Source organism: Struthio camelus, unplaced genomic scaffold (genome assembly GCF_040807025.1).
Source record: "Struthio camelus isolate bStrCam1 unplaced genomic scaffold, bStrCam1.hap1 HAP1_SCAFFOLD_148, whole genome shotgun sequence".
NCBI classification, from domain to species: domain Eukaryota; kingdom Metazoa; phylum Chordata; class Aves; order Struthioniformes; family Struthionidae; genus Struthio; species Struthio camelus.
The window spans coordinates 15,614-83,309 of record NW_027182691.1 but is presented as its reverse complement, the minus strand read 5'-3'; the positions used below and the strand labels follow the sequence as shown (position 1 = coordinate 83,309).

At 55.9% G+C, this 67,696-nt stretch overlaps 2 protein-coding genes across 2 annotated transcripts; both read right to left on the bottom strand.

Moving 5' to 3' along the window:
* Nucleotides 1-7,020: 7,020 nt before the first annotated feature.
* LOC104147761 (maestro heat-like repeat-containing protein family member 2B) lies at nucleotides 7,021-26,096 on the bottom strand. Its single transcript, XM_068929346.1, has 34 exons — nucleotides 26,014-26,096; nucleotides 25,856-25,925; nucleotides 25,630-25,743; nucleotides 25,045-25,118; nucleotides 24,435-24,554; nucleotides 23,256-23,363; nucleotides 22,756-22,909; nucleotides 22,286-22,326; nucleotides 21,807-21,948; nucleotides 20,920-20,972; nucleotides 20,290-20,388; nucleotides 19,837-19,956; nucleotides 19,519-19,641; nucleotides 18,880-19,032; nucleotides 18,456-18,578; nucleotides 17,995-18,074; nucleotides 17,485-17,620; nucleotides 17,267-17,359; nucleotides 16,673-16,777; nucleotides 16,187-16,310; nucleotides 15,337-15,440; nucleotides 14,508-14,660; nucleotides 13,665-13,819; nucleotides 13,250-13,403; nucleotides 12,735-12,931; nucleotides 11,169-11,309; nucleotides 10,868-10,979; nucleotides 10,518-10,664; nucleotides 10,026-10,208; nucleotides 9,257-9,412; nucleotides 8,697-8,819; nucleotides 8,355-8,457; nucleotides 7,875-7,940; nucleotides 7,021-7,275 (listed from the first exon to the last, which is right to left on the bottom strand). Exons 2-34 carry the CDS (start codon nucleotides 25,866-25,868, stop codon nucleotides 7,181-7,183), a joined length of 3,864 nt encoding a protein of 1,287 aa, XP_068785447.1. The 5' UTR covers nucleotides 25,869-25,925; nucleotides 26,014-26,096; the 3' UTR covers nucleotides 7,021-7,180.
* Nucleotides 26,097-36,131: 10,035 nt separating this feature from the next.
* Nucleotides 36,132-55,207, bottom strand: LOC104142504 (maestro heat-like repeat-containing protein family member 2B). The gene is made up of 34 exons (XM_068929345.1): nucleotides 55,125-55,207; nucleotides 54,967-55,036; nucleotides 54,741-54,854; nucleotides 54,156-54,229; nucleotides 53,546-53,665; nucleotides 52,367-52,474; nucleotides 51,867-52,020; nucleotides 51,397-51,437; nucleotides 50,918-51,059; nucleotides 50,031-50,083; nucleotides 49,401-49,499; nucleotides 48,948-49,067; nucleotides 48,630-48,752; nucleotides 47,991-48,143; nucleotides 47,567-47,689; nucleotides 47,106-47,185; nucleotides 46,596-46,731; nucleotides 46,378-46,470; nucleotides 45,784-45,888; nucleotides 45,298-45,421; nucleotides 44,448-44,551; nucleotides 43,619-43,771; nucleotides 42,776-42,930; nucleotides 42,361-42,514; nucleotides 41,846-42,042; nucleotides 40,280-40,420; nucleotides 39,979-40,090; nucleotides 39,629-39,775; nucleotides 39,137-39,319; nucleotides 38,368-38,523; nucleotides 37,808-37,930; nucleotides 37,466-37,568; nucleotides 36,986-37,051; nucleotides 36,132-36,386 (listed from the first exon to the last, which is right to left on the bottom strand). The coding sequence occupies exons 2-34, from the start codon at nucleotides 54,977-54,979 to the stop codon at nucleotides 36,292-36,294; spliced, it is 3,864 nt and encodes a 1,287-aa protein (XP_068785446.1). The 5' UTR covers nucleotides 54,980-55,036; nucleotides 55,125-55,207; the 3' UTR covers nucleotides 36,132-36,291.
* Between the last annotated feature and the right edge of the window lie 12,489 nt (nucleotides 55,208-67,696).

The window sequence follows — 67,696 nt, the reverse complement described above, 5'->3', positions numbered from 1 at the left end:
GAAGGACAACAATCAACACGGGAAAGGCTGAGGCGACAGGGCACACGCAACTAGCCAGCAACGGCTGCCTGACTCCAGCTCTGCACGTCCACGTTTCAAGGGACCAGTGCAACAAGTCTCATGGCTGCCGAGAGAGCCATCAGTCATCAGTTGTTGCCAGCCTGTTCGGCAGTCACCACTTTGACCGCTTGGGGGAGGCAGGTAGTTGAGCAGTGCCAAGCTTGTCTGGCAAGGGAGGAGTTTGCACCGCTTGCCCGTCTGTGCTCACGCTTTGGCTGCCTTCCCTCTGCGAGAGCAAGAGAAGAGGAAGAGAGAAGCCCCAAGAAGGCACCAGCAGCAAACACTCTGCACCCAGGAGGCGGAAAGGGACACTGGGTGCAGCAGGAGAGGGACTGGCACTTTGGCACGGCTCTTCCTCATCCAAGCAGCATGAAGACACAAGAACGGTAGTCCAGTGGCCAGTCGTTTAGAAGGAGCTGAGTTCCCAGCTGCCTGGCCAGAGCCTTTCGCTGGAGGGGAGGCACGCTTCTTTCAGCAGTCATGGGCCTGTTCCTGCCAGCTGCAGCCCAAGACTCAGGCAAACGTGCCGCTGTACACAGGGCAGCTGTTTCGGGTTCTGCGCCTGCTCATGAACTGGGCTGGCTACGGCCCTTTCCCTCAAGGAGTTAGCTCTGCTGAGGAAGAGTCTGCCCAGCAGGATCTGGGAGGCGTCACTGGTTCTAAAGGCAAAGGGGAGCTCTTTGGAGTCCCTTCTAGAGCTTGCCAAAAGCTGGGCTCTAGGCAGGAGTCTCTGACTAGCTTCAAAGAGAACAAGCTTACCTGCCCCACTCTCATGTCCCTTGAGGCCAGCGTTGTTAATTGCCTTATCAGATCCCGCTCTAAATGGTTGCCATCTTCCTGCAGCACTCTGCCCAGTTCCCGGTAGGTTTCGACTCTATTACCCTGGGGACAAGCCAGAAAAGGGAACATTTGAACTTCTTCCTCCTTGAGGCGCAGGACGTCTTAGAGCTCTGGGTACTCGGAGTTCTACTCAGGGAGCTGAGTGACGAGCTTCACGAGAAAGTGTTTTGCCAAACGGAGGATCCCCCTATTGCTAGGGTAAGTAGGCACCCGCGTTCAGAAGACCCTCCTTTGTGCTGGATCCTCTGCAGCCACACAGCTGCTGCGCCAAAGAACTGGTGGTTCCTCTAGACAAAACAAAGAGCCAGCGACAATGGCGTCTGCAGACTTCCTCCGTAGGGGCTGACTCACTGGCTGCCCTGGGCTCCTCAGGAAGGCTCCTGCGGTAGCTGGTGTGCATTGTGCCGGGAGACCTGCGTACCCTGCACAGATTTGCTCAGGAATAACATTTACGTGTCAGTGTCTTGGAGAGGTCCACAAGGATCAAAGCACGGTCAGAGCTGCGGGCAGCAGTTGGGACACTGAGAGGACAGGGGAGCAGGCTTAGGACTACTACTGTGCTGAGGAAGTTGTCAGAGAAGAGGTCTGGAGAAAAGGAGGAAGCCTGGGAAGAAGAAATGACCATGGGAGTGCAGAGTGCTGCGAGAAGGCCTTTGAAAGGCAGGTATTTGGAAATGCAAAGATGGCTGTGGATATCCATTAACACAACCCCAACACTGACGCGTTCACAACATCATGGGTACGGTGTCGCGGGCAAAACCTTCCCGACTTGGGGACTAGTGACTTAATTAAACTTATTGCCAACTAACCAACTTCTGGTCACTAATTTGTGCAAAGAGAAGAAGGCAACTCAAGCTACTTACAGTGCCTGCCCCACTGGGGGTCAGCCACGCCGCAACCCCTCGGGATGCCCCTGCCCCACCGCGGGTCACCCCCAGCTGCAGCCCCTCAGCGGCACACCCCCTTCAGCACGGAGCCCCTCCGTTCACAGCTGCTCTCCAGCCTGCTCTCAGCAGTGCCTCCCTCCTCTTGCCGCCCTCTGCGGCTGCTGCGCTTTCTTACGCACACCCGCGCAGAGGCCATGCGGGTCAAATGGCTGAGAGCCATCGTGAACCAAAGCGGAGGTATGCCTGGAGGTCTCTGGGCAGAAGTGCTAAAGAAATGCTAGTGCTTATTACAAGAAGCTTGGCCTTGTCCAATACTGCACTCTTGCCTTCTGTGGGACAGGATGAGGCGCAGTAACATCATCTCCTAATGGCTGGCAATACTTGCTTTCTATGGTGCGGTGTTTGCCGGAGAGCACGTTTACCATTCGGCAAGAGCACAGCCCCTGGCCGCAAAGCGCTAGAATGCAGGCGGAATCCATGGAAACTGCCGCAGCCTTACCTCATTCTGCCGCAGTCGGCTCAGCAGAGAGACCACAGAGCCAGCCGAGGGGTTGACGGCTGCAGGCAGGCACTCTGTACCCCCGCCTCCACCCTCAGGCTCCGCAGGTCTCGCCCGGGGAGTTGCTGTAGGCAAGCAACCTGGAAGGAAACAAGCCGAGGAGTACGTGCCCTCAGGTGCTAGCATCAGTCTGAGGGTCAAATGGCTCCCAGCCTTCAGAGAAACCCCTCGCCCCAGTACGGACACCAAGAGACCAGTGGCCCCGTGCTGCTTGCTTGCCTTCCCATGTTGCTGAGGGATTTTGTGGCCGAGTTCCTCGGGGCAGAAGTTCACAGCGGGAGGGCCCAGAGCAAGATGAGGCAATGAGAAAATGAGCAGAGGAGAGTCCCGAGCGTGAAGGAGCCCTGCGGGCTTGCCATAAAGAACTGAGGGGTGACCCTTACCCCAGCCAAATAGGAATCGCTTCATCTCCGAAGTAATTCCGACCAGACAGCAATGCTCTCTCCAACTGCCTCCTCACAGGTGGAGGAACAAGCCACTGGAGGACCCACCTTCCCAGGCCCCCGGGCAAGGCAGCCAAGGCTACTGTGACACACAGGCGTCCCGGGCAAACCTCACAAAGGTTGCCTGAGCACGGAGGGCTTGTGTCTTATGCAGTCACATCGCCTCGGGTGCATAGCACCAAATATGGAAACAGGCAAGAGGGGGCTACGTTCATTCCCCAGAAAGCCACATCTCCCCGTCTCGCTGAATCCCTCGTATGCGGGTCTCACTGCTGCCATGGTCGAGGCTATTGCCTTTGCCTGAAAGTCTCTTCACTCCTCCTTTTCTGTTCAAGTAGCATTTTCCGGCAACCAGAGATGGAGGGCTCTCAAGTGGACTGACTGGCTCTTGTTTGTCTTTGTTTCCTGCCCTCACCTCCGCAGCAACACCTGCCGTCCTGTTGCCCCTGTGTGTGCTTGGCTAGGTCATTCTCTCTGCCTCCTCCAGCACATTTGTGCTCCTGCTCCAAGCGCACCACAGACCCAGAAAGCAAGCTGCAGACCTCCAGCCTAGTAGATTGTGAAACCTGTCCTAAGCATGGGTGCTCTGTCTCCTGAAGGAGAGAGGTCAGAGGCAAACTGCAAGGCAAAACTAGCAAGTGCCTCTTTGGGAGGGGAGGAGAGACTTTAGGCAGAAGACAGACCCTGGAAGCTGGACTGCCTAGTTCCACTGCTCACACAAGTCCTGGAGTTCGGCCACCAGAAAGGCCTTCTTGGCACTCCATGACCTGACGGGATTAGGCCACAAGTTTCTCCTTTCTACTGACATCACATTAGTGTTCCATCTCCATGGCCTGATAAAGAAATCTTCTCTTCTCTTTTTTCCTTTCCTTTCCTTCCTTTTCTTTTCTCTTTTCTTTTCCTTTCCTTTAATAATAAATTATGACGGAATGGCATAAGAGCCAGATGATACCCAACATCATAATCTTTGGCTTTCCTTCTTAGTGGTATTTTTGGAGCATCTGGGAGCCCTGCTGAAAGAGCAGACCTCGGCTGTGCTCTGTGCTGTGCAAATGACAAGCAAAGAGATGGTCGCTAGCCTAAGGCACTTCCAGGCTCCATGTGTGCCAAGAGCGCACAGCTGGATGTGTGCGCTGTGCTCATCCAAGGACTTTGAAGAGGAAGGCTGCGGGAACTGACAAAGAGTGGCCTCTCTCTTCCTGAAAGGAATCGTTTCCACGGCCAAGAAGGAATTACTAGTGCAAATGTCCAAGCGCTCTAGTCGAGAGTAGCCCGCTTCTGCGGGAGATGGGAGACCAGTGTCTGTCACAGAGGGTTTTGCTGTTTGCACAGAGCAGAGTTGTTTTGAGGGAAGAAACGGTGAGAGAAGGCAGCAGGTCCTTAAGTGCAGACAGAGAGAGCACTCGCACAGAGACGCAGCCTGATGGGCAGACTGCCAGCTGTGGAGCCCTGAGGTGGCGTAGTGCTTCGCCCTGCATTTGCTCTCTACGAGTCCCTTCAGAAAAGGCTGTTCTCTGGCTCCCCAGGGCTGAGTAGAGGGGCAGGATCACCTCCCCGCACCTGCTGGCAACGCTCCACCGAATGCAGCCCAGGATACCATAGGCCTTGTGGGCCCCAAGGCTGCTTTGCTGACCATGTCCAACTCGCTGTGCACGAGGTCCCACAGGTCCTTCTCTGCAAAGCTGCTCACGAGCTTGTTGGCCTCCAGCATGTGCTAGTGCAGGGGGTTCTTCCTCGCCAGGTGCAGGACTTGGCATTTCCCTTTGTTGAACTTCATGAGGTTCCGCTCTGCCCACTTCTCCAGCCTGACAAGGTCTCTCTGAAGGGCAGGACAAACAGCTGGTGTCTTAGCCACTCCTCCCAGTTCTGTATCATCCGTGAAGTTGCTGGGGGTGCACTCTGTGCCACCTTTGGGCGGTCCTTACTGAACATGTTAAACAGTATCGGCCCCCAGAATGACCCCTGGGGGACACCGCTAGTGACTGACCTCCCACTGGACTTTGTGCTGCTGATCCCAACCCCCTGGTCCTGACCGTGCATCCAGTTTTCAGTCCCCCTTACCGACCTTTTGTCTAGCCCAGACTTCATTAGCTTGTCTGTGAGGATGCTATGGGAGGCAGCATCAAAAGCCTTGCTCAAGTCAAGATAAACAGCACGGACTGCTCTCCCCTCGTCCGTCAAGCCAGCCATCTCCTCCCAGAAGGCTCTCAGGTTGGTTAAGCATCATCTCCCCTTCCCCTCCAGAAATCCCTGCTGATTCGTCGGCCAAACCTTCCTGTCATTCACGTGTCCGGAAATGGTTTCCGGGATTAGTTGCTCCGTCACCTTCCCGGCGATCAAGGTCAGGCTGACTGGCCGGTAGTTGCCACAATCCTTCTGGCCTTTCTTCAAGAGAGGGGTGGCATTTTCTCTCTTCCAGTGCTCTGGAACCCCTCCTGATCGCCATGGCCTTTCAACCATAACCCAGGGTAGCTTCACAGTGACATCGCCTGGATCCCTCAGGAATTGCTCGAGTCCCTCAAACTCGAGCTTGTCGTTGGCCTTCTCTTTCCTTTCAATGTTTCCCTTACGCTCACATTTACCACTTTCACAGTCACTTCTGGGCATGATAAAGACATGACTTCACAAACGCCCCTTCTTTATAGGGCGCCTGTGGTGTTTGGGCGCCTTCTTTCCGCAAGAAAACCTGAACGCGGGGCTTAAAAATCCTTGGTCATTAGCCTTGTTATTCCAGCACCTGAATCCAGCAGGTTGCAGAGGTGGGTTTGCTGGCCTACAGACATTTCCCAGCTGGTGATGCATGCTTCCTGTCTGTCATTCAGGAGCTGGTGACTGCTGGTGCTGTCCCAATGCAAGTGTAGGCTGTGGGAACTGTCCTGTCCGTGCAGGCACGTGAGCAGGTTTCCTTGCTCTTTCCAACATGACTAGAGCACGGAGCCAAAAAGAGTGCCCCAGAACTGTGACGTCCCAAGGCTGGTTCTGGCACTTGGCATGGAAATCTCCGTGTTGCGGTCAGCGCGACAGTTCAGCGGAGGCAAAGGGAGCGAGCGTCCGGGATGGGATCCAAATTAGACCCAGCTGTGTGGAGTGAACGTTGTGAGAAGCCTGTTCTTTGAGCACCACCTTGCACAGCCCATCCCAGAGGCGCGCTCAGGGGGAAACCGACTTCTCTGCCCGCTGCCTTTTGGGCAAAGCCTGCGCTTTCTTGGTTTGTTGCCTGCAAGGTGCAAGGCTGAGGACTCTGGAAGGGAGTGCTGCAAAGTAGAGAAGGCTTCTCATGCAGTCCTTACAGGTGTTTGCAAGGGGGTTGCTTTCCTTTCTCTGGGTACTTCAGCTGGCAGCCTCTGGAGCAGCCCATTCTGTCCCTGCCCTTTTACGGAGGTGGATTTATAGGGCACACAGCAGGACTTGCCTGGCCAAAAGCAGCCCTAGCCGTACTCTGCTGCCTTACCCTCTTTCTAGGGACTGGCATTTTCTTGGTGAGCAATACAGGAGTTCTGCATTGTGTGCTGAAGGTACTTGTGTGCCTCGACTTCCGCAGCTACCTGCCCTCTTCCTGGCCTGCTCCCAGGTCCTGTGCCTGCCAGAGGCCCAGCCGGGTCCTATATCTTCCTCCCGAGGCCATCGCTCAGCTTTCTATGGGGCTCAGCAGGAGCATCTGAGAGGCTGCTCGGTCTTCCCAGTCAGCCCTTCCTTCAGCATGGCTGGGACTCTTTCCCCACCGGGAACAGCTCCTAACTCGCTCTTGCTCCCGCGCTTCTTGGAGGAACAGGTTTTAGAAAGACCAGAAGATGACTCCCAGGACTCACTGTGGTATGCAAACACCCCTCAGCTCTTTTGTAATCACAGCAGCAGGGATTCTCCTCTGCCCCCTGCTGCTTCCTCAGGCTCCTCTTGGGCCAGCCCCTGCGGAGGGTTCGGCAACATAAAAGCCAGAGCCCAAGCACCCAGAAATGGCCAGAGGCTGCTCCTCCACACTCTGCAAAATAAATCCCCTTCTTGCCACAAAGCAGCCAGCCCAGAGACAAGCACCCGCGGGAATCCCCTGCCCACCTCATGGTGTTCAAGGTCAGGGTCAGATACGCAGCCCTCTCGACCTCCCTTCCCCGATACAGACGCAGCTCAAACACACTGGAAGAACGGCTCGTTCACACACCTCACAAGAGCCCTGCCTCAGCCAGGCGCTTGCCATAGGCCCTTGGCCCCAAAGAAGCACCGCATAAGCTTCTGTCCAACAAGCAGTGCTTTATTTCTGCCAGTTGATTGCGCTGGCTCCGCGGTGACCCAAACAGCCAAGTGTGTGTGGCCTGGCTGCCTTTCCTTGCCTGCCTGGCCTTCCCCTTGCTCACTTTCTGCACTCCGAGGTGCTCGCTGGGGACCTCCTTGTTGCTCTAAGCATTTCTCAGCTCTGGCCAGTTGTCACTGAGGACCTGAGCTGCTGCCTGCTGCACGCTGGGATGCCGGTCTTCCTGCAGCAGCTGGAGAACTGAAACAACACAGGCAGAGGCACCCATGACTGCCAAAGGCCAGGACGCACTGCTCATGCCTTCCCTGGCTCTCTGAGCAGAGCCTCCCTTGAGAAAGCTGGAAAGCCTTCCCTGCGCTCAGTCCTGCGACCCCGTGGCAAGGCTGGGATACGACAAAGGCTGCCTTTGCACACAGCTGCTGCAAACCCTCGGCCTTCTGCCCAACTTCAGTGGCAGAAGCTCTCTCCTGGGACCAACGGCCCCTCCATTTTGAGTCTTCCACACTCCCAGGTGCTTCGGGAAGGAGCCGCCTTCTACCTCAACCATTTGGCCAAACGTGTGCAAAGGTCTAGCAACTTTCCCCAAGGTTGCTTTTATCCAAAAGACATTCTTGGTTCAGCAGGACCTTGTGTGTGTGTGTGGGGGGCGGGGGGGCCGCAGGAGGGAGGGGGGGAGTGCAAGAGCTCTGAGTCCATAGTCACGTGGCATAAGGTCATAGCCAGGCCGAGGTTTGGGGCAGGACACGAGAGAGAAGGGCCAGCGTAGGGCAGCAGAAGGTGGCGACACCCTTGCCCAGACAAGGAGAGAGTGGAGGGCAGGAGGGGCAATTTTAACCTACTTGCACTCAGAAGACTCATGTCGTGCTCTCTCAGCCACCGGGCATCTGCATTCTCCAGGATAACACCTGCTCACACAACGCAAATAGGTAAGCATGAAGACGCTTCCCGTGGTAGCCCTCGTTCCCAGTGTACTTTCTGACTAGTGTCAGACGTTGAGGATGGGCTTTGGGGAGCAGGGGAACGTTATAAATATCAAGCCAGCAGGCTCCCTCCTACTTTTAAGTTCCTAGGAAGAGGCATGAAGCAGAGGTGAGCAAGTGAGTGTGCCAGGGGCCAAGCCTCACCTGCAGCACTCATTCGCCCATGCTTTTCCTACAGAGACTTCAGCCACTGTACAGCCCTTAACTAATTCCTGCTGCGGCCACCCTCCTAAGGCAGGCGACTATGAGCAGCCCCGTTGCCGAGAAAGTGGAGAAGGCCCTTTGCTCCTCCCTCCAAGAGATGGAGGAGCAGCAGAGAGCTGCAGCTTTGTCTCTCACCAGTTAGTGTGATGGCCGCAGTCCGCATGCCCCAGCACGAGCTCCAGAAGTAGGTCTGGAGGGTGTCGTAGAGGCTTTCCAGAAGCTCCGGGGTGTTTCTGGCCTAGAGGAAAAGAGAGAAATGGGAGTTCTTTGGCTGAAAAGGCCCTTCCGCTGGCCCTCGGCAAGGAGAGCGGACGAACCAGGAGATAACAGAGAAGAGCAGGTGGCTGCAAGGCACTAACAGCTCCCCTCGTCGCCAGGCTCTACCACCTCTCTGAAGGGCACTCCGTGCTCCAGCTCTCTGGGCCAGGGAAAGTCGCTGCCACCGCTCAGTCTTCCCCCGGGCCCCAGCTTACTCACTAGGTGACTGCAGACAGTTTCCTGCAGCTCTTCTGCCCTCTTCTGCGTGTTCAGAGCAACATGTACCTGGAGCTTCTGCAGGCCCAGCAGCGGAGTGCAGAGCAGGAAAGTGCTTCGACAGGCCTGAAAATGAGAGTTGCCCCAGCTCAGCGCTCCCTGGGCGCAGCCAGGTGCCTTTCAAGGGAACTCACTGAGCTGAGCACTGCTCATCTCCTTCAAGAAGGGGCGGTGTTTCACTCCGTGCAGTTTGCAGCTAGGAGAGGGGAAGGATTGCAATAGCAGGCATCGCTCCCCTGGCCTAGTACTTGGCAGCCTGGAGACAGCACCAGTGCCTGGCCGCTGTCGCCTGTGGCAGACAGCTGTTAACTCCCATGCCCTTGGGAGAAGGGCTGGATCTGCCGAGGCAGGAGCAGATAGGAGGGCACCTGGTCAACAAAGACTTGGAGGCAGGCCTGAGGCCTGACCACTGTGGCACTGTGGCGGCAAGGAAGGGCGGACGCGCTCTGCTCTTGCCATGCCTCCCTCTCCGTATGAAGAAAGCAGTGAAAGGTGGCTCTTACATTGCGGACGCCAGGGTCTGGGTCCCGAAGGTGGAGCAGAATTCTGGCCCAAGTACTTTCGACTTCCTGCCTGAGAAAAGGTCGCCATTTCCTCTTGGCAGAGGAGGCCAGGATTCCGTATAAGGTGAAGGCTGAGGAACGAGCGACCGCCTCCTTCTGCAAGCAAGAAACGCCAGCCGTCAGGTGGCTAACTGCAAAGGACCGCAAAGCAAACAGCTCTTGACCAGCCTAATGCTTCCAGCTGAGTCCAGCCTCCTGAGCAATGGTTCTTCTCAATTTGTCCAAGGCCCACGGATCAGGAGAAAGCATTCACCTGCAGGACATCCCTTGGGAAACAAGAGAGGGTTGCCGTGCGCCGATCCCTTCCTTGTCCCTTGCTCAGCTTCTCACGGCCTTGCCTCCTGAGCTACGGGGCAGCTGAGCTGTTGGTTTCTGAGGTGCTCAGCAATGTTACGGGCAGCTGACCCAGAGGCAAAAGCCTACAAGCTCTTGGACTGCCCAGGAGTCCCGCTAAGGGATTCCCTCCCTTTGTGGCCACACTTCCTTCACCGCTCTCCAAGGGGAATCAAAAGATGACTTCCTCTGGGTGTCACCGGGGATGAGCAGACATCAGCCCAAGTCTCCTCCCTTCCTCTTCAGCCTTTTCCATGAGCGGCCCTTCTTCCCGGAAGCCAGACACTCCTCATCTCCGCTTGTCCCCCTTGTCATACCTTTCCGATGACCCTACCAAGACTGCTGGGACAAGAGGTACCTACTGCTGTTCACTTACAGCATCAAAGAAAGCGCTGGCACACAGGGCGATGTCTCTGAAGGTGACGCCAAGGGCCTTCTCTTGCAGCTCCGCCACCACTTTTGCCAGGGCTGACAAGCTCTCGCCCGCGATCTGCAGAGAGCTGACGTCCCTGGTGGCCCTCAGTAACGCCTCCACAACGGCCGCCTTATGCTTTCTCAGCTGTAAAAGCAGGAGACAAACAAGAACCTCTCACTAGTCATTCCTCTCACATCTCCTCTCCACCATTTCTCCCAAGAGCAGAATTTGCTGGGAACCATTCCAGAGCACCCCTTAGCCTGAGCCCCTACCCCCTCGGCCGCACAATACACCTTTGCAGCCAGAGCAATGGCCTAGAATGGAGCACGGTCTCAAGAAAGGCGGGCATTTCCCTCTGTGCTGCTCTGTCCAGTCTCTCTAAGCCTTGTGCAGCTCTCTGCCAGGAGCTGTCTGGTCAGGGCTGTCTTTAGTGAGGAGCAATCTCCTGCTCACCTCCTCAGGTGCTCCACTGGCCAGATTTCCCAGGCCTCTCACTGCCATCTGGCGGACAGTGCAGCTGGTGTCCAGGCATCTGTCCAGCAAGGCTCGGAGGACAGGCTGAAGCAGCTTCCTCTCCTGAAGCAGCGGGTCCTTCATCAGCTGGAAAAGAGCAGCATGACCATTGGCACCAACACAGCCATCCCAACCACTCGCAGCAGCTGAACAACCATCTTTGGGCATCCCAGCACTGCCGGGGCACCTTCTGCTAGGATCTTGCTGGAGAAAGACATGTCGCAATGTCGCAAGCAGCACTTTCCAGAGACGACTGCCCTCAACCCTCGCTTGCCCACCTTCTGGCTTACCTCAGCAAAGAAGGACGTTGCCATGCTCCTCAGGTTCGCTGACGGAGAGTCCAGCCATGCAAAGACAGCGTGCACAGCAGCCCCTGGGATTGCGCCAGCTCGCAGCAGAACGCTGCATACACAACACAATGAGACACTGAGCCCAGGAACTTCCGAGAGTCAAGGGCTGTGAGGCGGATGGTCTTCCTCAGCAACTCAGGACAGCCTCCCCGGACAGACGTGCCAGACGAGTTCCCATTCAGCCCCTTGCTGGCTGACAGGCACCCCCAAGAGGGAAAGAAGCCCTCCCAAAGGCTCTTACCTCGTCAGCAGGCACATGCCCTCGTGGGAAGTCTGGGGATTTGCAAGAAAAGCCCAGGTTCTCTGCTTCCTCAGAATCCCCACCCATTTCTCTTCTGCAAGGCACTTGCAGAGCACCATATCTAGTGCTTTGATGGAAAGCCTGATTAAAAAAAAAAAAAAAAAAACAGAGTCAGAGCACTTGAAACTGTGTCATGATCAGAACTAAAGAAGCTCAGCCACTTTCTGAGGTGCTCCTTAACTTGTTCTAAGCCCCACGGAATGAGATGCAAAGTACCCCCTGCAAGCACGCTTCATAATCCGGAAGGGTGCCAAGCTAACAGGAAACTGCCGTGGTCATCCGCTTTGATGCCCTCAAGCTCACGGAACACACAGAGAAAAACAAAACAAAACCGAAGCCTTGGCTTCTCTGATGCTAGAACCTGAGCTTTCTCCTAACCATCATTTGGAAGGAATTACCAGCAGACGCGAGTCAGCATCTCTTTGCGCTGACCCCTGAGGATCACGTGCCTTACCAGAACACCACTGCAAGCAAAAGATGCACGCTGAGGTGGCCCGGCTTGGGGAAATGGAAAGCAACGGGCAAGAATGACCGTTTGGTAGCTGCATGACTGCTTGTGGGCCCCGTGCACAGAGCAGTAGTGGAAGAGGAGGCTCCGCCCAGCCTGCGAGGGACACCCAGTCAGGCAAGGCCAAGAAGCACTTTGTTCTCTGCCGCTCACATGAGCAAAGGCTCTCAGGGTTCACCAAAGAGCCAGCACCCCAAGCTGCCTTTGAAAAGCCTTCCTGGCCCTCGCCTGGCCACAGAGAAACGTGCTTCTGGCTCCCTATGGAAACCGTTATTCTGCCCCCTGGCTCGTCTCAGCTGAAGTCCAGGCAGCTGTCTCAAGTCATGTCTGGGGAGGCAGACATGTTCCTGCTCCCATCAGACTACAATAAAAGACCCGCTGCGTTGCAACCCCAGCTTTTCCTGGGCGGTACCACACAAGGTTCTGTTGACGCTAGCTCCCCGCAAGCTGACTTTTCCAGAAGAATACTGAGCTCGTGCTAGGGCACAAAAGACACCTGCCAGCCTTTTGAAGAAAGGGCAGAAAAGCCCGACGAGAGCCAAGAGCGAGGCGCTAGAGGTAGACAAAGACACCTACTGGCAAAAGCCCCGTTTTTCCCATGGGGAGGGCGATTAACCTTTGCAACAGTCGCCAAGACAAGAGGGGGTGTCTGGGAAGCAACTCTCAGCACCTTGCAGGTTCTTTGTGAAAGAGAGGCTTGAGGCAAACACAGGCTTTGCTGATCAGCAGGGAGGGAAAGCAGTGGCATTCTGAAGTCCAGGCTATGCGGGCCGGAGGGCACACTAGAGAAGCCCATGGTGCCAAGTAGGCACCGCCTTTGCACCTAGCAGCCTACGTTTCTCCAGGAGAGGAACGGAGGTGAGAACCAGCATAACAATCTGTCCCAGCAGCGAGGAAAGAGGGCAGAGCAAAGAGTTCCCACCGGGCCAAGAACAAACACGACCTGGTGATGCGAGCGAAAGCCAGCCCCCTCCATCTCTGCCCGTTGTGCTCATCACCTGCAAGGACAGCTGTCTTCTGCACGCGCCACAAAGACCGGCTCCTCTGGGACTCTTCCTGGGGAGGACGAAGGCATCTGCTTGCCCAGAGTGTCACTGATCTGCTTCAGCAGCAGCGGAAGTAACCACGGAAGGAAGAGTGATGCAGTTTCCCGGGTCTGCAGGGCGGACACCAGCTCAAAGATGGCACAGGTTACCTGCGAAGAAATGCCATCACCAACAAGCGGCTGGAAAGAAGAGCTTTCCCCACCACTTGCCCTGTCCGCCTGCCTCCTGCCTGCAATTCCCGGTCTGCATCTCTGGCTTCTGCCACAACCTTGCAGAGGGGCAACAGCAAGCTCTGGTGGCTCCTCCCAGGGATAACAAGGAGACGGACTTTAGCAAAGCACACTGGGAGGCTTCTCCACGTGGCTTTGCAGGCGCCTGTGTAACAAGACGGTGCCCTACCCCTCGCTTGCACTCAACAGCATCCTTGGCCAAAGAGGGGGCAGAACTGTGCCTGTCACTTGACGTACCGTGAGAGGTTCCAGGGCAGCCTCATTGTTCGTCACTGCATGCTCAGCGCAGGTGGTGGTGGCTTCTGCACTCTCCAGCCTGTGCATGAGTAACTGGAGCACTTGAATCGCAGGGAGGCCTCTCCCTAGAGTCCTCCACACCGCCACTGTATCACTGCAAGTGGAAGAGAAGTCCACACTCGATCCCTTGTGCTCTTGCACCTAGAGCCCCTCCAAGGCAGCTAAAACACTACCGCTGGCCAGCGTGGAGCTTTAGCAGCCAAGGCTCTTAGCAAATCTGCAAGCGCGGGATCTGGCAACAGCCTCGCTTTTCAGGGAGAAAAGCAGCCTGCTTCTTAACGGAATCTCCTCTAGCGCAGCCAGGCTGTGGCATCTCTGGGTTCCTGCAGTGGAAGGAGAGGGGAGCGGCACCCACCTGTCCATTGGCAGGCGTCTCTGCAGGAGGCTGTTGGTCACTGCCTCTGGGTGATAGCAGGCCAGGACAGAGACGGCATGCAAGAGAAACTCTTTGAGGTAGTCCTGCTGGCAAGCTGGCAGATGGTCGTAAATGACTGACAGGACTTCTAGCACCTGGATGGAACAAGGCAAGAACAGGGGCAGGACGAGAGCTGAGCCCCCACAACTAGACACACGCATCACCACTGGGCAACACCTTCTCAGGAAAGTAAGGCAACCTTGTGGGCAGGCAGCCTTGTGGGTAACACACAAACAGGGTCCGGCAGAGCACAGAGAACCAGAGACACAAAGGGCAAACTCAGAGAGGCCCTGGAACTGCGGACCAGTGAAGAAAGACCAAGGAAGCAGACTGCGTTAGCCATCGTATCCCAAAACCCAAGCAGAGCCAGGGCTGAAGAGGGGGACCCCCCCCCCCATCATCTGCACCCTCTCCTCCCCACAGGTGACCCTGAGACACCAGCGACCCTCTGCAAGAGGGTCGCAGAGGGGCAGCGGAGAGCAGAGCAGAACACCAGAGAAGGGGGAGGAGGTACAAGAAATGGGTGTCCTTCAGGTTTTCTCCATCGTGAGACTGTATCAGGAACAGCTGGAGATCTTGCACTAGAAGCGTTTGGATCGCTGGAATCAGACTGAGAGTAGCTCGTGGGTTAGGTTGCCAGGACTTCAGCTAGGCAACTTCAGCAAGACGTTCTCGGCTCTGCGCGCACGCTGCCTTTCTGCAGCCCACACCAGCTCCGCAAGGTGCAGCGCAGCAGCCCACTGCCCGAGTCCAAAGGGCAAAGATGAGCAGAGGGTGTTTTACCTCCGGGAGTATTTCTCTTCCACGTTGCTCCAGAAAGATGAGCATCCAGTGTCCTGCTGCCCTGGCACAAGTGGGGCTGAAGGACAGCATGCTGCCCAGGACAGCCTTCAGAAAGTCTCTCACCTGCTCCGAGGGAAAGGCTTGGCATACAACCTGCAGGAGAGAAAGCAGAACGCGGAGAAACACCCTCAGAAGTCTGCTTGCGCTCTTGCAAAGCAAGGGCAAGAGAACTTGAGCAGCTCCTCAGGTAGGCTGCTAGCTAACTGGGAAGGCTGCAAGCAGCTGCTTCTTTGGAGTTAGGCAGCCCATAGATTTGGAAGGCTCTTGCGTTAGGTTGTTTGCTTGCATGCACAACGTATGTTCTTGCAAAGAGCTCCAACAGAACACGGAAGGCAGAAGCTGTATGGAAGAGTTCATGAAGACGTTGAGCATGCTGATTTCCCTCCAGGGTACATCATGTGAGACATCGGGCTTGCCTAACAAGACTTGCAAGCAAAAACATGTTAAAATAAAGAGAAATCCCTCAGGCTGAGGAGCTTCCCTGCTTCACCTGCTTCACTTTGACTCCCTTTGTCCACAGCGTTTGAGTGGGGACGGATGACAACGAAACACGCCCACACCCGTGCATGCACACACAGAGGCACACAGAGAGCGACAGAAAGCCTTCCCCAGTGGCAAAACCAGAGACTGCTACGCTTCAGAACAAGAGAGGCCCCGCTGCCAGAGGCCACCCTGAAACTGGAGAGAGAGCTTGGAAGTCCAGAGGAGACTGGAGTGGAGTGGAGCTTAGTCAGCAGGTAGCCGCAGCCCTGTCTTTGGAGTCAGTAACCTTGGCGATTTGGGAAGAAGTCTTCAGCAGAGAATCCACATCCGTGGCACTTAGCTCCTCACGGAAGTGCTTCACCTCCTCTTTCTTCATGTGCATGGCCTCGCCTGAAAGAAACACAGGGGGAAAGGATAGGCGCATGTTCTGGAACTGAGCCTCCAGTCGAGAGACATTGATCAAGGAACACCCAACTGGCGGCAGCGAAGTCCGCGGGTGACGTGCAGGGCCCTTCTGAACTCTGGCAGCAGCACTTCACGAGCGGGGCCATGGGATTCGGGTGTGTGCCAGTGAGGACAAACACCCTGCCTTTCCGACAGCACTTTCCCGAGTGTGCCTGCTGTCCTCAGCTAGAGGCCTTGCTGTTCCCAGCATCTCCAGCCCATCTTCTAGCACAGGGCACTCTGGTCTCTGAGAGGCAGGAAATTCTCCACAGCTTGCGCAGTGTGGGCAGGTGATGCTGACCAAAGCTCACCAGAGAAGCCCAGGAGCCTAGCTCCCTTCTAAGCAATTGCTCAGCTGGGATCGCTGCTTGTAGAGCCAGAAAGTGCTGCTTCTGTTCCTTATTTCCTTCCGTAGACCCAAGTGTGGAAGGGCCCTCGTTGCCCACAGGAACTGGGAAGGCCCCTGGCGCGGTGTTCCCCAAAGAGCTTCCCCAGGCCTCCCTTGTCGGACAGCCAAGAGGAGAAAAACGACCAAGGTCTGCATGCAAGAAACTAGGGCAGTCTGCTGTCTGCTGCTAGTCCTCTCTTGTGGCCATGGAGCACCGTCCCTGCACGTCGCCTCCGCCGCTAGGCAGGGAAGAGCGAGAAGAGCAGCCCGAAGGAACAGGGCAGGGAATGACTGTTCTTCTCACCTTGTGTAGAGAGAAGGCAGCTGACGCAGTCGACTGCCCACTGGCGGGATGTGACCAGGGAGTCACAGCTGAGAGGCCCCAGCACTGCAATCAGGGAGCCAAGCTGCGCACAAGTGCTTTCTCCCTAGTAGAAATCAAAGGAAGACAAAAGTGCCCAGGCTGCAGGAGCGGCCCTTCAACCTTCTGCTTCTGGCGCTGACTGCTGGCCCCGAGCTGGGCATCCGGAGCACTAGAAGCTCAGCTCCATCCTCCTGGGAGATTACCAACCCCGAGCGCAGCCTCGAGCAAATCTCCGTGCCGGGGAAGCGGGAGGGGGTGAGGAGGAATGCCGTGTTTGTGGCAGATGGGCGCTGAGGCTAGGGCAGAACTGCAGAGAAGACCTGCCTTGCCAAGTCTGCCCTCGAGACTTGCCAAGTCTCCCCTAGAGACTCCGGCCGCACCCACAGAAGCTTCCAGAGGGTTCTGGGAAGAGGAGGCAATACTCACAGCGTCCACAGATCTCTCAGCATAAGCCTTTGTGAGCTGAGTGCAGACCTGCAGGGCCCTCTCTCTCTCCCATTCTTTCTCCGAATGGAGCCAGGCCTCCAGGAGCTGTTGGAAGACCACAGCTACATCAGACTAGGTATCTTTCAAACACACGCACAGAGGCCTTTGCAATCTCCCGCCGTTTCTGGCAGCTTCCCCAAGGAACCACCCGAAGGATACGTTGGCCTCCGTGGGAATTCATCCCCAGTGTGAGGCGTCCAGCCGCTGAAGACTTGCTCTATTATTGCATCCGCTTGCAGCCAGCATTCACTCATCAGCAAAGATTGGGAGTGCCCTTGCATCTGTCCGCCAGGGCCATCTTGCTCCCATCAGGCAGCAGCTGCCATTGCAAAGCGCCCTGACAACAAGCAGCACGACTCCTACAGCCACCGTGGGACCTAGCTTGCTTTACCTCCCAGGAGGACTTGCATGGGTTGCACCCTGTTCTCAGAAATCTCCCTTCCTCTCATGACCCCCTCAAGCAGGAGGCCCTCCATCCGTGGCCCGCCTCCTGGCCAGAGAGCAGAGTTTCCCTTTCGGCTCTTTACTACTCACGTGGAAGGTTTCCTTGAGCCAGGATGAGGTGAGGCCTTCCTCAAGACTTGCCACGAGCTGACCGAGAGCTCCCAGGGATTGTCTGTAGAGAGACTGAAAGCAGGAGGGAAGGAGTGACAGGTGAAATCCCAGCGGGGCCTCCAAACTCAGCCGGAGAGGCTGTCCGAATTCAGGGCAGCGCTGAAGACTCAGGGCAGCAGACGGGGACTGACAGGTACCTCTCCGTGCTGAGTATCCTTTGCTGCCTCCCCTTCCTCTCTGGTCCGCTCAAGAGGAGGCAGGGGAAATAGGCTTTGGAAGCACGCGTGAAGGAGATGACAGTTTTCCTCCTGGGTCAGAGATGGCTTGATCTTGCTGGCAGAAGCCAAAAGGAAGACAATTCAGAAAGGAGACCTTCCACTGCTTGCCAGAGGGGGGCCAAAGGCAGCTAGCGTTCCGCTGAAGCTGCAGCCCCAAAGCCCGACGCTGCGGCCCCTTGAGAGGGAGCGCTTCCACCAGCTCCCATGCATTCTTGCCTCACTCGCAGGCGGCAGGAAAACATCAGCCTCCCAGGGAGCGGAGAGCTGGGAGCTCCCTTCCCTCAGCCAGCCAGCCTGCCTGCCTGCCACATCTGAACCACTCGCTCCTGTGGCAGCTCCTGACCCCACACTCAGGTCAACCAAGAAACTTCAGGCCCCTCCCCTGCAGCACGCAGAGGAACACCCAACACACAGGAGGAAGGGCCCTACCTCAAATGCTCAAGCGCAAGAATCGCCTTGCAACAAACAGGAGAAGGCACAGAACCCACGGGCTCCTGCTTCACCAAGTCCTGCAGTTCACAGAGAGACAAGGACATAGCGGTCAGCGGGTAGGAAAGAAGAGGGCCCTCCCTCTGCAAGACAAACAGCCTCTTCTTCCACACTTGCGACAAGCACAGACAGAGCTTCACGCAGACAGCTCCCCCAACTCTCTCCTAAAGGACCACTTTGCAGCTCCAGAGAGAACAGGGCCATTGCTCTTGCCGGGGACTGCCCACAAGGTGGCAGCACAGAAGGGTCCCAGCACGCTGGGCACTAGGCTTAGGAAGCGCCCAACTTTGCCCATGCTCTTTCACAGCCAACAGAGAATAGTGCCTCTCTGAGGAAAGCCATCTCGTTGCGCAAACAGCAGCTCTTTGGCGGGACAGTCTCCCTCGCGCCGTGTCACTCACCAGCAGAAGCTCCAGCAGCACCCTTTTGGAAGAGAAATGAAAGTTCTCCTCGTTGCTGACCCCTTGAATGGCCGAGCTGACCTCTGTGACGCTCTGGATGAGGGCCAGCTTGAGCTCTGAGTCCTGAGGACGAGGAGAGAAAAAGAAGGCAACAAAGATGAGGAGCTGCTCAAAGGACCAAAGATTAACGTGAAGGCCAAAGGAGGATTAACCCGGGGCCAAAGCTGTCCCAAAAATGCTGCACAGGGAAGAAGCGGCATCCTCCAGAAGCCTACAGGACCTTAGTTCGGGTTCCATTTCAGAGGGAGGAGCTCTCCCCTCGGGTCCTGGGAGCAAGCGGCCTCCCGGAAAGCAGGAAGGCGCTCTCCCCACCTTCCTCCCCAAAAGACGGAGCTCCCTTACAATGAGCACTGTGAGCTGCTACCTGAGAGCTGCTTCGGTACTGGCACAGGATGTTCTCCACGATGACCGTCTCGACTCGGGAACAAAGCAGCCTTTTGGGAGCATGCAGAGCTATCCGGCTGAAAGCCAGCATGACAGCAGCACACGCCTTGCCTCTTTTCTCCTTTTGCTGCTCCTGGACAATTGGAACGGCCATGAGGAAGCAGTCCAAGCTCCTTGTTTTACCTCAGCCTTCCCATTTGCTTCTCGTTGAGAAACTGCCTCCAAACCAGGATGAGCTTGTCACGGCCACCCACACTTCCCCCAGCGTTTCCCACGGGAATTCCTCAAAGCCTGCCTGAACTCTCTGGGGAAGAGAGCTGGTCTCCCTCACGCCAGCTGGAGCTCTTTGGCAGAGGAGGGCTCCAGTGCACAACCTCCTTCATTGACATCGCCGCGAGTCTGAGCGCTGCCCATTGACCCGTCCTCATTCCCATTTGCCAGCCACGTGGCAGCAGCCACTGGCTGTTGCTGCCACCGCTGGGGAGCTTGCAGCCAGGGCTCGGTACACGCGCTCCTTCCTCAAGGTGCCTGAAGCACCAGAACTCCAGGGTGCAGGCTTCCGGCAGGTCTTAGCCCAGCAAACAGAGCCAAGACAAGCTGGAAAACCGACTGCCCTTACCTCCCGGAAGGTGAGCGCCCTAGAAAATGTCCTTTTCTGCCCAGCCACATCAAACTCTTGCACTGCTCTCAAGGCAAGATCCAGGTGGCTCTCAGCACAACACGCTAGCACAGAGAGCGGTCCCTGCAACACAGGGAAAAGCGCGCGTCAGTTGCCATCCCACCCGTTCATCCCTTGCCAGCTGCAGTGGCCAAGCAGAGGAGATGATTGCCTGAGGCAAGCCCCAAGTCAAGGCCCACCAGGCTGCCAAGTCCGGCAAGGAGGCCCAAGCTCCCCGGGCAAGACTGCAGAAAGCCGCGAGAGGAAGAGAACGCCCACCTCTCTCTCAGAAGGTTCCGACCAATTGATCCCTTCCAAATAGCTCTGCATCTGCTCTCGCACATAGCTGACATTCTGAGAGGCTGCCAGTGCTGTTCCCACAGCCTTATACAGGAAGCTCTGCAAGAGAAGAGGCCAGCAGCCCTGTCATTGCTGGAGAAGCGGGGCACTCGGGTACCACTCCACCTCAAGGGCCCAGAGACAGTCAAGCATCCACGTTACAGAAACAGCCCGTTCTGTAGCCCACTCCAGTGACCCCAGCTCTATTTGGAGAACCTCCAAGAAATAATAATAAAGCTGTTCTGGAGGGCAGAGAGTCGGAAGCGGTGACAAGAGACTGTACTGAAAAGAGCACGTCTTCGGTCATAGGCCAGTGAGAGGAGCAGCCTGTGGCTCTGCCACCACACCTCGCAGAGCCGAGAAGTAGAGACAAAGGCCTAGCAGAGAACCAACCTTCTCCTTGGAAAGACGGGGATACTTGGCCAGCTGCTGAGTTAACTCAAGGCTGATCCAGGCCTCGTTCCCTATTGACTCCAGAGAGGTTCTCAGGAGCTATGGAGAAAACCAAAAGGGAAGCAAATGTGCCTCAGGTGTTGTCAAGGCCTTTTGCACATTCCAAGCTGACAAGAAGTTCTCTGGGGACAGCTAGCACTGCGGATAATCCATCTTCCCTGCCCACCCCCTTTATTGTGCCCCGTGCTCCTCTTGCAACACGGCCCCCAAGATTCCCCTGGCTCTCAGGAAACTATAGGCAAAGAGGCAGTGGCCCTGTCAGGACAACAGGCCCAAGTCCGGGGAGAGCACAGGCATGCCCGAAACCTCACAGCTACGCCTCCCCCTCATCTCTCTTCCTGATCTCTGAGAACCAAAGATCAGCTTGGAACTTGAGGGAAAACTCAGAAGACTTGCGGGGGGGGGGGGGGGGGGGCGGGAGGAGGGGGTGATTTCCCTCCTTGCCTGACACCCTCCAGATGCCCCCCCTTTCTGCTTATCTCGTGTCAATCTCCGGGCCCCACTCAGGTAGGCCAGAAAGTCAACAAGATATTTCCTCTTTCCTTAAGAGGTCACAGAATAACGCTGTACCTTCAGCAGAAGGCACTCCCATTCTGCATAGTCCAGGGAGCTCTCATCTTTGCCTGCAAAGCAAGAGGACGCAGCAGCAGGTCAACTGGATTTGAGTGAGCCCAAGAGAAGAGTCCCAGTGTCACCTTTGCAAGCAAAACTCCCCAGAGGCCCAGGCTCCCAGCTACCAGAGCGTCCCTACTATGTCAGAGCTAGAAGACACCCTATGCCCCTTCTGTGTGAACCCAAAGGCGTAGGGCATGTCCCTGCCTTTTCTGCCTTTTCTTCCAAGGCCACTGCATCAAACCTAGACAATACTGACCACTTGCCGTGCCCGCTGCTTCACAGCAGCTGCCACAACAGTTCAGAACACAGCACGACTGCATGCACTACACGCAAGGCACACTTTCTGCAGAACGACCCAATGGTATCTGTAAAATGACGGCCTTTTAGGCCGTGCTATCAAGCTACTGCGAGAGGAGTTTTGGAAGGGGCCTTCCCAAACCAGCCTGCGTTTATGGTCTGAAAGAACTGCTGCTGCTGCTGCTGCCGCCAAGGTGGACTCCACTGGAGACTGTGAACTTGCCAAGAGAGGGCAGTGTCACAAAAGCTCCAGGCGGGGGAACGTGATCCCTCCCAAACACTAGCCAAGCAAGGATGGGCGGATGCTGCCAGAGCCTGCCTTTGGGACGCAACCAGCGAGGCTAAAGCCCAGCCAGGGGTCAGCCGATCTCAGGGGCACTCCTTCCCTCAGCTGCCAGTTCCAGCTCCCTGGCACTGGAAGGCAGGCCAAACAAGAAGGCTTGAAGACACTCAAGGTCTCTGTTCTCCTCAGTCACCCTGGGGAGCTGCCTTTCCCTTCCCCTCCTGGCTTCTTCACAGCCATCCCTTCCCAGCGGACACTTTACCTTCCAGGTACTGCAGCAGGGAAGGGATCTGCACCATCCAGGGAATGCCCACCGCTCTGTGAATCTGCCTGCGAAGGGCCTGCAGCAGCTGCAGGGCAGCAACTCCACGGCCACCTCCTCCATAAGGAGAGCACGCAAGCAACTAGACGAGGGAAGCAGAGGGAATTAGAGCTCCAGCCTGCCAGAGGAACAGCAGTTTGTCTGAGAAAGAAGGCGGGCTCCGCTCGTGCCGTGGCAGGCAGCACACAGCAGAGTTGCTTCTCTTTTTGCACTGCCCCCCTGAGGAAGGCAGCATCCTTGCTACTCGAGAGATTCACGCTGGGACTCCCCAGGTGCTCCCTGGAGGGCAAGACGCCCTCCGGCAGGCTTGTTCCTCCGTGGGGGCTGCGGGCACCTGCCTTGAAAGCAGTCTCCATCCTGAGCTCTGCCCCTGCCCTGGCTCAGAAAAACTCTGCTCCACGGGGTCCCCAACTACTCACCAGGAGGCGTAGCAGCAGAGCCTGGGGAGTTGGCATTGTGGCTGGAAAGTAAAGCAAAATGCTCTGTTTCAGCGGGCCAAGTCCCACACATGACCTTCACCCGTCCACCCCGGGCAAGGGGGGGCTGATCATGTGCTGATAATTTGCCTTCCCTCAGCTCTTCCCATCTCAGGGTATCCCCGTGATTAACGGACTGAAAGGAAGGTAAGTCCCCAGCAGCGCCAGGAAGGAGTCCTCCGTTTTACAGGGAGAACGCTGAGGAATGAAGAGCAAGGCATTTCCTCCGGGGCACAGAGGAAATACAGGGCAGGGCTCCCTGCCCCCTAGCAAAAGGGCAAGGCTGCGCTCTTCACTCTTCCTCGCCTCCCGCCTCCCGCTTGGGTGTGCCAGGGCACAGAGAGACGCGCAGGCTCAACCTGTCCACCTGACAGAGCAGGACAGACTGCATTGGAAGGGTTTCTGCTTTGTACCGTGTTCTTGGTAGCCCAGGTAGTTGGGTTCTTCCTTCTGCTCCTCTGCTCTCTCCTGCCTCTCCAGGAGCGCCCGGAGGCATCGGGAGAGTGGGATCAGAGTGCCAGTGTACTGAGCTGGCACTACATACTGGAGGAGCCTTGGCCATAGGAGCTGCAGAGAAGAAGACGGCAGTTCAGCATGTCGTTCCGTCCAGCTGTTTTGCTAGCAGTCGTCTCCTGCGGCTACCACCCAGCCCCTCCACCGTTAGCCTTCTCCAATACATTGCGTGATGTTTCGCCCGCCCTTTCTCTTCTACCTCTTCTCATTCTCGTCCGCTGCCCTAATCCCTACTTGAGCCCGTCTCTTGGGCTGTAACTCGCAAGGCTTGGTTTCCCCTCTCCTGTGACATGCCACTCTGGCAGCCTCATGCTCTGAAGAGCTTGTGAGCGGAGACGGGGAGGGCTAGGAAGAAACGTCCTCGAGGCAAGAAGTAGCACCAGGTGGTGCGATGACTTACTCTCGCCATGCCGCTCACTGAGACGTCCAGAGAGTCGAGGACTTGTAAGCACAGGGTTTGAAGCGCGGTTTCTTCCAGCACTTCTATCTCAGAGAGGTTTCCTGTCTCCTGCAAGGCAGAAGTTTGAAAACACTCCCATCAGTGACTCTTTCTTCAAGAGGAGGCTAGCGGGACTTGGCTTTTGGTTTGGGAGCACGGGTCACCTGGGGCACGACGAGAAGAGCAAGTCCTAGAGTGGGGGGGGGGGGGGGGCAGAGGCCAGACTGCAGGAAAAACGACGCCGAATGGAAGCAGAGAGAGTCACTGCCTGCACGCTGTGCATTAAGCACGCCAGGTGCTCCGTGGCCCACGCTCTCTTTCAGTGACACCAAGGGAAAAGCCAGGAGCTGCGCTCTCGAGAGGGGTTATGCTCGGTTCCTGCCCTGGAAGGAGAGCGTGACTGGCTGCCGGGGAGATGAAGAGGGGGAGGTGGGTGTCCTTTACGCCTTTCTCTGTACAAACAGAGCCTGCAGGAGGCTCCTGGTGAATGCTGGCAGAATCCCTGCTGGAGAGGAAAGGCCCCACCAGAGTGAAGATCTTCAGCAAGTCCCTCTCCTAGGGAACCGTCTAGGAGGACTCACCACGCCCTGAGGGCCTGGCTGGCAACACTCAAGACAGAGATTTGCCAATGGCCCCTTTGCTTCCGGAAAGGACCCAGAGCCCCAGCCTTCTTCACGGAGGACAGGGCAGGTTTGGAAGGGATGGGAGACAAGGAGACAATCAGGGAGCTTTTCCAGCTTCTCCTGCTTAGCCCATGCTTTCTGCCTTTTGCTGACCATCCATCAGCATCTCAGCAGTTCCTTTCAGCCTTGGTATCCTCCTGAGGATCCGCCTGTCCCGAGTGGCTTTTGCAAAGCAGCTTGGCTGAAAGGTCCTGGCAGCACCACTGCTCTCTTGAGGGTAACTCTCCAGTTGGTGGCTCCCAAGGCGTGACATGGTGGGGCAGAGCCACAGCCATTCCACTGACAGCAGCGTATACACCCACAGCGCATGTCCGTTTGGGTGCCAGGAAGTTCATGAGCCCCGCGACTCAAGCCCTGCTGCTTGAGGGCCTGCGCATCCTCTGTGAAGTCCGCCGCAGCGGTCAACATACCCAGGGCACCGAACAAAGTGCACAATGCCAAGTTGTTCCCCTCTTACCAGTCTGCTGGTGGCCCGACTGAACTCCTGGAAAATATAGGCCACCAGACCCCATGCTGAACAGTCGTCGACGCCAGAGCGGAACAGTTCCTTGATGAAGGAGAGGACGGCAGCTTTCACCTGCCAGGGAGGAGAGCGCAAAGCAGGGCAGCGATTAGTCCCTCTCTTCAAAAGCTCAAGGAAAGCTGCCCTGGCATTGACATATGCAGGAAGCCCCTAAGACCTTGGAGAGATGACAAGGAGACAGAAGAAGTCTTAGCTTCTGGTTTCACTGCTGCGCTTCCCAGCCAGGCCACATCTTGAGCCAACAGCAGCTGAAGTGGCATGCCCTTTCCCCTTGGCAATCGCTCCCCTGCCTATTTGCAAAGCTCCCCCTACAGCTGCTCAGCCGCCACCTGCCGCTCGCTTGGCAGTGCCAGCCACCTGCCAAGGCAGTCTGTAAGGCCCCCTCCTCGCAGTAGCTCTCCTGCTAACAAGACAAAGCAGGAAGCATAGGCCTAGGCTAGGTCCCAAAGAGCCGCCTCCTGGTATTTCCTTGCCAGAGTCGGCGCAGAGGGAAACGCTTTCTTCGCCACTCAGCACGGTCCCATCCCTTGCCCAACCGCCTCACCTTCCTCCGGTGGTCTCCACACACAGATTCCACCGCCTTCACCACCAGGCACATTTCCTTTCTTATCGTCAGGGCTGAAAGAAATACAGGTACATTGCGGCAGAGCCCCCTCTCAAAAACAACATGGCCCAAGCGTCCCCGTTTTCTCATACACAACTGGACAGACAGAAAGCACAGGGCAAAAGTCTCTGCCTTCAGTGGAAGCAGCAGAAGCCGCAAGCAACTCCCCTGCTACAGACGCAGCTACTTGACAGGGATTGCCTAACCCAGGGAGTCAGAGAAAGGCGATCTGCACTGGAATTGGCTGCTGTTTGTGCTCGGATTGCTACTGAGCTGAAAACGGCATCCCTGGGGCAGCGTGCTTTCTAACTACCCAGACACATTCTTCAGCTGGCTTCGATACAATACGGTTCACCTGGCGGGGAGGGGTGGGTGCGGGCCTAGCCTTTGTAAGCACTTAGGCATGTGTGTGCATCACCAGTGGAGTGCCCTTTCCCACTGGAACCACGGGAAGGAGCTCGGGCCACATTCAGTGTGCGGTGGAACCCACAGCGTTGCTCACGCTTTCTTCCTGGTGTTGCTTACAGTCACAGCGAAGCAAAGATCTGAGCAGATACAGGGATGTTGCTCTGCAAGCCTCGTTCTCAATCTGCAGTTGGGAGTAGAGAAACTGCATGGTGTCGTCAGGGAAACGTCGGGCTGGAGGGAAGAAATCATGCTGTGGGTTACCAGTCAATCTCTTCTCACGTTGCAGAGGCTTGCAGGAGAGCTACACAGAAACCACAGCCAAAGGCTGCCTGCTGCTCCTTACCTAGCAGCAGCATGCAGTAGGAGAGCTCTGTTTTGTGCTCAGTGCTGTGCCCCTTGGTCCCATTGGAGAGCTGCAGGAACAAGGTACATGTTAGCCTCAGTCTTCCGAGGGACTGGGGAGAAGCTCTCCTGTGAGGTCTTGTCTCCTGGGGAACTCACAGGGAGACAAAGACGCTCTTGCAGAAGGACAGCGCTCTGTGCTCACAGAGCCCTCTTCCGCTCTCCAGCCCCCTCCTCTCTCTAGCACTCTCTACGGAGCTCTCTAGCACTCTACGGAGAGCCCAGAGAGACAAGCTTCTGCTCAGACAGACCCCTTCCAGCTCCTGGAGTCAGAGATGCATCCCTTCCGGAGTGTCTTGCCTACCCACCTCCAACACTCCAGGGGGAGCCGGAGCCCACAGCCCAGGAGCCGCAGGCAGAACTAAGACTACAGCCCAGAGGCAACAGGCCGCCTTTGAGGTCCCGGCAGGGGCTCTGCAGCAGCAAAGCACCGTTAGGCTCCAAGGGCCGGCTAGGAGTCAAAGGCTCAACCTGTGCCTCTGGGCTCCCGATTCCTGCTGCGCTCTGCCTGAGCGTGAAATTCCTTTGTGAACTGAGCTGTGAGTGGAGCCCCGGCAAAGCAGTTACAATCACAATCGGGCCTGGACAGGTCTGCGGGCACCTGCGTGGGATGGAGCGCCCCAGGAGCTGCACGGACCTGACTGCAAGGTGTGAGAAAGGCCCGGGTCAGGGAACCTCTGCACTGGCAGCCCGCAAGTCTTTCCTGTCAGCCTGAGGCAGACCTGCTCGACCCAAGGGGAAGCGCAAGACGTTCACAGCGCCGCCTTACCTGGCTGTGCACAACGATGCAGATGACAAAAACTATTCCTTTGGGGATCAAGAGCTGGGATTTCACCACAACTTCCAAGAAGTGACTGAGACTCTACAAGTAGAGAAGGTGCAAAGAAGAGGGGGGCTTGTCACCTAGAGCAGCTCATGAACACAGGACAGTGTGCCTCCCTGGCTGGCTAGCCTCTTTCCTGAGCCACCAGAAGGCCCCAAAGCTCCCGCGCCATCTGTATGTGCCTGTCTCGGCTTCTTCTCTAACAGCTGCCCAGCTGCAGCAGCAACCCCCGCTGCTGCCTGCTGTTTGCACACGCTCCCCCTGCCTCACACAGCCACAGCGCCTTGCGGGACGCCTCACCTTGGTCACGTGAGCACTGTCCTGGACCTCCTCATATTGGCCCAGGAGCCAGGACAGCCGGCTGCACACCTGCTCCTCATACTCTTCTTTGTGAAGAAGGAGGCCCATCATAGCCGCCACAGCTCTGATGATGGCCTGCTTGAGCTGCAACGCAGAGAAGGCGGAAGACGTTTGTTTGCTCCAAATGAAGCTCTACTCGAGGGTGCAGCACCCCCCAGACGCAAACTTCCCTCTTCCCAGCACCTGCCATTTCCCGTCTTCCTCTAGAGGACACGGCCTGGCTCAAGAGGAGAGGGAGTATTGCCCCTCTTCTGTACCGCCCACCCTTCTGGCTCGAGGGTCACTGGCATTTGGTGGGTTGCCAGCAGGGGTTCTCCAGGCCCCGCCTGGCCTCACTAGCTCGTCAGGGGGCTGCCAAGCTGGAATCCAGGCACGCTCTCTGTCAGCCCACAGCATTCCCATGCTCTTGAGCCGCAGCAGGCTTGCAGCTCTAGGCGCTTGCTTGGGCAACCTGCTTCCTCCCAAAGCACTTCTCCTGACGCACCATCGTTACCCAGAAAGGCAGATGAACCCCCGCGTTAGCGCGGCTGCTAAGGGGCCGCAAAGGCAGCCCTGCTCACCTCTTCCTCTTCGCAGTCCAGCCAGTTTCTGACCACGGAGCAGAACAACGGGTACGTTTTGTCACACAACCGGGCTTCCCCGATTCGAGGGAAGGAGCACTTTGCCCAGGCTCGGAAGTAGAGGGTTACACCTTTCGACCATGTTTCCAGCACTGCGGAAGAGAAGGGCAGCAAGGGCACGTGCTCAAGTATGCAGCACGGAGACTAGCTTGCATTAGCACCCTGGCCTGTCTGCAGCTGCAGTCCCATGCTGCTCAGCGCTCAGCTCCGGAGCAGTTTTGGGTTCTGGGGCAGGTGTGGAAGGCTTGACAATGCCTTCCGTGGAATGCTCATCTGTTTCTCTCCTGCCTCTTCTCCTGCTTGTCCCCGCTAGCCCTTTGCCTCCTCCAAGATTTGCTGCAGGAGGCTGAGTAGTAAAAGTCCAAGAACTCCATGCCCTTCCTGGCCACAGCAGTCTCCTGAGCTTGAGACCCTGTGTTGACGCTGTGCAGACTCTTGGGTGCTGTAAAGGGCCTGGACTCACTCAAGAGGGCAGAGAGTTGGGTGTCGAGCACCGCTCTGCAACTTCCCCTTCCCTCTGCATCCCGACGGAGCCCCGCGCTAGAGGCTGGCGCTCACCTCCACAGAAAGCCTGCTTGATCCTGCTGTGATGTGCTTGATTGAGCATGGCGTGCATAGCAGCCCAGGTCCTTTCCACAAAAGGGATGCACCTCAGTGCTGCAGAGAAGGGACAGGGCAGGGAGAAAGCAAGCAAGCTGTCGTCAGGGAGATTCTTGGGAGACTTTGGCGTCAGGCACTTTGCACCTGTGATGGGCAAGGGCTATGCGATGCCAGGCCACTTGGGACTCCGTCAGAATGGCAGGGTGGATTCCAGAGCTGCCACCGAGAGTCACTGGGCAGGCGTCATGTGTGGGAGAGTGCCCTGCCAGGGGGCAAGCGTGCCGGCTGACCTTCCCACATGGCATGGGAGCAGGGAAGCACTTCAAGGTGGGCCTGGAAGCACAGCAGAGCAGGCGGCCGCGAGGTTGGGTCTCCCTGCTGTCCCCTCCTGAGGGCTCTTAGCCCAGGGGCCAAAGTCACAACTTCCAGCTGCTCCCGGGGCAGCGAAAGACGTGGCAGCCACAAGCTGGCAGCCCTCCCATTGCACAACTGCATCCCTTCTCCCACTGCTCCAGCAACCCAGCGTCAAGTCCCAAAGCCAAAGTTGCGCTACCATAGCTTGTGGCAAGTTTGCTGAGGGTAATAAAGACAAATTCCTCAGGGGTTTCCTGGCCAGGCCTCAGATGACTCTGCAGCTCATCCATGATGTGCAGGAAGTGGGAGCGGGCCAGGGACACCAGGATGTCACTCGCTGCTCTTTGCAATTCATCCGCTACACCCTACAAAAGAACCACGAAGGACAACAATCAACACGGGAAAGGCTGAGGCGACAGGGCACACGCAACTAGCCAGCAACGGCTGCCTGACTCCAGCTCTGCACGTCCACGTTTCAAGGGACCAGTGCAACAAGTCTCATGGCTGCCGAGAGAGCCATCAGTCATCAGTTGTTGCCAGCCTGTTCGGCAGTCACCACTTTGACCGCTTGGGGGAGGCAGGTAGTTGAGCAGTGCCAAGCTTGTCTGGCAAGGGAGGAGTTTGCACCGCTTGCCCGTCTGTGCTCACGCTTTGGCTGCCTTCCCTCTGCGAGAGCAAGAGAAGAGGAAGAGAGAAGCCCCAAGAAGGCACCAGCAGCAAACACTCTGCACCCAGGAGGCGGAAAGGGACACTGGGTGCAGCAGGAGAGGGACTGGCACTTTGGCACGGCTCTTCCTCATCCAAGCAGCATGAAGACACAAGAACGGTAGTCCAGTGGCCAGTCGTTTAGAAGGAGCTGAGTTCCCAGCTGCCTGGCCAGAGCCTTTCGCTGGAGGGGAGGCACGCTTCTTTCAGCAGTCATGGGCCTGTTCCTGCCAGCTGCAGCCCAAGACTCAGGCAAACGTGCCGCTGTACACAGGGCAGCTGTTTCGGGTTCTGCGCCTGCTCATGAACTGGGCTGGCTACGGCCCTTTCCCTCAAGGAGTTAGCTCTGCTGAGGAAGAGTCTGCCCAGCAGGATCTGGGAGGCGTCACTGGTTCTAAAGGCAAAGGGGAGCTCTTTGGAGTCCCTTCTAGAGCTTGCCAAAAGCTGGGCTCTAGGCAGGAGTCTCTGACTAGCTTCAAAGAGAACAAGCTTACCTGCCCCACTCTCATGTCCCTTGAGGCCAGCGTTGTTAATTGCCTTATCAGATCCCGCTCTAAATGGTTGCCATCTTCCTGCAGCACTCTGCCCAGTTCCCGGTAGGTTTCGACTCTATTACCCTGGGGACAAGCCAGAAAAGGGAACATTTGAACTTCTTCCTCCTTGAGGCGCAGGACGTCTTAGAGCTCTGGGTACTCGGAGTTCTACTCAGGGAGCTGAGTGACGAGCTTCACGAGAAAGTGTTTTGCCAAACGGAGGATCCCCCTATTGCTAGGGTAAGTAGGCACCCGCGTTCAGAAGACCCTCCTTTGTGCTGGATCCTCTGCAGCCACACAGCTGCTGCGCCAAAGAACTGGTGGTTCCTCTAGACAAAACAAAGAGCCAGCGACAATGGCGTCTGCAGACTTCCTCCGTAGGGGCTGACTCACTGGCTGCCCTGGGCTCCTCAGGAAGGCTCCTGCGGTAGCTGGTGTGCATTGTGCCGGGAGACCTGCGTACCCTGCACAGATTTGCTCAGGAATAACATTTACGTGTCAGTGTCTTGGAGAGGTCCACAAGGATCAAAGCACGGTCAGAGCTGCGGGCAGCAGTTGGGACACTGAGAGGACAGGGGAGCAGGCTTAGGACTACTACTGTGCTGAGGAAGTTGTCAGAGAAGAGGTCTGGAGAAAAGGAGGAAGCCTGGGAAGAAGAAATGACCATGGGAGTGCAGAGTGCTGCGAGAAGGCCTTTGAAAGGCAGGTATTTGGAAATGCAAAGATGGCTGTGGATATCCATTAACACAACCCCAACACTGACGCGTTCACAACATCATGGGTACGGTGTCGCGGGCAAAACCTTCCCGACTTGGGGACTAGTGACTTAATTAAACTTATTGCCAACTAACCAACTTCTGGTCACTAATTTGTGCAAAGAGAAGAAGGCAACTCAAGCTACTTACAGTGCCTGCCCCACTGGGGGTCAGCCACGCCGCAACCCCTCGGGATGCCCCTGCCCCACCGCGGGTCACCCCCAGCTGCAGCCCCTCAGCGGCACACCCCCTTCAGCACGGAGCCCCTCCGTTCACAGCTGCTCTCCAGCCTGCTCTCAGCAGTGCCTCCCTCCTCTTGCCGCCCTCTGCGGCTGCTGCGCTTTCTTACGCACACCCGCGCAGAGGCCATGCGGGTCAAATGGCTGAGAGCCATCGTGAACCAAAGCGGAGGTATGCCTGGAGGTCTCTGGGCAGAAGTGCTAAAGAAATGCTAGTGCTTATTACAAGAAGCTTGGCCTTGTCCAATACTGCACTCTTGCCTTCTGTGGGACAGGATGAGGCGCAGTAACATCATCTCCTAATGGCTGGCAATACTTGCTTTCTATGGTGCGGTGTTTGCCGGAGAGCACGTTTACCATTCGGCAAGAGCACAGCCCCTGGCCGCAAAGCGCTAGAATGCAGGCGGAATCCATGGAAACTGCCGCAGCCTTACCTCATTCTGCCGCAGTCGGCTCAGCAGAGAGACCACAGAGCCAGCCGAGGGGTTGACGGCTGCAGGCAGGCACTCTGTACCCCCGCCTCCACCCTCAGGCTCCGCAGGTCTCGCCCGGGGAGTTGCTGTAGGCAAGCAACCTGGAAGGAAACAAGCCGAGGAGTACGTGCCCTCAGGTGCTAGCATCAGTCTGAGGGTCAAATGGCTCCCAGCCTTCAGAGAAACCCCTCGCCCCAGTACGGACACCAAGAGACCAGTGGCCCCGTGCTGCTTGCTTGCCTTCCCATGTTGCTGAGGGATTTTGTGGCCGAGTTCCTCGGGGCAGAAGTTCACAGCGGGAGGGCCCAGAGCAAGATGAGGCAATGAGAAAATGAGCAGAGGAGAGTCCCGAGCGTGAAGGAGCCCTGCGGGCTTGCCATAAAGAACTGAGGGGTGACCCTTACCCCAGCCAAATAGGAATCGCTTCATCTCCGAAGTAATTCCGACCAGACAGCAATGCTCTCTCCAACTGCCTCCTCACAGGTGGAGGAACAAGCCACTGGAGGACCCACCTTCCCAGGCCCCCGGGCAAGGCAGCCAAGGCTACTGTGACACACAGGCGTCCCGGGCAAACCTCACAAAGGTTGCCTGAGCACGGAGGGCTTGTGTCTTATGCAGTCACATCGCCTCGGGTGCATAGCACCAAATATGGAAACAGGCAAGAGGGGGCTACGTTCATTCCCCAGAAAGCCACATCTCCCCGTCTCGCTGAATCCCTCGTATGCGGGTCTCACTGCTGCCATGGTCGAGGCTATTGCCTTTGCCTGAAAGTCTCTTCACTCCTCCTTTTCTGTTCAAGTAGCATTTTCCGGCAACCAGAGATGGAGGGCTCTCAAGTGGACTGACTGGCTCTTGTTTGTCTTTGTTTCCTGCCCTCACCTCCGCAGCAACACCTGCCGTCCTGTTGCCCCTGTGTGTGCTTGGCTAGGTCATTCTCTCTGCCTCCTCCAGCACATTTGTGCTCCTGCTCCAAGCGCACCACAGACCCAGAAAGCAAGCTGCAGACCTCCAGCCTAGTAGATTGTGAAACCTGTCCTAAGCATGGGTGCTCTGTCTCCTGAAGGAGAGAGGTCAGAGGCAAACTGCAAGGCAAAACTAGCAAGTGCCTCTTTGGGAGGGGAGGAGAGACTTTAGGCAGAAGACAGACCCTGGAAGCTGGACTGCCTAGTTCCACTGCTCACACAAGTCCTGGAGTTCGGCCACCAGAAAGGCCTTCTTGGCACTCCATGACCTGACGGGATTAGGCCACAAGTTTCTCCTTTCTACTGACATCACATTAGTGTTCCATCTCCATGGCCTGATAAAGAAATCTTCTCTTCTCTTTTTTCCTTTCCTTTCCTTCCTTTTCTTTTCTCTTTTCTTTTCCTTTCCTTTAATAATAAATTATGACGGAATGGCATAAGAGCCAGATGATACCCAACATCATAATCTTTGGCTTTCCTTCTTAGTGGTATTTTTGGAGCATCTGGGAGCCCTGCTGAAAGAGCAGACCTCGGCTGTGCTCTGTGCTGTGCAAATGACAAGCAAAGAGATGGTCGCTAGCCTAAGGCACTTCCAGGCTCCATGTGTGCCAAGAGCGCACAGCTGGATGTGTGCGCTGTGCTCATCCAAGGACTTTGAAGAGGAAGGCTGCGGGAACTGACAAAGAGTGGCCTCTCTCTTCCTGAAAGGAATCGTTTCCACGGCCAAGAAGGAATTACTAGTGCAAATGTCCAAGCGCTCTAGTCGAGAGTAGCCCGCTTCTGCGGGAGATGGGAGACCAGTGTCTGTCACAGAGGGTTTTGCTGTTTGCACAGAGCAGAGTTGTTTTGAGGGAAGAAACGGTGAGAGAAGGCAGCAGGTCCTTAAGTGCAGACAGAGAGAGCACTCGCACAGAGACGCAGCGACGGCCCCCTCTCGTACCGAGGGAGCAGAGGCACGCACCCCATGCGCAGAGGAGCAGCCTGATGGGCAGACTGCCAGCTGTGGAGCCCTGAGGTGGCGTAGTGCTTCGCCCTGCATTTGCTCTCTACGAGTCCCTTCAGAAAAGGCTGTTCTCTGGGCTCCCCAGGGCTGAGTAGAGGGGCAGGATCACCTCCCCGCACCTGCTGGCAACGCTCCACCGAATGCAGCCCAGGATACCATAGGCCTTGTGGGCCCCAAGGCTGCTTTGCTGACCATGTCCAACTCGCTGTGCACGAGGTCCCACAGGTCCTTCTCTGCAAAGCTGCTCACGAGCTTGTTGGCCTCCAGCATGTGCTAGTGCAGGGGGTTCTTCCTCGCCAGGTGCAGGACTTGGCATTTCCCTTTGTTGAACTTCATGAGGTTCCGCTCTGCCCACTTCTCCAGCCTGACAAGGTCTCTCTGAAGGGCAGGACAAACAGCTGGTGTCTTAGCCACTCCTCCCAGTTCTGTATCATCCGTGAAGTTGCTGGGGGTGCACTCTGTGCCACCTTTGGGCGGTCCTTACTGAACATGTTAAACAGTATCGGCCCCCAGAATGACCCCTGGGGGACACCGCTAGTGACTGACCTCCCACTGGACTTTGTGCTGCTGATCCCAACCCCCTGGTCCTGACCGTGCATCCAGTTTTCAGTCCCCCTTACCGACCTTTTGTCTAGCCCAGACTTCATTAGCTTGTCTGTGAGGATGCTATGGGAGGCAGCATCAAAAGCCTTGCTCAAGTCAAGATAAACAGCACGGACTGCTCTCCCCTCGTCCGTCAAGCCAGCCATCTCCTCCCAGAAGGCTCTCAGGTTGGTTAAGCATCATCTCCCCTTCCCCTCCAGAAATCCCTGCTGATTCGTCGGCCAAACCTTCCTGTCATTCACGTGTCCGGAAATGGTTTCCGGGATTAGTTGCTCCGTCACCTTCCCGGCGATCAAGGTCAGGCTGACTGGCCGGTAGTTGCCACAATCCTTCTGGCCTTTCTTCAAGAGAGGGGTGGCATTTTCTCTCTTCCAGTGCTCTGGAACCCCTCCTGATCGCCATGGCCTTTCAACCATAACCCAGGGTAGCTTCACAGTGACATCGCCTGGATCCCTCAGGAATTGCTCGAGTCCCTCAAACTCGAGCTTGTCGTTGGCCTTCTCTTTCCTTTCAATGTTTCCCTTACGCTCACATTTACCACTTTCACAGTCACTTCTGGGCATGATAAAGACATGACTTCACAAACGCCCCTTCTTTATAGGGCGCCTGTGGTGTTTGGGCGCCTTCTTTCCGCAAGAAAACCTGAACGCGGGGCTTAAAAATCCTTGGTCATTAGCCTTGTTATTCCAGCACCTGAATCCAGCAGGTTGCAGAGGTGGGTTTGCTGGCCTACAGACATTTCCCAGCTGGTGATGCATGCTTCCTGTCTGTCATTCAGGAGCTGGTGACTGCTGGTGCTGTCCCAATGCAAGTGTAGGCTGTGGGAACTGTCCTGTCCGTGCAGGCACGTGAGCAGGTTTCCTTGCTCTTTCCAACATGACTAGAGCACGGAGCCAAAAAGAGTGCCCCAGAACTGTGACGTCCCAAGGCTGGTTCTGGCACTTGGCATGGAAATCTCCGTGTTGCGGTCAGCGCGACAGTTCAGCGGAGGCAAAGGGAGCGAGCGTCCGGGATGGGATCCAAATTAGACCCAGCTGTGTGGAGTGAACGTTGTGAGAAGCCTGTTCTTTGAGCACCACCTTGCACAGCCCATCCCAGAGGCGCGCTCAGGGGGAAACCGACTTCTCTGCCCGCTGCCTTTTGGGCAAAGCCTGCGCTTTCTTGGTTTGTTGCCTGCAAGGTGCAAGGCTGAGGACTCTGGAAGGGAGTGCTGCAAAGTAGAGAAGGCTTCTCATGCAGTCCTTACAGGTGTTTGCAAGGGGGTTGCTTTCCTTTCTCTGGGTACTTCAGCTGGCAGCCTCTGGAGCAGCCCATTCTGTCCCTGCCCTTTTACGGAGGTGGATTTATAGGGCACACAGCAGGACTTGCCTGGCCAAAAGCAGCCCTAGCCGTACTCTGCTGCCTTACCCTCTTTCTAGGGACTGGCATTTTCTTGGTGAGCAATACAGGAGTTCTGCATTGTGTGCTGAAGGTACTTGTGTGCCTCGACTTCCGCAGCTACCTGCCCTCTTCCTGGCCTGCTCCCAGGTCCTGTGCCTGCCAGAGGCCCAGCCGGGTCCTATATCTTCCTCCCGAGGCCATCGCTCAGCTTTCTATGGGGCTCAGCAGGAGCATCTGAGAGGCTGCTCGGTCTTCCCAGTCAGCCCTTCCTTCAGCATGGCTGGGACTCTTTCCCCACCGGGAACAGCTCCTAACTCGCTCTTGCTCCCGCGCTTCTTGGAGGAACAGGTTTTAGAAAGACCAGAAGATGACTCCCAGGACTCACTGTGGTATGCAAACACCCCTCAGCTCTTTTGTAATCACAGCAGCAGGGATTCTCCTCTGCCCCCTGCTGCTTCCTCAGGCTCCTCTTGGGCCAGCCCCTGCGGAGGGTTCGGCAACATAAAAGCCAGAGCCCAAGCACCCAGAAATGGCCAGAGGCTGCTCCTCCACACTCTGCAAAATAAATCCCCTTCTTGCCACAAAGCAGCCAGCCCAGAGACAAGCACCCGCGGGAATCCCCTGCCCACCTCATGGTGTTCAAGGTCAGGGTCAGATACGCAGCCCTCTCGACCTCCCTTCCCCGATACAGACGCAGCTCAAACACACTGGAAGAACGGCTCGTTCACACACCTCACAAGAGCCCTGCCTCAGCCAGGCGCTTGCCATAGGCCCTTGGCCCCAAAGAAGCACCGCATAAGCTTCTGTCCAACAAGCAGTGCTTTATTTCTGCCAGTTGATTGCGCTGGCTCCGCGGTGACCCAAACAGCCAAGTGTGTGTGGCCTGGCTGCCTTTCCTTGCCTGCCTGGCCTTCCCCTTGCTCACTTTCTGCACTCCGAGGTGCTCGCTGGGGACCTCCTTGTTGCTCTAAGCATTTCTCAGCTCTGGCCAGTTGTCACTGAGGACCTGAGCTGCTGCCTGCTGCACGCTGGGATGCCGGTCTTCCTGCAGCAGCTGGAGAACTGAAACAACACAGGCAGAGGCACCCATGACTGCCAAAGGCCAGGACGCACTGCTCATGCCTTCCCTGGCTCTCTGAGCAGAGCCTCCCTTGAGAAAGCTGGAAAGCCTTCCCTGCGCTCAGTCCTGCGACCCCGTGGCAAGGCTGGGATACGACAAAGGCTGCCTTTGCACACAGCTGCTGCAAACCCTCGGCCTTCTGCCCAACTTCAGTGGCAGAAGCTCTCTCCTGGGACCAACGGCCCCTCCATTTTGAGTCTTCCACACTCCCAGGTGCTTCGGGAAGGAGCCGCCTTCTACCTCAACCATTTGGCCAAACGTGTGCAAAGGTCTAGCAACTTTCCCCAAGGTTGCTTTTATCCAAAAGACATTCTTGGTTCAGCAGGACCTTGTGTGTGTGTGTGGGGGGCGGGGGGGCCGCAGGAGGGAGGGGGGGAGTGCAAGAGCTCTGAGTCCATAGTCACGTGGCATAAGGTCATAGCCAGGCCGAGGTTTGGGGCAGGACACGAGAGAGAAGGGCCAGCGTAGGGCAGCAGAAGGTGGCGACACCCTTGCCCAGACAAGGAGAGAGTGGAGGGCAGGAGGGGCAATTTTAACCTACTTGCACTCAGAAGACTCATGTCGTGCTCTCTCAGCCACCGGGCATCTGCATTCTCCAGGATAACACCTGCTCACACAACGCAAATAGGTAAGCATGAAGACGCTTCCCGTGGTAGCCCTCGTTCCCAGTGTACTTTCTGACTAGTGTCAGACGTTGAGGATGGGCTTTGGGGAGCAGGGGAACGTTATAAATATCAAGCCAGCAGGCTCCCTCCTACTTTTAAGTTCCTAGGAAGAGGCATGAAGCAGAGGTGAGCAAGTGAGTGTGCCAGGGGCCAAGCCTCACCTGCAGCACTCATTCGCCCATGCTTTTCCTACAGAGACTTCAGCCACTGTACAGCCCTTAACTAATTCCTGCTGCGGCCACCCTCCTAAGGCAGGCGACTATGAGCAGCCCCGTTGCCGAGAAAGTGGAGAAGGCCCTTTGCTCCTCCCTCCAAGAGATGGAGGAGCAGCAGAGAGCTGCAGCTTTGTCTCTCACCAGTTAGTGTGATGGCCGCAGTCCGCATGCCCCAGCACGAGCTCCAGAAGTAGGTCTGGAGGGTGTCGTAGAGGCTTTCCAGAAGCTCCGGGGTGTTTCTGGCCTAGAGGAAAAGAGAGAAATGGGAGTTCTTTGGCTGAAAAGGCCCTTCCGCTGGCCCTCGGCAAGGAGAGCGGACGAACCAGGAGATAACAGAGAAGAGCAGGTGGCTGCAAGGCACTAACAGCTCCCCTCGTCGCCAGGCTCTACCACCTCTCTGAAGGGCACTCCGTGCTCCAGCTCTCTGGGCCAGGGAAAGTCGCTGCCACCGCTCAGTCTTCCCCCGGGCCCCAGCTTACTCACTAGGTGACTGCAGACAGTTTCCTGCAGCTCTTCTGCCCTCTTCTGCGTGTTCAGAGCAACATGTACCTGGAGCTTCTGCAGGCCCAGCAGCGGAGTGCAGAGCAGGAAAGTGCTTCGACAGGCCTGAAAATGAGAGTTGCCCCAGCTCAGCGCTCCCTGGGCGCAGCCAGGTGCCTTTCAAGGGAACTCACTGAGCTGAGCACTGCTCATCTCCTTCAAGAAGGGGCGGTGTTTCACTCCGTGCAGTTTGCAGCTAGGAGAGGGGAAGGATTGCAATAGCAGGCATCGCTCCCCTGGCCTAGTACTTGGCAGCCTGGAGACAGCACCAGTGCCTGGCCGCTGTCGCCTGTGGCAGACAGCTGTTAACTCCCATGCCCTTGGGAGAAGGGCTGGATCTGCCGAGGCAGGAGCAGATAGGAGGGCACCTGGTCAACAAAGACTTGGAGGCAGGCCTGAGGCCTGACCACTGTGGCACTGTGGCGGCAAGGAAGGGCGGACGCGCTCTGCTCTTGCCATGCCTCCCTCTCCGTATGAAGAAAGCAGTGAAAGGTGGCTCTTACATTGCGGACGCCAGGGTCTGGGTCCCGAAGGTGGAGCAGAATTCTGGCCCAAGTACTTTCGACTTCCTGCCTGAGAAAAGGTCGCCATTTCCTCTTGGCAGAGGAGGCCAGGATTCCGTATAAGGTGAAGGCTGAGGAACGAGCGACCGCCTCCTTCTGCAAGCAAGAAACGCCAGCCGTCAGGTGGCTAACTGCAAAGGACCGCAAAGCAAACAGCTCTTGACCAGCCTAATGCTTCCAGCTGAGTCCAGCCTCCTGAGCAATGGTTCTTCTCAATTTGTCCAAGGCCCACGGATCAGGAGAAAGCATTCACCTGCAGGACATCCCTTGGGAAACAAGAGAGGGTTGCCGTGCGCCGATCCCTTCCTTGTCCCTTGCTCAGCTTCTCACGGCCTTGCCTCCTGAGCTACGGGGCAGCTGAGCTGTTGGTTTCTGAGGTGCTCAGCAATGTTACGGGCAGCTGACCCAGAGGCAAAAGCCTACAAGCTCTTGGACTGCCCAGGAGTCCCGCTAAGGGATTCCCTCCCTTTGTGGCCACACTTCCTTCACCGCTCTCCAAGGGGAATCAAAAGATGACTTCCTCTGGGTGTCACCGGGGATGAGCAGACATCAGCCCAAGTCTCCTCCCTTCCTCTTCAGCCTTTTCCATGAGCGGCCCTTCTTCCCGGAAGCCAGACACTCCTCATCTCCGCTTGTCCCCCTTGTCATACCTTTCCGATGACCCTACCAAGACTGCTGGGACAAGAGGTACCTACTGCTGTTCACTTACAGCATCAAAGAAAGCGCTGGCACACAGGGCGATGTCTCTGAAGGTGACGCCAAGGGCCTTCTCTTGCAGCTCCGCCACCACTTTTGCCAGGGCTGACAAGCTCTCGCCCGCGATCTGCAGAGAGCTGACGTCCCTGGTGGCCCTCAGTAACGCCTCCACAACGGCCGCCTTATGCTTTCTCAGCTGTAAAAGCAGGAGACAAACAAGAACCTCTCACTAGTCATTCCTCTCACATCTCCTCTCCACCATTTCTCCCAAGAGCAGAATTTGCTGGGAACCATTCCAGAGCACCCCTTAGCCTGAGCCCCTACCCCCTCGGCCGCACAATACACCTTTGCAGCCAGAGCAATGGCCTAGAATGGAGCACGGTCTCAAGAAAGGCGGGCATTTCCCTCTGTGCTGCTCTGTCCAGTCTCTCTAAGCCTTGTGCAGCTCTCTGCCAGGAGCTGTCTGGTCAGGGCTGTCTTTAGTGAGGAGCAATCTCCTGCTCACCTCCTCAGGTGCTCCACTGGCCAGATTTCCCAGGCCTCTCACTGCCATCTGGCGGACAGTGCAGCTGGTGTCCAGGCATCTGTCCAGCAAGGCTCGGAGGACAGGCTGAAGCAGCTTCCTCTCCTGAAGCAGCGGGTCCTTCATCAGCTGGAAAAGAGCAGCATGACCATTGGCACCAACACAGCCATCCCAACCACTCGCAGCAGCTGAACAACCATCTTTGGGCATCCCAGCACTGCCGGGGCACCTTCTGCTAGGATCTTGCTGGAGAAAGACATGTCGCAATGTCGCAAGCAGCACTTTCCAGAGACGACTGCCCTCAACCCTCGCTTGCCCACCTTCTGGCTTACCTCAGCAAAGAAGGACGTTGCCATGCTCCTCAGGTTCGCTGACGGAGAGTCCAGCCATGCAAAGACAGCGTGCACAGCAGCCCCTGGGATTGCGCCAGCTCGCAGCAGAACGCTGCATACACAACACAATGAGACACTGAGCCCAGGAACTTCCGAGAGTCAAGGGCTGTGAGGCGGATGGTCTTCCTCAGCAACTCAGGACAGCCTCCCCGGACAGACGTGCCAGACGAGTTCCCATTCAGCCCCTTGCTGGCTGACAGGCACCCCCAAGAGGGAAAGAAGCCCTCCCAAAGGCTCTTACCTCGTCAGCAGGCACATGCCCTCGTGGGAAGTCTGGGGATTTGCAAGAAAAGCCCAGGTTCTCTGCTTCCTCAGAATCCCCACCCATTTCTCTTCTGCAAGGCACTTGCAGAGCACCATATCTAGTGCTTTGATGGAAAGCCTGATTAAAAAAAAAAAAAAAAAAACAGAGTCAGAGCACTTGAAACTGTGTCATGATCAGAACTAAAGAAGCTCAGCCACTTTCTGAGGTGCTCCTTAACTTGTTCTAAGCCCCACGGAATGAGATGCAAAGTACCCCCTGCAAGCACGCTTCATAATCCGGAAGGGTGCCAAGCTAACAGGAAACTGCCGTGGTCATCCGCTTTGATGCCCTCAAGCTCACGGAACACACAGAGAAAAACAAAACAAAACCGAAGCCTTGGCTTCTCTGATGCTAGAACCTGAGCTTTCTCCTAACCATCATTTGGAAGGAATTACCAGCAGACGCGAGTCAGCATCTCTTTGCGCTGACCCCTGAGGATCACGTGCCTTACCAGAACACCACTGCAAGCAAAAGATGCACGCTGAGGTGGCCCGGCTTGGGGAAATGGAAAGCAACGGGCAAGAATGACCGTTTGGTAGCTGCATGACTGCTTGTGGGCCCCGTGCACAGAGCAGTAGTGGAAGAGGAGGCTCCGCCCAGCCTGCGAGGGACACCCAGTCAGGCAAGGCCAAGAAGCACTTTGTTCTCTGCCGCTCACATGAGCAAAGGCTCTCAGGGTTCACCAAAGAGCCAGCACCCCAAGCTGCCTTTGAAAAGCCTTCCTGGCCCTCGCCTGGCCACAGAGAAACGTGCTTCTGGCTCCCTATGGAAACCGTTATTCTGCCCCCTGGCTCGTCTCAGCTGAAGTCCAGGCAGCTGTCTCAAGTCATGTCTGGGGAGGCAGACATGTTCCTGCTCCCATCAGACTACAATAAAAGACCCGCTGCGTTGCAACCCCAGCTTTTCCTGGGCGGTACCACACAAGGTTCTGTTGACGCTAGCTCCCCGCAAGCTGACTTTTCCAGAAGAATACTGAGCTCGTGCTAGGGCACAAAAGACACCTGCCAGCCTTTTGAAGAAAGGGCAGAAAAGCCCGACGAGAGCCAAGAGCGAGGCGCTAGAGGTAGACAAAGACACCTACTGGCAAAAGCCCCGTTTTTCCCATGGGGAGGGCGATTAACCTTTGCAACAGTCGCCAAGACAAGAGGGGGTGTCTGGGAAGCAACTCTCAGCACCTTGCAGGTTCTTTGTGAAAGAGAGGCTTGAGGCAAACACAGGCTTTGCTGATCAGCAGGGAGGGAAAGCAGTGGCATTCTGAAGTCCAGGCTATGCGGGCCGGAGGGCACACTAGAGAAGCCCATGGTGCCAAGTAGGCACCGCCTTTGCACCTAGCAGCCTACGTTTCTCCAGGAGAGGAACGGAGGTGAGAACCAGCATAACAATCTGTCCCAGCAGCGAGGAAAGAGGGCAGAGCAAAGAGTTCCCACCGGGCCAAGAACAAACACGACCTGGTGATGCGAGCGAAAGCCAGCCCCCTCCATCTCTGCCCGTTGTGCTCATCACCTGCAAGGACAGCTGTCTTCTGCACGCGCCACAAAGACCGGCTCCTCTGGGACTCTTCCTGGGGAGGACGAAGGCATCTGCTTGCCCAGAGTGTCACTGATCTGCTTCAGCAGCAGCGGAAGTAACCACGGAAGGAAGAGTGATGCAGTTTCCCGGGTCTGCAGGGCGGACACCAGCTCAAAGATGGCACAGGTTACCTGCGAAGAAATGCCATCACCAACAAGCGGCTGGAAAGAAGAGCTTTCCCCACCACTTGCCCTGTCCGCCTGCCTCCTGCCTGCAATTCCCGGTCTGCATCTCTGGCTTCTGCCACAACCTTGCAGAGGGGCAACAGCAAGCTCTGGTGGCTCCTCCCAGGGATAACAAGGAGACGGACTTTAGCAAAGCACACTGGGAGGCTTCTCCACGTGGCTTTGCAGGCGCCTGTGTAACAAGACGGTGCCCTACCCCTCGCTTGCACTCAACAGCATCCTTGGCCAAAGAGGGGGCAGAACTGTGCCTGTCACTTGACGTACCGTGAGAGGTTCCAGGGCAGCCTCATTGTTCGTCACTGCATGCTCAGCGCAGGTGGTGGTGGCTTCTGCACTCTCCAGCCTGTGCATGAGTAACTGGAGCACTTGAATCGCAGGGAGGCCTCTCCCTAGAGTCCTCCACACCGCCACTGTATCACTGCAAGTGGAAGAGAAGTCCACACTCGATCCCTTGTGCTCTTGCACCTAGAGCCCCTCCAAGGCAGCTAAAACACTACCGCTGGCCAGCGTGGAGCTTTAGCAGCCAAGGCTCTTAGCAAATCTGCAAGCGCGGGATCTGGCAACAGCCTCGCTTTTCAGGGAGAAAAGCAGCCTGCTTCTTAACGGAATCTCCTCTAGCGCAGCCAGGCTGTGGCATCTCTGGGTTCCTGCAGTGGAAGGAGAGGGGAGCGGCACCCACCTGTCCATTGGCAGGCGTCTCTGCAGGAGGCTGTTGGTCACTGCCTCTGGGTGATAGCAGGCCAGGACAGAGACGGCATGCAAGAGAAACTCTTTGAGGTAGTCCTGCTGGCAAGCTGGCAGATGGTCGTAAATGACTGACAGGACTTCTAGCACCTGGATGGAACAAGGCAAGAACAGGGGCAGGACGAGAGCTGAGCCCCCACAACTAGACACACGCATCACCACTGGGCAACACCTTCTCAGGAAAGTAAGGCAACCTTGTGGGCAGGCAGCCTTGTGGGTAACACACAAACAGGGTCCGGCAGAGCACAGAGAACCAGAGACACAAAGGGCAAACTCAGAGAGGCCCTGGAACTGCGGACCAGTGAAGAAAGACCAAGGAAGCAGACTGCGTTAGCCATCGTATCCCAAAACCCAAGCAGAGCCAGGGCTGAAGAGGGGGACCCCCCCCCCCATCATCTGCACCCTCTCCTCCCCACAGGTGACCCTGAGACACCAGCGACCCTCTGCAAGAGGGTCGCAGAGGGGCAGCGGAGAGCAGAGCAGAACACCAGAGAAGGGGGAGGAGGTACAAGAAATGGGTGTCCTTCAGGTTTTCTCCATCGTGAGACTGTATCAGGAACAGCTGGAGATCTTGCACTAGAAGCGTTTGGATCGCTGGAATCAGACTGAGAGTAGCTCGTGGGTTAGGTTGCCAGGACTTCAGCTAGGCAACTTCAGCAAGACGTTCTCGGCTCTGCGCGCACGCTGCCTTTCTGCAGCCCACACCAGCTCCGCAAGGTGCAGCGCAGCAGCCCACTGCCCGAGTCCAAAGGGCAAAGATGAGCAGAGGGTGTTTTACCTCCGGGAGTATTTCTCTTCCACGTTGCTCCAGAAAGATGAGCATCCAGTGTCCTGCTGCCCTGGCACAAGTGGGGCTGAAGGACAGCATGCTGCCCAGGACAGCCTTCAGAAAGTCTCTCACCTGCTCCGAGGGAAAGGCTTGGCATACAACCTGCAGGAGAGAAAGCAGAACGCGGAGAAACACCCTCAGAAGTCTGCTTGCGCTCTTGCAAAGCAAGGGCAAGAGAACTTGAGCAGCTCCTCAGGTAGGCTGCTAGCTAACTGGGAAGGCTGCAAGCAGCTGCTTCTTTGGAGTTAGGCAGCCCATAGATTTGGAAGGCTCTTGCGTTAGGTTGTTTGCTTGCATGCACAACGTATGTTCTTGCAAAGAGCTCCAACAGAACACGGAAGGCAGAAGCTGTATGGAAGAGTTCATGAAGACGTTGAGCATGCTGATTTCCCTCCAGGGTACATCATGTGAGACATCGGGCTTGCCTAACAAGACTTGCAAGCAAAAACATGTTAAAATAAAGAGAAATCCCTCAGGCTGAGGAGCTTCCCTGCTTCACCTGCTTCACTTTGACTCCCTTTGTCCACAGCGTTTGAGTGGGGACGGATGACAACGAAACACGCCCACACCCGTGCATGCACACACAGAGGCACACAGAGAGCGACAGAAAGCCTTCCCCAGTGGCAAAACCAGAGACTGCTACGCTTCAGAACAAGAGAGGCCCCGCTGCCAGAGGCCACCCTGAAACTGGAGAGAGAGCTTGGAAGTCCAGAGGAGACTGGAGTGGAGTGGAGCTTAGTCAGCAGGTAGCCGCAGCCCTGTCTTTGGAGTCAGTAACCTTGGCGATTTGGGAAGAAGTCTTCAGCAGAGAATCCACATCCGTGGCACTTAGCTCCTCACGGAAGTGCTTCACCTCCTCTTTCTTCATGTGCATGGCCTCGCCTGAAAGAAACACAGGGGGAAAGGATAGGCGCATGTTCTGGAACTGAGCCTCCAGTCGAGAGACATTGATCAAGGAACACCCAACTGGCGGCAGCGAAGTCCGCGGGTGACGTGCAGGGCCCTTCTGAACTCTGGCAGCAGCACTTCACGAGCGGGGCCATGGGATTCGGGTGTGTGCCAGTGAGGACAAACACCCTGCCTTTCCGACAGCACTTTCCCGAGTGTGCCTGCTGTCCTCAGCTAGAGGCCTTGCTGTTCCCAGCATCTCCAGCCCATCTTCTAGCACAGGGCACTCTGGTCTCTGAGAGGCAGGAAATTCTCCACAGCTTGCGCAGTGTGGGCAGGTGATGCTGACCAAAGCTCACCAGAGAAGCCCAGGAGCCTAGCTCCCTTCTAAGCAATTGCTCAGCTGGGATCGCTGCTTGTAGAGCCAGAAAGTGCTGCTTCTGTTCCTTATTTCCTTCCGTAGACCCAAGTGTGGAAGGGCCCTCGTTGCCCACAGGAACTGGGAAGGCCCCTGGCGCGGTGTTCCCCAAAGAGCTTCCCCAGGCCTCCCTTGTCGGACAGCCAAGAGGAGAAAAACGACCAAGGTCTGCATGCAAGAAACTAGGGCAGTCTGCTGTCTGCTGCTAGTCCTCTCTTGTGGCCATGGAGCACCGTCCCTGCACGTCGCCTCCGCCGCTAGGCAGGGAAGAGCGAGAAGAGCAGCCCGAAGGAACAGGGCAGGGAATGACTGTTCTTCTCACCTTGTGTAGAGAGAAGGCAGCTGACGCAGTCGACTGCCCACTGGCGGGATGTGACCAGGGAGTCACAGCTGAGAGGCCCCAGCACTGCAATCAGGGAGCCAAGCTGCGCACAAGTGCTTTCTCCCTAGTAGAAATCAAAGGAAGACAAAAGTGCCCAGGCTGCAGGAGCGGCCCTTCAACCTTCTGCTTCTGGCGCTGACTGCTGGCCCCGAGCTGGGCATCCGGAGCACTAGAAGCTCAGCTCCATCCTCCTGGGAGATTACCAACCCCGAGCGCAGCCTCGAGCAAATCTCCGTGCCGGGGAAGCGGGAGGGGGTGAGGAGGAATGCCGTGTTTGTGGCAGATGGGCGCTGAGGCTAGGGCAGAACTGCAGAGAAGACCTGCCTTGCCAAGTCTGCCCTCGAGACTTGCCAAGTCTCCCCTAGAGACTCCGGCCGCACCCACAGAAGCTTCCAGAGGGTTCTGGGAAGAGGAGGCAATACTCACAGCGTCCACAGATCTCTCAGCATAAGCCTTTGTGAGCTGAGTGCAGACCTGCAGGGCCCTCTCTCTCTCCCATTCTTTCTCCGAATGGAGCCAGGCCTCCAGGAGCTGTTGGAAGACCACAGCTACATCAGACTAGGTATCTTTCAAACACACGCACAGAGGCCTTTGCAATCTCCCGCCGTTTCTGGCAGCTTCCCCAAGGAACCACCCGAAGGATACGTTGGCCTCCGTGGGAATTCATCCCCAGTGTGAGGCGTCCAGCCGCTGAAGACTTGCTCTATTATTGCATCCGCTTGCAGCCAGCATTCACTCATCAGCAAAGATTGGGAGTGCCCTTGCATCTGTCCGCCAGGGCCATCTTGCTCCCATCAGGCAGCAGCTGCCATTGCAAAGCGCCCTGACAACAAGCAGCACGACTCCTACAGCCACCGTGGGACCTAGCTTGCTTTACCTCCCAGGAGGACTTGCATGGGTTGCACCCTGTTCTCAGAAATCTCCCTTCCTCTCATGACCCCCTCAAGCAGGAGGCCCTCCATCCGTGGCCCGCCTCCTGGCCAGAGAGCAGAGTTTCCCTTTCGGCTCTTTACTACTCACGTGGAAGGTTTCCTTGAGCCAGGATGAGGTGAGGCCTTCCTCAAGACTTGCCACGAGCTGACCGAGAGCTCCCAGGGATTGTCTGTAGAGAGACTGAAAGCAGGAGGGAAGGAGTGACAGGTGAAATCCCAGCGGGGCCTCCAAACTCAGCCGGAGAGGCTGTCCGAATTCAGGGCAGCGCTGAAGACTCAGGGCAGCAGACGGGGACTGACAGGTACCTCTCCGTGCTGAGTATCCTTTGCTGCCTCCCCTTCCTCTCTGGTCCGCTCAAGAGGAGGCAGGGGAAATAGGCTTTGGAAGCACGCGTGAAGGAGATGACAGTTTTCCTCCTGGGTCAGAGATGGCTTGATCTTGCTGGCAGAAGCCAAAAGGAAGACAATTCAGAAAGGAGACCTTCCACTGCTTGCCAGAGGGGGGCCAAAGGCAGCTAGCGTTCCGCTGAAGCTGCAGCCCCAAAGCCCGACGCTGCGGCCCCTTGAGAGGGAGCGCTTCCACCAGCTCCCATGCATTCTTGCCTCACTCGCAGGCGGCAGGAAAACATCAGCCTCCCAGGGAGCGGAGAGCTGGGAGCTCCCTTCCCTCAGCCAGCCAGCCTGCCTGCCTGCCACATCTGAACCACTCGCTCCTGTGGCAGCTCCTGACCCCACACTCAGGTCAACCAAGAAACTTCAGGCCCCTCCCCTGCAGCACGCAGAGGAACACCCAACACACAGGAGGAAGGGCCCTACCTCAAATGCTCAAGCGCAAGAATCGCCTTGCAACAAACAGGAGAAGGCACAGAACCCACGGGCTCCTGCTTCACCAAGTCCTGCAGTTCACAGAGAGACAAGGACATAGCGGTCAGCGGGTAGGAAAGAAGAGGGCCCTCCCTCTGCAAGACAAACAGCCTCTTCTTCCACACTTGCGACAAGCACAGACAGAGCTTCACGCAGACAGCTCCCCCAACTCTCTCCTAAAGGACCACTTTGCAGCTCCAGAGAGAACAGGGCCATTGCTCTTGCCGGGGACTGCCCACAAGGTGGCAGCACAGAAGGGTCCCAGCACGCTGGGCACTAGGCTTAGGAAGCGCCCAACTTTGCCCATGCTCTTTCACAGCCAACAGAGAATAGTGCCTCTCTGAGGAAAGCCATCTCGTTGCGCAAACAGCAGCTCTTTGGCGGGACAGTCTCCCTCGCGCCGTGTCACTCACCAGCAGAAGCTCCAGCAGCACCCTTTTGGAAGAGAAATGAAAGTTCTCCTCGTTGCTGACCCCTTGAATGGCCGAGCTGACCTCTGTGACGCTCTGGATGAGGGCCAGCTTGAGCTCTGAGTCCTGAGGACGAGGAGAGAAAAAGAAGGCAACAAAGATGAGGAGCTGCTCAAAGGACCAAAGATTAACGTGAAGGCCAAAGGAGGATTAACCCGGGGCCAAAGCTGTCCCAAAAATGCTGCACAGGGAAGAAGCGGCATCCTCCAGAAGCCTACAGGACCTTAGTTCGGGTTCCATTTCAGAGGGAGGAGCTCTCCCCTCGGGTCCTGGGAGCAAGCGGCCTCCCGGAAAGCAGGAAGGCGCTCTCCCCACCTTCCTCCCCAAAAGACGGAGCTCCCTTACAATGAGCACTGTGAGCTGCTACCTGAGAGCTGCTTCGGTACTGGCACAGGATGTTCTCCACGATGACCGTCTCGACTCGGGAACAAAGCAGCCTTTTGGGAGCATGCAGAGCTATCCGGCTGAAAGCCAGCATGACAGCAGCACACGCCTTGCCTCTTTTCTCCTTTTGCTGCTCCTGGACAATTGGAACGGCCATGAGGAAGCAGTCCAAGCTCCTTGTTTTACCTCAGCCTTCCCATTTGCTTCTCGTTGAGAAACTGCCTCCAAACCAGGATGAGCTTGTCACGGCCACCCACACTTCCCCCAGCGTTTCCCACGGGAATTCCTCAAAGCCTGCCTGAACTCTCTGGGGAAGAGAGCTGGTCTCCCTCACGCCAGCTGGAGCTCTTTGGCAGAGGAGGGCTCCAGTGCACAACCTCCTTCATTGACATCGCCGCGAGTCTGAGCGCTGCCCATTGACCCGTCCTCATTCCCATTTGCCAGCCACGTGGCAGCAGCCACTGGCTGTTGCTGCCACCGCTGGGGAGCTTGCAGCCAGGGCTCGGTACACGCGCTCCTTCCTCAAGGTGCCTGAAGCACCAGAACTCCAGGGTGCAGGCTTCCGGCAGGTCTTAGCCCAGCAAACAGAGCCAAGACAAGCTGGAAAACCGACTGCCCTTACCTCCCGGAAGGTGAGCGCCCTAGAAAATGTCCTTTTCTGCCCAGCCACATCAAACTCTTGCACTGCTCTCAAGGCAAGATCCAGGTGGCTCTCAGCACAACACGCTAGCACAGAGAGCGGTCCCTGCAACACAGGGAAAAGCGCGCGTCAGTTGCCATCCCACCCGTTCATCCCTTGCCAGCTGCAGTGGCCAAGCAGAGGAGATGATTGCCTGAGGCAAGCCCCAAGTCAAGGCCCACCAGGCTGCCAAGTCCGGCAAGGAGGCCCAAGCTCCCCGGGCAAGACTGCAGAAAGCCGCGAGAGGAAGAGAACGCCCACCTCTCTCTCAGAAGGTTCCGACCAATTGATCCCTTCCAAATAGCTCTGCATCTGCTCTCGCACATAGCTGACATTCTGAGAGGCTGCCAGTGCTGTTCCCACAGCCTTATACAGGAAGCTCTGCAAGAGAAGAGGCCAGCAGCCCTGTCATTGCTGGAGAAGCGGGGCACTCGGGTACCACTCCACCTCAAGGGCCCAGAGACAGTCAAGCATCCACGTTACAGAAACAGCCCGTTCTGTAGCCCACTCCAGTGACCCCAGCTCTATTTGGAGAACCTCCAAGAAATAATAATAAAGCTGTTCTGGAGGGCAGAGAGTCGGAAGCGGTGACAAGAGACTGTACTGAAAAGAGCACGTCTTCGGTCATAGGCCAGTGAGAGGAGCAGCCTGTGGCTCTGCCACCACACCTCGCAGAGCCGAGAAGTAGAGACAAAGGCCTAGCAGAGAACCAACCTTCTCCTTGGAAAGACGGGGATACTTGGCCAGCTGCTGAGTTAACTCAAGGCTGATCCAGGCCTCGTTCCCTATTGACTCCAGAGAGGTTCTCAGGAGCTATGGAGAAAACCAAAAGGGAAGCAAATGTGCCTCAGGTGTTGTCAAGGCCTTTTGCACATTCCAAGCTGACAAGAAGTTCTCTGGGGACAGCTAGCACTGCGGATAATCCATCTTCCCTGCCCACCCCCTTTATTGTGCCCCGTGCTCCTCTTGCAACACGGCCCCCAAGATTCCCCTGGCTCTCAGGAAACTATAGGCAAAGAGGCAGTGGCCCTGTCAGGACAACAGGCCCAAGTCCGGGGAGAGCACAGGCATGCCCGAAACCTCACAGCTACGCCTCCCCCTCATCTCTCTTCCTGATCTCTGAGAACCAAAGATCAGCTTGGAACTTGAGGGAAAACTCAGAAGACTTGCGGGGGGGGGGGGGGGGGGGCGGGAGGAGGGGGTGATTTCCCTCCTTGCCTGACACCCTCCAGATGCCCCCCCTTTCTGCTTATCTCGTGTCAATCTCCGGGCCCCACTCAGGTAGGCCAGAAAGTCAACAAGATATTTCCTCTTTCCTTAAGAGGTCACAGAATAACGCTGTACCTTCAGCAGAAGGCACTCCCATTCTGCATAGTCCAGGGAGCTCTCATCTTTGCCTGCAAAGCAAGAGGACGCAGCAGCAGGTCAACTGGATTTGAGTGAGCCCAAGAGAAGAGTCCCAGTGTCACCTTTGCAAGCAAAACTCCCCAGAGGCCCAGGCTCCCAGCTACCAGAGCGTCCCTACTATGTCAGAGCTAGAAGACACCCTATGCCCCTTCTGTGTGAACCCAAAGGCGTAGGGCATGTCCCTGCCTTTTCTGCCTTTTCTTCCAAGGCCACTGCATCAAACCTAGACAATACTGACCACTTGCCGTGCCCGCTGCTTCACAGCAGCTGCCACAACAGTTCAGAACACAGCACGACTGCATGCACTACACGCAAGGCACACTTTCTGCAGAACGACCCAATGGTATCTGTAAAATGACGGCCTTTTAGGCCGTGCTATCAAGCTACTGCGAGAGGAGTTTTGGAAGGGGCCTTCCCAAACCAGCCTGCGTTTATGGTCTGAAAGAACTGCTGCTGCTGCTGCTGCCGCCAAGGTGGACTCCACTGGAGACTGTGAACTTGCCAAGAGAGGGCAGTGTCACAAAAGCTCCAGGCGGGGGAACGTGATCCCTCCCAAACACTAGCCAAGCAAGGATGGGCGGATGCTGCCAGAGCCTGCCTTTGGGACGCAACCAGCGAGGCTAAAGCCCAGCCAGGGGTCAGCCGATCTCAGGGGCACTCCTTCCCTCAGCTGCCAGTTCCAGCTCCCTGGCACTGGAAGGCAGGCCAAACAAGAAGGCTTGAAGACACTCAAGGTCTCTGTTCTCCTCAGTCACCCTGGGGAGCTGCCTTTCCCTTCCCCTCCTGGCTTCTTCACAGCCATCCCTTCCCAGCGGACACTTTACCTTCCAGGTACTGCAGCAGGGAAGGGATCTGCACCATCCAGGGAATGCCCACCGCTCTGTGAATCTGCCTGCGAAGGGCCTGCAGCAGCTGCAGGGCAGCAACTCCACGGCCACCTCCTCCATAAGGAGAGCACGCAAGCAACTAGACGAGGGAAGCAGAGGGAATTAGAGCTCCAGCCTGCCAGAGGAACAGCAGTTTGTCTGAGAAAGAAGGCGGGCTCCGCTCGTGCCGTGGCAGGCAGCACACAGCAGAGTTGCTTCTCTTTTTGCACTGCCCCCCTGAGGAAGGCAGCATCCTTGCTACTCGAGAGATTCACGCTGGGACTCCCCAGGTGCTCCCTGGAGGGCAAGACGCCCTCCGGCAGGCTTGTTCCTCCGTGGGGGCTGCGGGCACCTGCCTTGAAAGCAGTCTCCATCCTGAGCTCTGCCCCTGCCCTGGCTCAGAAAAACTCTGCTCCACGGGGTCCCCAACTACTCACCAGGAGGCGTAGCAGCAGAGCCTGGGGAGTTGGCATTGTGGCTGGAAAGTAAAGCAAAATGCTCTGTTTCAGCGGGCCAAGTCCCACACATGACCTTCACCCGTCCACCCCGGGCAAGGGGGGGCTGATCATGTGCTGATAATTTGCCTTCCCTCAGCTCTTCCCATCTCAGGGTATCCCCGTGATTAACGGACTGAAAGGAAGGTAAGTCCCCAGCAGCGCCAGGAAGGAGTCCTCCGTTTTACAGGGAGAACGCTGAGGAATGAAGAGCAAGGCATTTCCTCCGGGGCACAGAGGAAATACAGGGCAGGGCTCCCTGCCCCCTAGCAAAAGGGCAAGGCTGCGCTCTTCACTCTTCCTCGCCTCCCGCCTCCCGCTTGGGTGTGCCAGGGCACAGAGAGACGCGCAGGCTCAACCTGTCCACCTGACAGAGCAGGACAGACTGCATTGGAAGGGTTTCTGCTTTGTACCGTGTTCTTGGTAGCCCAGGTAGTTGGGTTCTTCCTTCTGCTCCTCTGCTCTCTCCTGCCTCTCCAGGAGCGCCCGGAGGCATCGGGAGAGTGGGATCAGAGTGCCAGTGTACTGAGCTGGCACTACATACTGGAGGAGCCTTGGCCATAGGAGCTGCAGAGAAGAAGACGGCAGTTCAGCATGTCGTTCCGTCCAGCTGTTTTGCTAGCAGTCGTCTCCTGCGGCTACCACCCAGCCCCTCCACCGTTAGCCTTCTCCAATACATTGCGTGATGTTTCGCCCGCCCTTTCTCTTCTACCTCTTCTCATTCTCGTCCGCTGCCCTAATCCCTACTTGAGCCCGTCTCTTGGGCTGTAACTCGCAAGGCTTGGTTTCCCCTCTCCTGTGACATGCCACTCTGGCAGCCTCATGCTCTGAAGAGCTTGTGAGCGGAGACGGGGAGGGCTAGGAAGAAACGTCCTCGAGGCAAGAAGTAGCACCAGGTGGTGCGATGACTTACTCTCGCCATGCCGCTCACTGAGACGTCCAGAGAGTCGAGGACTTGTAAGCACAGGGTTTGAAGCGCGGTTTCTTCCAGCACTTCTATCTCAGAGAGGTTTCCTGTCTCCTGCAAGGCAGAAGTTTGAAAACACTCCCATCAGTGACTCTTTCTTCAAGAGGAGGCTAGCGGGACTTGGCTTTTGGTTTGGGAGCACGGGTCACCTGGGGCACGACGAGAAGAGCAAGTCCTAGAGTGGGGGGGGGGGGGGGGCAGAGGCCAGACTGCAGGAAAAACGACGCCGAATGGAAGCAGAGAGAGTCACTGCCTGCACGCTGTGCATTAAGCACGCCAGGTGCTCCGTGGCCCACGCTCTCTTTCAGTGACACCAAGGGAAAAGCCAGGAGCTGCGCTCTCGAGAGGGGTTATGCTCGGTTCCTGCCCTGGAAGGAGAGCGTGACTGGCTGCCGGGGAGATGAAGAGGGGGAGGTGGGTGTCCTTTACGCCTTTCTCTGTACAAACAGAGCCTGCAGGAGGCTCCTGGTGAATGCTGGCAGAATCCCTGCTGGAGAGGAAAGGCCCCACCAGAGTGAAGATCTTCAGCAAGTCCCTCTCCTAGGGAACCGTCTAGGAGGACTCACCACGCCCTGAGGGCCTGGCTGGCAACACTCAAGACAGAGATTTGCCAATGGCCCCTTTGCTTCCGGAAAGGACCCAGAGCCCCAGCCTTCTTCACGGAGGACAGGGCAGGTTTGGAAGGGATGGGAGACAAGGAGACAATCAGGGAGCTTTTCCAGCTTCTCCTGCTTAGCCCATGCTTTCTGCCTTTTGCTGACCATCCATCAGCATCTCAGCAGTTCCTTTCAGCCTTGGTATCCTCCTGAGGATCCGCCTGTCCCGAGTGGCTTTTGCAAAGCAGCTTGGCTGAAAGGTCCTGGCAGCACCACTGCTCTCTTGAGGGTAACTCTCCAGTTGGTGGCTCCCAAGGCGTGACATGGTGGGGCAGAGCCACAGCCATTCCACTGACAGCAGCGTATACACCCACAGCGCATGTCCGTTTGGGTGCCAGGAAGTTCATGAGCCCCGCGACTCAAGCCCTGCTGCTTGAGGGCCTGCGCATCCTCTGTGAAGTCCGCCGCAGCGGTCAACATACCCAGGGCACCGAACAAAGTGCACAATGCCAAGTTGTTCCCCTCTTACCAGTCTGCTGGTGGCCCGACTGAACTCCTGGAAAATATAGGCCACCAGACCCCATGCTGAACAGTCGTCGACGCCAGAGCGGAACAGTTCCTTGATGAAGGAGAGGACGGCAGCTTTCACCTGCCAGGGAGGAGAGCGCAAAGCAGGGCAGCGATTAGTCCCTCTCTTCAAAAGCTCAAGGAAAGCTGCCCTGGCATTGACATATGCAGGAAGCCCCTAAGACCTTGGAGAGATGACAAGGAGACAGAAGAAGTCTTAGCTTCTGGTTTCACTGCTGCGCTTCCCAGCCAGGCCACATCTTGAGCCAACAGCAGCTGAAGTGGCATGCCCTTTCCCCTTGGCAATCGCTCCCCTGCCTATTTGCAAAGCTCCCCCTACAGCTGCTCAGCCGCCACCTGCCGCTCGCTTGGCAGTGCCAGCCACCTGCCAAGGCAGTCTGTAAGGCCCCCTCCTCGCAGTAGCTCTCCTGCTAACAAGACAAAGCAGGAAGCATAGGCCTAGGCTAGGTCCCAAAGAGCCGCCTCCTGGTATTTCCTTGCCAGAGTCGGCGCAGAGGGAAACGCTTTCTTCGCCACTCAGCACGGTCCCATCCCTTGCCCAACCGCCTCACCTTCCTCCGGTGGTCTCCACACACAGATTCCACCGCCTTCACCACCAGGCACATTTCCTTTCTTATCGTCAGGGCTGAAAGAAATACAGGTACATTGCGGCAGAGCCCCCTCTCAAAAACAACATGGCCCAAGCGTCCCCGTTTTCTCATACACAACTGGACAGACAGAAAGCACAGGGCAAAAGTCTCTGCCTTCAGTGGAAGCAGCAGAAGCCGCAAGCAACTCCCCTGCTACAGACGCAGCTACTTGACAGGGATTGCCTAACCCAGGGAGTCAGAGAAAGGCGATCTGCACTGGAATTGGCTGCTGTTTGTGCTCGGATTGCTACTGAGCTGAAAACGGCATCCCTGGGGCAGCGTGCTTTCTAACTACCCAGACACATTCTTCAGCTGGCTTCGATACAATACGGTTCACCTGGCGGGGAGGGGTGGGTGCGGGCCTAGCCTTTGTAAGCACTTAGGCATGTGTGTGCATCACCAGTGGAGTGCCCTTTCCCACTGGAACCACGGGAAGGAGCTCGGGCCACATTCAGTGTGCGGTGGAACCCACAGCGTTGCTCACGCTTTCTTCCTGGTGTTGCTTACAGTCACAGCGAAGCAAAGATCTGAGCAGATACAGGGATGTTGCTCTGCAAGCCTCGTTCTCAATCTGCAGTTGGGAGTAGAGAAACTGCATGGTGTCGTCAGGGAAACGTCGGGCTGGAGGGAAGAAATCATGCTGTGGGTTACCAGTCAATCTCTTCTCACGTTGCAGAGGCTTGCAGGAGAGCTACACAGAAACCACAGCCAAAGGCTGCCTGCTGCTCCTTACCTAGCAGCAGCATGCAGTAGGAGAGCTCTGTTTTGTGCTCAGTGCTGTGCCCCTTGGTCCCATTGGAGAGCTGCAGGAACAAGGTACATGTTAGCCTCAGTCTTCCGAGGGACTGGGGAGAAGCTCTCCTGTGAGGTCTTGTCTCCTGGGGAACTCACAGGGAGACAAAGACGCTCTTGCAGAAGGACAGCGCTCTGTGCTCACAGAGCCCTCTTCCGCTCTCCAGCCCCCTCCTCTCTCTAGCACTCTCTACGGAGCTCTCTAGCACTCTACGGAGAGCCCAGAGAGACAAGCTTCTGCTCAGACAGACCCCTTCCAGCTCCTGGAGTCAGAGATGCATCCCTTCCGGAGTGTCTTGCCTACCCACCTCCAACACTCCAGGGGGAGCCGGAGCCCACAGCCCAGGAGCCGCAGGCAGAACTAAGACTACAGCCCAGAGGCAACAGGCCGCCTTTGAGGTCCCGGCAGGGGCTCTGCAGCAGCAAAGCACCGTTAGGCTCCAAGGGCCGGCTAGGAGTCAAAGGCTCAACCTGTGCCTCTGGGCTCCCGATTCCTGCTGCGCTCTGCCTGAGCGTGAAATTCCTTTGTGAACTGAGCTGTGAGTGGAGCCCCGGCAAAGCAGTTACAATCACAATCGGGCCTGGACAGGTCTGCGGGCACCTGCGTGGGATGGAGCGCCCCAGGAGCTGCACGGACCTGACTGCAAGGTGTGAGAAAGGCCCGGGTCAGGGAACCTCTGCACTGGCAGCCCGCAAGTCTTTCCTGTCAGCCTGAGGCAGACCTGCTCGACCCAAGGGGAAGCGCAAGACGTTCACAGCGCCGCCTTACCTGGCTGTGCACAACGATGCAGATGACAAAAACTATTCCTTTGGGGATCAAGAGCTGGGATTTCACCACAACTTCCAAGAAGTGACTGAGACTCTACAAGTAGAGAAGGTGCAAAGAAGAGGGGGGCTTGTCACCTAGAGCAGCTCATGAACACAGGACAGTGTGCCTCCCTGGCTGGCTAGCCTCTTTCCTGAGCCACCAGAAGGCCCCAAAGCTCCCGCGCCATCTGTATGTGCCTGTCTCGGCTTCTTCTCTAACAGCTGCCCAGCTGCAGCAGCAACCCCCGCTGCTGCCTGCTGTTTGCACACGCTCCCCCTGCCTCACACAGCCACAGCGCCTTGCGGGACGCCTCACCTTGGTCACGTGAGCACTGTCCTGGACCTCCTCATATTGGCCCAGGAGCCAGGACAGCCGGCTGCACACCTGCTCCTCATACTCTTCTTTGTGAAGAAGGAGGCCCATCATAGCCGCCACAGCTCTGATGATGGCCTGCTTGAGCTGCAACGCAGAGAAGGCGGAAGACGTTTGTTTGCTCCAAATGAAGCTCTACTCGAGGGTGCAGCACCCCCCAGACGCAAACTTCCCTCTTCCCAGCACCTGCCATTTCCCGTCTTCCTCTAGAGGACACGGCCTGGCTCAAGAGGAGAGGGAGTATTGCCCCTCTTCTGTACCGCCCACCCTTCTGGCTCGAGGGTCACTGGCATTTGGTGGGTTGCCAGCAGGGGTTCTCCAGGCCCCGCCTGGCCTCACTAGCTCGTCAGGGGGCTGCCAAGCTGGAATCCAGGCACGCTCTCTGTCAGCCCACAGCATTCCCATGCTCTTGAGCCGCAGCAGGCTTGCAGCTCTAGGCGCTTGCTTGGGCAACCTGCTTCCTCCCAAAGCACTTCTCCTGACGCACCATCGTTACCCAGAAAGGCAGATGAACCCCCGCGTTAGCGCGGCTGCTAAGGGGCCGCAAAGGCAGCCCTGCTCACCTCTTCCTCTTCGCAGTCCAGCCAGTTTCTGACCACGGAGCAGAACAACGGGTACGTTTTGTCACACAACCGGGCTTCCCCGATTCGAGGGAAGGAGCACTTTGCCCAGGCTCGGAAGTAGAGGGTTACACCTTTCGACCATGTTTCCAGCACTGCGGAAGAGAAGGGCAGCAAGGGCACGTGCTCAAGTATGCAGCACGGAGACTAGCTTGCATTAGCACCCTGGCCTGTCTGCAGCTGCAGTCCCATGCTGCTCAGCGCTCAGCTCCGGAGCAGTTTTGGGTTCTGGGGCAGGTGTGGAAGGCTTGACAATGCCTTCCGTGGAATGCTCATCTGTTTCTCTCCTGCCTCTTCTCCTGCTTGTCCCCGCTAGCCCTTTGCCTCCTCCAAGATTTGCTGCAGGAGGCTGAGTAGTAAAAGTCCAAGAACTCCATGCCCTTCCTGGCCACAGCAGTCTCCTGAGCTTGAGACCCTGTGTTGACGCTGTGCAGACTCTTGGGTGCTGTAAAGGGCCTGGACTCACTCAAGAGGGCAGAGAGTTGGGTGTCGAGCACCGCTCTGCAACTTCCCCTTCCCTCTGCATCCCGACGGAGCCCCGCGCTAGAGGCTGGCGCTCACCTCCACAGAAAGCCTGCTTGATCCTGCTGTGATGTGCTTGATTGAGCATGGCGTGCATAGCAGCCCAGGTCCTTTCCACAAAAGGGATGCACCTCAGTGCTGCAGAGAAGGGACAGGGCAGGGAGAAAGCAAGCAAGCTGTCGTCAGGGAGATTCTTGGGAGACTTTGGCGTCAGGCACTTTGCACCTGTGATGGGCAAGGGCTATGCGATGCCAGGCCACTTGGGACTCCGTCAGAATGGCAGGGTGGATTCCAGAGCTGCCACCGAGAGTCACTGGGCAGGCGTCATGTGTGGGAGAGTGCCCTGCCAGGGGGCAAGCGTGCCGGCTGACCTTCCCACATGGCATGGGAGCAGGGAAGCACTTCAAGGTGGGCCTGGAAGCACAGCAGAGCAGGCGGCCGCGAGGTTGGGTCTCCCTGCTGTCCCCTCCTGAGGGCTCTTAGCCCAGGGGCCAAAGTCACAACTTCCAGCTGCTCCCGGGGCAGCGAAAGACGTGGCAGCCACAAGCTGGCAGCCCTCCCATTGCACAACTGCATCCCTTCTCCCACTGCTCCAGCAACCCAGCGTCAAGTCCCAAAGCCAAAGTTGCGCTACCATAGCTTGTGGCAAGTTTGCTGAGGGTAATAAAGACAAATTCCTCAGGGGTTTCCTGGCCAGGCCTCAGATGACTCTGCAGCTCATCCATGATGTGCAGGAAGTGGGAGCGGGCCAGGGACACCAGGATGTCACTCGCTGCTCTTTGCAATTCATCCGCTACACCCTACAAAAGAACCACGAAGGACAACAATCAACACGGGAAAGGCTGAGGCGACAGGGCACACGCAACTAGCCAGCAACGGCTGCCTGACTCCAGCTCTGCACGTCCACGTTTCAAGGGACCAGTGCAACAAGTCTCATGGCTGCCGAGAGAGCCATCAGTCATCAGTTGTTGCCAGCCTGTTCGGCAGTCACCACTTTGACCGCTTGGGGGAGGCAGGTAGTTGAGCAGTGCCAAGCTTGTCTGGCAAGGGAGGAGTTTGCACCGCTTGCCCGTCTGTGCTCACGCTTTGGCTGCCTTCCCTCTGCGAGAGCAAGAGAAGAGGAAGAGAGAAGCCCCAAGAAGGCACCAGCAGCAAACACTCTGCACCCAGGAGGCGGAAAGGGACACTGGGTGCAGCAGGAGAGGGACTGGCACTTTGGCACGGCTCTTCCTCATCCAAGCAGCATGAAGACACAAGAACGGTAGTCCAGTGGCCAGTCGTTTAGAAGGAGCTGAGTTCCCAGCTGCCTGGCCAGAGCCTTTCGCTGGAGGGGAGGCACGCTTCTTTCAGCAGTCATGGGCCTGCTCCTGCCAGCTGCAGCCCAAGACTCAGGCAAACGTGCCGCTGTACACAGGGCAGCTGTTTCGGGTTCTGCGCCTGCTCATGAACTGGGCTGGCTACGGCCCTTTCCCTCAAGGAGTTAGCTCTGCTGAGGAAGAGTCTGCCCAGCAGGATCTGGGAGGCGTCACTGGTTCTAAAGGCAAAGGGGAGCTCTTTGGAGTCCCTTCTAGAGCTTGCCAAAAGCTGGGCTCTAGGCAGGAGTCTCTGACTAGCTTCAAAGAGAACAAGCTTACCTGCCCCACTCTCATGTCCCTTGAGGCCAGCGTTGTTAATTGCCTTATCAGATCCCGCTCTAAATGGTTGCCATCTTCCTGCAGCACTCTGCCCAGTTCCCGGTAGGTTTCGACTCTATTACCCTGGGGACAAGCCAGAAAAGGGAACATTTGAACTTCTTCCTCCTTGAGGCGCAGGACGTCTTAGAGCTCTGGGTACTCGGAGTTCTACTCAGGGAGCTGAGTGACGAGCTTCACGAGAAAGTGTTTTGCCAAACGGAGGATCCCCCTATTGCTAGGGTAAGTAGGCACCCGCGTTCAGAAGACCCTCCTTTGTGCTGGATCCTCTGCAGCCACACAGCTGCTGCGCCAAAGAACTGGTGGTTCCTCTAGACAAAACAAAGAGCCAGCGACAATGGCGTCTGCAGACTTCCTCCGTAGGGGCTGACTCACTGGCTGCCCTGGGCTCCTCAGGAAGGCTCCTGCGGTAGCTGGTGTGCATTGTGCCGGGAGACCTGCGTACCCTGCACAGATTTGCTCAGGAATAACATTTACGTGTCAGTGTCTTGGAGAGGTCCACAAGGATCAAAGCACGGTCAGAGCTGCGGGCAGCAGTTGGGACACTGAGAGGACAGGGGAGCAGGCTTAGGACTACTACTGTGCTGAGGAAGTTGTCAGAGAAGAGGTCTGGAGAAAAGGAGGAAGCCTGGGAAGAAGAAATGACCATGGGAGTGCAGAGTGCTGCGAGAAGGCCTTTGAAAGGCAGGTATTTGGAAATGCAAAGATGGCTGTGGATATCCATTAACACAACCCCAACACTGACGCGTTCACAACATCATGGGTACGGTGTCGCGGGCAAAACCTTCCCGACTTGGGGACTAGTGACTTAATTAAACTTATTGCCAACTAACCAACTTCTGGTCACTAATTTGTGCAAAGAGAAGAAGGCAACTCAAGCTACTTACAGTGCCTGCCCCACTGGGGGTCAGCCACGCCGCAACCCCTCGGGATGCCCCTGCCCCACCGCGGGTCACCCCCAGCTGCAGCCCCTCAGCGGCACACCCCCTTCAGCACGGAGCCCCTCCGTTCACAGCTGCTCTCCAGCCTGCTCTCAGCAGTGCCTCCCTCCTCTTGCCGCCCTCTGCGGCTGCTGCGCTTTCTTACGCACACCCGCGCAGAGGCCATGCGGGTCAAATGGCTGAGAGCCATCGTGAACCAAAGCGGAGGTATGCCTGGAGGTCTCTGGGCAGAAGTGCTAAAGAAATGCTAGTGCTTATTACAAGAAGCTTGGCCTTGTCCAATACTGCACTCTTGCCTTCTGTGGGACAGGATGAGGCGCAGTAACATCATCTCCTAATGGCTGGCAATACTTGCTTTCTATGGTGCGGTGTTTGCCGGAGAGCACGTTTACCATTCGGCAAGAGCACAGCCCCTGGCCGCAAAGCGCTAGAATGCAGGCGGAATCCATGGAAACTGCCGCAGCCTTACCTCATTCTGCCGCAGTCGGCTCAGCAGAGAGACCACAGAGCCAGCCGAGGGGTTGACGGCTGCAGGCAGGCACTCTGTACCCCCGCCTCCACCCTCAGGCTCCGCAGGTCTCGCCCGGGGAGTTGCTGTAGGCAAGCAACCTGGAAGGAAACAAGCCGAGGAGTACGTGCCCTCAGGTGCTAGCATCAGTCTGAGGGTCAAATGGCTCCCAGCCTTCAGAGAAACCCCTCGCCCCAGTACGGACACCAAGAGACCAGTGGCCCCGTGCTGCTTGCTTGCCTTCCCATGTTGCTGAGGGATTTTGTGGCCGAGTTCCTCGGGGCAGAAGTTCACAGCGGGAGGGCCCAGAGCAAGATGAGGCAATGAGAAAATGAGCAGAGGAGAGTCCCGAGCGTGAAGGAGCCCTGCGGGCTTGCCATAAAGAACTGAGGGGTGACCCTTACCCCAGCCAAATAGGAATCGCTTCATCTCCGAAGTAATTCCGACCAGACAGCAATGCTCTCTCCAACTGCCTCCTCACAGGTGGAGGAACAAGCCACTGGAGGACCCACCTTCCCAGGCCCCCGGGCAAGGCAGCCAAGGCTACTGTGACACACAGGCGTCCCGGGCAAACCTCACAAAGGTTGCCTGAGCACGGAGGGCTTGTGTCTTATGCAGTCACATCGCCTCGGGTGCATAGCACCAAATATGGAAACAGGCAAGAGGGGGCTACGTTCATTCCCCAGAAAGCCACATCTCCCCGTCTCGCTGAATCCCTCGTATGCGGGTCTCACTGCTGCCATGGTCGAGGCTATTGCCTTTGCCTGAAAGTCTCTTCACTCCTCCTTTTCTGTTCAAGTAGCATTTTCCGGCAACCAGAGATGGAGGGCTCTCAAGTGGACTGACTGGCTCTTGTTTGTCTTTGTTTCCTGCCCTCACCTCCGCAGCAACACCTGCCGTCCTGTTGCCCCTGTGTGTGCTTGGCTAGGTCATTCTCTCTGCCTCCTCCAGCACATTTGTGCTCCTGCTCCAAGCGCACCACAGACCCAGAAAGCAAGCTGCAGACCTCCAGCCTAGTAGATTGTGAAACCTGTCCTAAGCATGGGTGCTCTGTCTCCTGAAGGAGAGAGGTCAGAGGCAAACTGCAAGGCAAAACTAGCAAGTGCCTCTTTGGGAGGGGAGGAGAGACTTTAGGCAGAAGACAGACCCTGGAAGCTGGACTGCCTAGTTCCACTGCTCACACAAGTCCTGGAGTTCGGCCACCAGAAAGGCCTTCTTGGCACTCCATGACCTGACGGGATTAGGCCACAAGTTTCTCCTTTCTACTGACATCACATTAGTGTTCCATCTCCATGGCCTGATAAAGAAATCTTCTCTTCTCTTTTTTCCTTTCCTTTCCTTCCTTTTCTTTTCTCTTTTCTTTTCCTTTCCTTTAATAATAAATTATGACGGAATGGCATAAGAGCCAGATGATACCCAACATCATAATCTTTGGCTTTCCTTCTTAGTGGTATTTTTGGAGCATCTGGGAGCCCTGCTGAAAGAGCAGACCTCGGCTGTGCTCTGTGCTGTGCAAATGACAAGCAAAGAGATGGTCGCTAGCCTAAGGCACTTCCAGGCTCCATGTGTGCCAAGAGCGCACAGCTGGATGTGTGCGCTGTGCTCATCCAAGGACTTTGAAGAGGAAGGCTGCGGGAACTGACAAAGAGTGGCCTCTCTCTTCCTGAAAGGAATCGTTTCCACGGCCAAGAAGGAATTACTAGTGCAAATGTCCAAGCGCTCTAGTCGAGAGTAGCCCGCTTCTGCGGGAGATGGGAGACCAGTGTCTGTCACAGAGGGTTTTGCTGTTTGCACAGAGCAGAGTTGTTTTGAGGGAAGAAACGGTGAGAGAAGGCAGCAGGTCCTTAAGTGCAGACAGAGAGAGCACTCGCACAGAGACGCAGCGACGGCCCCCTCTCGTACCGAGGGAGCAGAGGCACGCACCCCATGCGCAGAGGAGCAGCCTGATGGGCAGACTGCCAGCTGTGGAGCCCTGAGGTGGCGTAGTGCTTCGCCCTGCATTTGCTCTCTACGAGTCCCTTCAGAAAAGGCTGTTCTCTGGGCTCCCCAGGGCTGAGTAGAGGGGCAGGATCACCTCCCCGCACCTGCTGGCAACGCTCCACCGAATGCAGCCCAGGATACCATAGGCCTTGTGGGCCCCAAGGCTGCTTTGCTGACCATGTCCAACTCGCTGTGCACGAGGTCCCACAGGTCCTTCTCTGCAAAGCTGCTCACGAGCTTGTTGGCCTCCAGCATGTGCTAGTGCAGGGGGTTCTTCCTCGCCAGGTGCAGGACTTGGCATTTCCCTTTGTTGAACTTCATGAGGTTCCGCTCTGCCCACTTCTCCAGCCTGACAAGGTCTCTCTGAAGGGCAGGACAAACAGCTGGTGTCTTAGCCACTCCTCCCAGTTCTGTATCATCCGTGAAGTTGCTGGGGGTGCACTCTGTGCCACCTTTGGGCGGTCCTTACTGAACATGTTAAACAGTATCGGCCCCCAGAATGACCCCTGGGGGACACCGCTAGTGACTGACCTCCCACTGGACTTTGTGCTGCTGATCCCAACCCCCTGGTCCTGACCATGCATCCAGTTTTCAGTCCCCCTTACCGACCTTTTGTCTAGCCCAGACTTCATTAGCTTGTCTGTGAGGATGCTATGGGAGGCAGCATCAAAAGCCTTGCTCAAGTCAAGATAAACAGCACGGACTGCTCTCCCCTCGTCCGTCAAGCCAGCCATCTCCTCCCAGAAGGCTCTCAGGTTGGTTAAGCATCATCTCCCCTTCCCCTCCAGAAATCCCTGCTGATTCGTCGGCCAAACCTTCCTGTCATTCACGTGTCCGGAAATGGTTTCCGGGATTAGTTGCTCCGTCACCTTCCCGGCGATCAAGGTCAGGCTGACTGGCCGGTAGTTGCCACAATCCTTCTGGCCTTTCTTCAAGAGAGGGGTGGCATTTTCTCTCTTCCAGTGCTCTGGAACCCCTCCTGATCGCCATGGCCTTTCAACCATAACCCAGGGTAGCTTCACAGTGACATCGCCTGGATCCCTCAGGAATTGCTCGAGTCCCTCAAACTCGAGCTTGTCGTTGGCCTTCTCTTTCCTTTCAATGTTTCCCTTACGCTCACATTTACCACTTTCACAGTCACTTCTGGGCATGATAAAGACATGACTTCACAAACGCCCCTTCTTTATAGGGCGCCTGTGGTGTTTGGGCGCCTTCTTTCCGCAAGAAAACCTGAACGCGGGGCTTAAAAATCCTTGGTCCTGTGTACTGCTCCATAGGCAAGTTTCTTAACTTTTCTTCCTGTAAATACTTACGTTTTCCACTGCAGTTCCTCTTTCTCCTAAGCAGTCGGTGATTCCAGTGAGTGCAGCTGAGGTTCAGCTTGTGAATTTTAATCTTCCATGTAAACCCTTAGCTGAGGAAAAAAAGATTGATTTTTATGCCTATGAGTTCTATGTTAAAGGCCACATAGCCATGCATCTTTCTAAAGAGTCTTTAAGAGCCTCAGTGTGCTCCAGCTCGCACATCAGATGCATTTTTGCCATTGATGCCAACAGGAGCAGCCTGCATCTGACAAAATGAAAAACATCACGTGCAAGTGCCGTGCCCCGGAACTCTGCAGACTGACACATCTAGTTGTTCTTTTTTATAAGTAGAAACATCCAATGCTAAAGTCAATTTCTTCCTGGCCGTGCAACACAGTGTCTCCAGATCCTCTTCAGCTGATGATACAATGTTCACAGTCTACCTTGGGGTTTTCTATTGCATTTTTAATGGCACACACTTGTGAGTCACATCATGGCTGTTTAAACCCAAAAAATCATGTCTGCGAATATTGCTCAGGGAAAGACCTTTAAAACATTAGCAGGTACTCTGATATTCCCAGGTTGCAAGGGTCACAAGGTACTAATCTTCTGAGTGAAACATGGACTAAGGTGGGACACAAAACCTTATCTTGCTACACTGAAGAGAATCCTAGTCCTGCTTTAGTAATTGCAGCTTGAGTAATCTAGTGGTTTTTAAACTGTGAATGCCCACAGATGCCTACAGATCCATGAACTACTTCTGAGGCATTCATATGAGACAGGGGGGGAAAAAAAGCAAATGTACTGGAAGTAGGTTAAAACTTGTAGGACAGTGTAGCTCCCCTGGAGACTGAGACCACACATGAAAGAAATTTGCAAGTCCGAAAGGGTTCACAAGTTTTGATCTAGTCAATCACATCTTTCCCCCCTTTCAAAGATGGGAGTGCCCCCAACGTATTGATGCTTCTGACTCAACACCATGTTTCCACAACTAAAAGCAGATCTGTAATGAAATCCCATGCCATATTCTCACCTGGTATTAGTCTCGGACAAAGGTAGAATGACAGATCCCTGCCAGTGGAAGTAGCCTGAGAAACTGAAGTGTTAAGACTACTGAATGCTGTGCTGCTTCAAAAAAAGCACTAGCTGTGTCAAGAAAAGAAGGGACGTGGAATCAAGAGCAGATTATCAAATGCAAGAAACAAACAGGAACTTCAGGCATGAGAGTCTTGTATGATATGAAAAGTACCTGACACACACACCACGCTGGCAACAACTTTTAAGACCTGTGAAGTGAAACATATAAGGCAGCTCTTATAGGTTCAAAATAATCAGACATCTCTCATAAGTCATCTCCATAAGTAAAACAAAAGGCAGTGGAATTTTCAGACAGATATATTTTATATCAATGCTATTGTTTCCTGACTAAAAAATACTCCTTTCTTACTGTTTCTGTTACTAGGTCTCACACAGTCACATACATACGTCCTGCTCGTTTGGCTCATTCATCTTGTACTTTATAGCCAGAGTCCTCTGGGGACTCTGTGCTTCCAAAGCCCTAAACTTGGCCAAGAAATCTAGATCCTAGGTTGAAGTAACTAATAATTACAGTGATAATAAAACATACTTGTGGCCAAGATACCTAGCCAAAAATATACTAACCATACCCAAGAAAAGAAAAAATTACCTTGCCTAAGATAAATTCTTATTATATTGCCCTAGGAACATTGAATATCCTCTGGTTTGAGATTTTTTTTAATTTTTTTAAATTTACATAGGTTTCCATTTTGTCTGTCTTTCTTACCCTTGCATGGCTAGAGCAACGCTTGGTCTTTTCCATGTTGCAAAAGCAGCTTTTTCTTGTATTGCACCAATTTCAAGGTAACTCACCCAGCATGGCCACAAGAATGTGGGAAGCCCAGGGAAGGCAGTGGGTGCAGGATGTCATTCCCAGCCTCGCTGCTGAAGCAGACTGAAAGAAGAGAGTCTTCCTCTCCCTTTTGTGCTCTGTGGGCATTAAGGAGGTAGGAGGCAGAAGGAGAAGGCAAGACCACTTGGTTGCTGAAGGCATATGGCTGCATGTGTTAGAAATGTAATGCCTGCTTTATTTGTGTTGCAGTAGCGCTGGTCACGGACCAGGACCCTGTTGAATCAGCCACCATACAAACACGGAGCAAAAGCAGTAATCCTTGCACTTTGGTTAGCTAGTAAATCACCCTCATGTCAAAGGACAGGAATTTGCCTACTTATGGTTAGGAAGTAATCATGCTTTCTGTTGGCATGTTGGATTCACTCTGTTAGTCAGGGCACAGAGACTCATGCAGATGGGAAGAATAGAATCGATGTTAGAGGCTGTGACCCCATCCCGTTCTTTCCTCCGACTGCCTGAGACAACTGCATTTCGATTTCAGAATAATCATTAAAAGCCCTGGGTTTTGTCCAGTTTTCTCAGCCTAGAAAAATGTTTTGTGACAAGCCATAGCAGCATCCTCTCAGCCTCCCAAATGAAAGTTAAGTAAACCATGCTCTCATTCTCCCAGCCAGAGGGAGGATCTGTGACAGCAACTTCATCCATATACTCTTTTTCTACTTCCAGCTTCTATTTTATAAATAACAGGCTTTCAAAATTGCCCATGCCATTCTGTCCAGTACCAGTTTTTTAGTGTTGTTCCTACAACAAAGGATTTGCAGGCAAAACTGCAAATGCAGGTTATTTACAGAGGAGAACAGTTTAAAAAAAAAAAAACACACTGGAAAACGCAGGCTTTGCCACTGTAAAGACTCGTGCTAAACCCAGCTCTGCACATCCAGATTCATCTACCACCATATTGAAAGTGCATGTATTAGGCCATTATATCTGGGATTATTTAGGCCACAAGTCTTCCGTAAAGCACCCCTCAGAGAGTACATATCAACTTACTATTTACACAGCATTGTACCTGGCTTAGCACCTGACCCAGAAATGAATTTCTTGTTCTGTAGAGCTGGTTTAGAAGCCCTCAGCAAGCAAGAGAAGACAACATAGGGGAAGAGAAGGCCTGGGGAGATAGTAACGGATGATGTCTTTGGAGAGAGGTGATGGTCGGGTCTCCCCAGCCAACCCGTATTGTAGCAGGTCATAGGTCGGGGCCAGGGCAGGCCAGGGTGGCCATTAGCCAGCACGGCCCTCACTCCTCAGGAAGGCCAGGGCTTCTCTCAACATTGACAGTGCTGATGAGAGGTGGTGTATTAATAAAACAGCCCTGGGCAGAGACAGCTTCACAGTGATGGGTTATCTGTTGCTGCCATTTCTGTGATGCCCCTTCTGCCCCTCAGAAATGGTCAGTGTCCTGATATTGTCCATGAAGTGCGTTAGGATGAAGAGTGCTTGGCACACCCAGGACTCACAACAGACCTGTAAGGACCGTGGTTTGTTCTGGAAAAATATACCTTTGCATTCAGAGTTGGGTGAGAGGAATCGGGGCCTTCACAGAACAGCATTCACAGCATGATTCAGCCAGGCATGAGCTGCTCCTCAGATAACAACTGCTTAGAGCTCCTCTTTCTACATCTATGTACCTGTTGTTGGTACAACAGATAACAGCACGCAAAACTCAGAACTACCACCACCACTGACAACCGCTGCAGGCTTTGGAACCTGCAATCCAACAAATCAATAATGATTGTCTCGGGATGTGTGTATTTATACATACCTACGGAATGAAAAAGGCATTGTTAACTTAAAGACATATCGTATGATTTAAGTATGAATTTTTTGTACGTTTGAATTCTTAAAATGTATATATATTCTCCCGACATGAAGCAACTACATTATTATAACTGGAGTACAAATATGTTGGATGTATATGGCTTTTTATCAATATGTTTTAGAGCACTATATACAAGAGGTAAAAATGGCTTCTGAAAAAATCACCAGTGGTTCAGG

Bases quoted from the DNA above. Each gene is read 5' to 3' on its own strand.
- LOC104147761 (XM_068929346.1), bottom strand. The intron at 15,441-16,186 runs GTGAGAAGAACA...TGTTTCTTTCAG, and splicing joins CTGCCTTCTCTCTACACAAG to GCGAGGCCATGCACATGAAG. The intron at 7,276-7,874 runs GTAGGTTAAAAT...GTGTTGTTTCAG, and splicing joins CATGAGTCTTCTGAGTGCAA to TTCTCCAGCTGCTGCAGGAA.
- LOC104142504 (XM_068929345.1), bottom strand. The intron at 52,475-53,545 runs GTAAGAGGGGAA...TCTGCCTTGCAG, and splicing joins GTCGGGCCACCAGCAGACTG to GAGACAGGAAACCTCTCTGA. The intron at 42,043-42,360 runs GTACGTCAAGTG...ATTTCTTCGCAG, and splicing joins CTGCCCTGGAACCTCTCACG to GTAACCTGTGCCATCTTTGA.